At 44.0% G+C, this 53,173-nt stretch overlaps 2 protein-coding genes and 3 long non-coding RNA genes across 5 annotated transcripts; 3 read left to right on the forward strand and 2 right to left on the reverse strand.

Annotated features, from left to right (window-relative positions):
• The first annotated feature begins 1,038 nt into the window (after positions 1-1,038).
• On the forward strand, positions 1,039-7,858 carry LOC308463844 (nucleoplasmin-like). The gene is made up of 7 exons (XM_080982637.1): positions 1,039-1,127; positions 1,216-1,301; positions 2,986-3,105; positions 3,373-3,466; positions 5,103-5,305; positions 6,315-6,384; positions 7,804-7,858. Exons 1-6 carry the CDS (start codon positions 1,058-1,060, stop codon positions 6,369-6,371), a joined length of 630 nt encoding a protein of 209 aa, XP_080838763.1. The 5' UTR covers positions 1,039-1,057; the 3' UTR covers positions 6,372-6,384; positions 7,804-7,858.
• A 2,421-nt stretch (positions 7,859-10,279) lies between these two features.
• On the reverse strand, positions 10,280-13,369 carry LOC308463908. Its single transcript, XR_013979812.1, has 3 exons — positions 13,262-13,369; positions 12,317-12,436; positions 10,280-10,850 (listed from the first exon to the last, which is right to left on the reverse strand). It is a non-coding gene; the product is annotated as an uncharacterized lncRNA (long non-coding RNA).
• Positions 13,272-26,778, forward strand: LOC308463910. The gene is made up of 4 exons (XR_013979814.1): positions 13,272-13,402; positions 22,944-23,064; positions 24,722-24,841; positions 26,534-26,778. It is a non-coding gene; the product is annotated as an uncharacterized lncRNA (long non-coding RNA).
• Positions 16,256-19,449, reverse strand: PATE4 (prostate and testis expressed 4). The gene is made up of 3 exons (XM_080983782.1): positions 19,377-19,449; positions 18,193-18,312; positions 16,256-16,634 (listed from the first exon to the last, which is right to left on the reverse strand). Exons 1-3 carry the CDS (start codon positions 19,426-19,428, stop codon positions 16,507-16,509), a joined length of 300 nt encoding a protein of 99 aa, XP_080839908.1. The 5' UTR covers positions 19,429-19,449; the 3' UTR covers positions 16,256-16,506.
• Positions 26,779-30,549: 3,771 nt separating the features above from the next.
• Positions 30,550-34,163, forward strand: LOC308463923. Its single transcript, XR_013979828.1, has 3 exons — positions 30,550-30,672; positions 31,741-31,851; positions 33,547-34,163. It is a non-coding gene; the product is annotated as an uncharacterized lncRNA (long non-coding RNA).
• The last annotated feature ends 19,010 nt before the right edge of the window (positions 34,164-53,173 follow it).

The raw sequence follows: 53,173 nt of genomic DNA on the forward strand, positions 1-53,173 counted from the left end.
AATTTCCATTCTTTATTCCATAATCTTTCCCAATAGTTGGATATTTTTACCAAAATCGTTCTCCCACTTAATTATTACTTCTTTCGCCTCTTCATCTTTCACTTCCCATTCTAGAAGAAGTCTATACACTCTCGATATTCTTAAAAAAAGATTTAAAAAATTGGTCGTATTATTTGACTCTACCTGTTTTCTACCAGGAGCCTTTAGCAAATAACTCCCTCCTCACAGATTCTAGTTTAGAGCATCAGTAACATGTCTCTAAGTCAGTGTGTCTGCTATCTTTCTGACGTATGTGCTTAAACATACATACACCTGTGAATGACAAAGGCCAAAATATTTATCCATGAAGAACCTTTCTATCTAGGCTGGAATGTCAGCCTAATTCTAAACTTGGGGATTAATCTTGTGTGTAAAACTGTTTGCTAATATATGCATTTTTGGGCACATTGCTTGGCTGGAGAACTTCATTACAAAATTCAGAGACATGCAAATCAAATATCTTTAATACGGTCAATGACCAGCAAGTCAGAGACATGCAAGTTTCAAAGGCTGTGTTGACTCTCATACTGTACTGTGCATGAGGAACGTAAATCAGATTTGCCTTTAAATGTGAATTAAATCAAATTTCTACCCCCTCCCTACCTGTGAGGTGCAGAAACTGTAAACCACACTCGGCGCTTGGGAAGGTGGGGAGTGCATATTCAGCTGTTAAATGTAGCTCTTCCTCACTGGTATATAAACAACCATTGGCTGGCAAGTTGCAGAAGCTAGATTTTCCTCCATTCCTGTGGTTCAGAGGAGACTCCCCTACCATACCTGCTGCAATGCTCTTCATAGTCGCTTGCAGCTGATGCAATTTCCTTTTTCAAAAATGAAAATAAAAGTGTTCGTTTTTTAACCTTTCCTCCAATTTACCTCTCAAAGCAAAAGAGCATTTGCAGAGCTGAAATGAAGCATGCTGCCTTTTCTATATGTCCCAGGTTCTTCTCCTTGTTAGAAAAGTACAGGTTTCACCACATTCCTTTTTCTCCCCCTCAGACTAATCCCTCTGTAAATAATGGTCCTGGAAGACAGCACGGCCACCACTCAAAGCTCTAGGTCAGAGCAGCCTACTTGTGTCATTTGGGGTAAGAGGTTTTGCTTCTCCGTGCGCACTAAGAAGCCTTTGCTCAACGGCTGGTGAGGGCTTTCTGACATCTCCTTTATTTCGCACAGGATGTCGGCTAGATGGTAAGAACCCGAGCTACACATTTGATATTCCAGAAGAGGAGGCATATGAGCAGCAGCTGTCCCTGAGGACAGTAAGTAACTTGCTAGCCTTGTCGGGGAAGGATATTTAACAGTTGGCTGGCCATGGTGTGTAGCATCCGGTTCACATATGGTGTGTGAGAAGGTTTGACTTTGGGTGTATATAGAGCAGGTAAGCGGGTGGCACTGTGGGTTAAACCACAGAGCCTAGGACTTGCTGATCAGAAGGTTGGCAGTTCGAATCCCCGCGATGGGGTGAGCTCCCATTGTTCAGTCCTTGCTCCTGCCAACCTAGCAGTTCGAAAGCACAAAGTGCAAGTAGATAAATAGGTACCGCTCCGGCGGGAAGGTAAACGGCGTTTCCGGGTGCTGCTCTGGTTCGCCAGCAGCAGCCTAGTCATGCTGGCCACATGACACGGAAGCTGTACACCGGTTCCCTCAGCTAATAAAGCGAGATGAGCGCCACAACCCCAGAGTCGGTCACGACTGGACCTAATTGTCAGGGGTCCCTTTACCTTTAGAGCAGGTAAGGGGGGGGGAGCCTCTTCAACCTGAAGGTCACATCCCTTTGTGCGCAGCCTTCCATGGGTCACAGGCTAGAGGCAAACATGAGTGGAGCTATGGACCCGACTCTTCCATTTGTTCAACACGCTACATTCCAGAAAAGTCAGAGGTTTCTACCCACACACCTGTCTTCATCTAGGCAAGCAAGAGGCATTGCATTCCCCCTACCCTTCGGTCCTCCCCAATATCAAGAGTAAGAGACATGACAACCAATATTTGGGTGAAATCAGGCCACAGCTTCAATGACAATGGATGTAAGAGGTTTCGCATAGGCATTGGGTAGATCCCCATGCCTTCCGGCCCACCAGAAATGAGGGAGTCCCAAGGAGTAACTCCCCCACTGGATTGCACCTGGGGAGTGCTGTGGACCCTCGCCCCCACCTGGGTATCCAGACAGAAGCATCTCCCCTGGATCCTTTTTAAGGGGTGCTACATTCCAGAAAAGTCAGAGGTGTCTACCCACACCCATGTCTCCATCTAAGCAAGCAAGAAGCATTATCATTGTTCAAGGATACATTATGTATGAGGAAGTCACAGAGCAGGGCCAGTAAATGTGTGGGCTGCAGAGAGCCTTGAGGGCCAAAGACACATTTGGCCTCTGAGGTTGCCTGTTCTTGGTACAGAGTACCTATCCCAATTTGGTTTCCTCCAGGTGTAGTTGGACCACAACCCCTATCATCCTTGACCACTTGTGGCTCATACCTAGAGGACCACAGGTTCCTCACCCATAACCAAGCCAATAGCCCCTGGTCCCTCCACCCAGTTTATTCAGCAAAGTACAGTTTCTGCAGCCAAGTCAAACCAAAATGAACTGTAATGTTACACGACCTCTGTTCACATGTGCCTCATATCCCGCGTGCCAGGGCATGGTTGAGTTCAGTGTCTGGAGGGCCACAGGTTCCCTATATGTGGTCTAGGCCTTGAAGTGGTGGGGAACTTCACATTGCAGTGGGAAAGAGATAATCCAGTTCAGTATCTCACTTTGCTTGTTTCTTATTTGCAGTCCATTTGATGGCAAGAATCTGATTGCAGTCTACATTATAGCTAAAACAAAAACACTGTACTTGGGGTTGGCTCATGGGGGAACTATCATGGTGTTATGCCAAAGATTCAGAAATGGTGGTCTTACTACAATTTCTTTGAGGTCTTGATGGCTTTGATTTCTGCCAAAAGGTCTGCCTAGGGGAAAATGCGAGGGATGAACTCAATATGGTGGAGATCTTGCCCCCCAAAGATAGCAAGCCATCTACTGCAGTGCATATAGCAACCTTGAAACTTTCTGTGCTTCCAATGGTGAGTACTTCCTTTGCCATTTATTTATGCATTTTTTTTAGAAGTGTTGATTACCTCTGCCAAAATAATTTCCAGCCAGCTCAAATGTATTGCCTGAACCTCCCAAAGATCTGACTGGGGAGGCCATCAACTAGAGGAGGACTGATCTAGCATAGATCACAATAGGTTTTTTGTTGCCAATCTATCAAAATAGAATAGCTGATGATGTCAATGTTATGATATGTGTAGTGGTGAGTGTCTCAAAATATGAACTTGTGTACCCTCCAGGCTTCCTTAATGGGACTTGACCTGGCTCTTCCTGTCACATTCAGGCTAAAATCAGGCTCTGGGCCAGTCTACCTTGCCGGACAATATTTATCAGGTAACGTCTGCTGGGGCGGGGAATCCTTCTCAGCTCAAGGACTGAATTCCTTTCCAGGGCTCCCATGTCAAGGGTGGGCGAGGCCAGAGAGAAAAGTAAACGTGACTCATGGGCTGGAGTTTGGTAAATGTATCACAGGGGAGTGCAGAAATACGTAGTCTGGTAAGAGAGCTGGTTGAAAGAATAAATAAACTTAAGTTTATTAGTCATAGCAAAGAAAGCCATTCTGAGTATAGGTTTTACACGTGGCCAAGATAGAGCCAAAAACTAATGGTAGCCTGTGCTAACTCATACTGACTAAATGGGAGAAGAATCCAGAAGGGAGCAAAGCCAGAAAGGAAGGAACGAGTATTTACTAAGAGAGAAGAAATTGGTGAGGAGGAAGAACAGGGTGGCCCTCTGTCTGTCCCTCCTGACTGTTTCAGATAACTCATTGAAAGCATTGTTGCTTTAATCCCAACCTCTTGTCATAGGGACTGCATTCCAGCTATGCAAAAAATTGGAGGTTTCTACTCATGAATACATGCCCTTCTCATTTTATCTAGGCAAACAAGAGGCATTATCTTGCTTCAGAGATGCAATTCCAGCCAGGCACCCTTTAGACCCCCTCCTGTGGTCTAAAGCATGTGATTGTGAAGGGAAGATGCAAAGTTGATTTTGAGATGCACCAAGTACGCTGTCTGACAAAGGCTCTCCTGAAATCTATTTTTCATGTAACTTAGGGTGGATACATGCCTTGATAGTTGCTTATCCTGTATCCTGTTTCCCCTTAGGCATCTGAATTTGAGTTTATGTATGTCATCCATGAGCCCAGGTGGGCTAAAGCCTGTTGACAGGCTAGTGTTTCTCCCCTTGCAATCACACCCCCCGTACATCTTTATTGCTGCCTCATTCATGCATGCATGTGTTTGGGCATATCAAAATACTGCTATTGCTTAAGTGCTGCCTGAAACCTGGTGCTTTCAAAAAAGCTGCTGCTTGCATTACCAGAATAATCATCACGAGTAACCCTTTCTCCCATATAATCCTGGGGATCATAGCTTCAGGGTATCAAGTGCTCCATTTGTGCCAGTCATCATCCAGGATTTCCTGTGGCCATCATTTTAGATAAGGAAAACAGACATAAATTACATCTACAAAATTTAACGCGGCATCTAGTTTTGCCCAGCCACTCTGTATTTGTATTTTAATATTCCAACAAAATATTAAAATACAATAGTTAAACATTAAAATCTTCCCTAAACAGGGCTGCCTTCAGATTTCTTCTAAAAGTCTGGTAGTTGTTTATCTCTTTGACATCTGGTGGGAGGGCGTTCCACAGGGTGGGTGCCACTACCAAGAAGGCCCTCTGCCTGGTTCCCTGTAACTTGGCTTCTCGCAGTGAGGGAACTGCCAGAAGGCCCTCGGTGCTAGACCTCAGTGTCCGGGTGGATAGATGGGGGTGGAGACGCTCCTTCAGGTATACTGGACTGAGGCCGCTTAGGGCTTTAAAGATCAGCACCAACACTTTGAATTGTGCTTGGAAACGTACTGGGAGTCAGCAGGAAACATGGCTGTTTACCTGTGGCTTGATTAATAATGGTAACTTATCATACACCACCTCCTACATGATCATGAGCCAGCTCTCCTCTTGCAGTTGGTCCCCCTTTGGACGAGGATGAAGATCAGGAAGAGTCATCTAATGAAGAAGAGGAGATGGAGGCTTCTTCCAAGGAAAACCTGTCAACGAAGACAGATGAGATGGAGGCTTCTCCTGTAAAACCTGTCAAAGCCCAATCTAGCAAGCAGGCAGGCACATCCAAGGAAGAGCCACCACAACCTGTTCAGGAGGACTCTCTGGTAAGCCTACACTCATGTATTTAGAGAATCTTCACCTGATGTTATTTTCCATATGCTCTGGCTTTCGTCATGGTGTTCCATTGTGCCAGAATCAATTTAGTCATGGTGGCCACATGACCTGGAAAGCTGTCTATGGACAAACACTAGACTTAACCACCCTGGGGTCCTTTATTTTTTACCTTTTTACCTATTCATGTAGATAATTTGTTTATCCCTTAACCTCAGTCATCTGTAAGCAGTGTACAAGAAATCTAAAGGAAAAAATCCGTTAAATCAAACTTCAGTTAAAATGTCTGCTGAAATTTATTTTTAAAATTCCTTCAGTGGGCACTGGAAAAATAAAACACGACTGGTATAGAGAAGTTATTTCCCCACTTAGATTTAGAGATCTCCCCCTTCCTAAAAATTGGTCATAGAAAGCTAGCCTCTATGACTATACTGAAGTATTTTAGAATTTATTTTTTCATACAGAGTAATGATGCTCCCTTGTTGCATTTCAGACTTGCAACACCCTTGGTCTAAACCAGGCTAGATGATCAGGCTAGATGAACAGAAAACCTATACAGTGGTACCTCGGGTTAAGAACTTAATTCGTTCCAGAAGTCCGTTCTTAACCTGAAACTGTTCTTAACCTGAAGACCACTTTAGCTAATGGGGCTTCTTGCTGCCACTGCGCTGCAGGAGTACGATTTCTGTTCTTACTCTGAAGCAAAGTTCTTAAACCAAGGTACTATTTCTGGGTTAGCGGAGTCTGTAACCTGAAGCGTATGTCACCTGAAACATTTGTAACCCGAGATACCACTGTAAAATGTTTTGGGTGGGTTTGGCAGTGGCTAGAGCAGATCCAAGACTGTTGCCCCAAAGGCACTTCAGGATACAAAAGCATCACTCTAAGACTTCCTTCAGTGTTCGAAGTGACCCTCTCGCTTTATTGGTGCTCCTAAAAATATTGCCCTCCTTCTTTGCACCTTGATCTTCATAAAAGTGCCGTTTAAACTTTCTTCTACAGGGGAGAAGAGGAAGCAGAGGAGGGAAGGCTGCAAACAAGGGACAACTGCGATTATAAGTTCTGATGGAAGGTAAGGTAGAAATGACATAAGAACATATACCGAGGTCAGAGCATTGGGCTATCTAGCCTAGCACTGACTGGCAGGAACTCTCCATGGTGCTGAACAGGAATCTTTCTTAGCCCAACCTGGAAATACTAGAGATGGAAGTTGGGACCTTATGCATGGTTCAGCAAAAGCTCCACCAATGAGCTACAGCCCTCCCTCAATGTTGTTGACCTTCTTGATGATGGTTGAGAGAAGAAATAAATTCAAGATATAATGCACAAACCCAGGGCTTCCTTTCCTACACAAGACAAACTAGAATGTGGCTACAGGACTTCCCTAAGGTGGATAGCAACATTTGTTAATACACAAGTGTCCCATTTCTCCTGGCCTTGTGGAAATATGTTCCTGCCCCTATCTGGTCTTCGATGGCTGTATACATAAGAAAATCCTTTTGGATCAGGCCAGTTGCCCATCTAGTCCAGCAACCTGATCTAGGGTCCAGCAACCATTTGTGACCAACCTGCAAGCAGGACCTAAATAGAAGAGCACTCTCTCGCCTTGTGGATTTCCAGCAATTGGTATTCTGGAGCATTACTGATTCTAGGCATGGAGCAGAACCATAATGGAGGGCAGAGCTATCAATCGCTACTTGCCATGATAGCTGTGCTCTGTCTCTATGGTTGGGGGCAGAAAGGCTCCTGAGTACCACTTGCTGGAAACCACAGGAGGGGGACTGCTTTTGAGCTCAGCTTCCGCTTGCAGGTTTCCTGTAGGCACCTGGTGTTGACCACTGTGAGAACTAGATTCTGAATTAGATGAGCCATTAGTCTGGCTCATCAGGCTGTTCTTAGGTTCAGCTATAGGACTCCAGATTCTTTTTGCTCTGTTGCATGTGAGTGAAACCAAAAGAGTTTCCAGGAATGGTTATTGTTATTGTTTAATTATTAAATGTCTATACTGCTCTTCATCCAAGGATTGTAGAGTGGTTTGCAATATAAAAACACAAAAATGCGTAACACAGTAATAATAATAATAATAATAATAATAATAATAATAATAATAATAAAAATAAAAAAAATACCACCATAGTTTGCTGAATTGACCAAAGGCTCAGAAGAAGAGAAATGGTGGGGCTTTTTTGGTATCTTCTCAGGCAATTATGCAGCAGTTACAATCAATCAATGAATGAATCTGAATTGTGGTCAAAGATCAGACAGCAGCAGCAGTCACAAATATAGGCACTTTTCCCTTGAAGGAGGAGTTGATTCTGGGAGACCCTCTGGTGTTTGGAACCTTGATGGATGCTTTAGGGACTCCCTCCCAGGCACAAGGACCAGTGTTTAGCCCAATGTAGATCACAAGGTTCTGTAGAGTATCCTCTATCCATAAATACATGTGACCATGTTCTAGAAAATCCCAACACTTCCTTTTTCCTTTTTCCAGGAACCGAAAGAAGAGTTGGGTCTATTTAGCGCAGCTCAGAAGAAATAAAATGTGCATAATGTATTATTCCTGAGTCTGAATCCATCCTTTTTTCTTAATCTGACTGGAATTTAGGCAAGACTGACCCTCAACAATGGCAATTCCTGTGGCAACTGAAAAGAACAGGTCCTGCTAGGATGCTGGCTTTTAGCAAGCATTATTTATTTTTTCCTAACAGTGGTTGAACAGTGGTTTGGAAAAGGAGGACTGATGGTTCAGTCCCCTTTTAAGTAACAGAACAGCCAAAACATGAATAAGCTTTGTGACTTGCCTTTTTAGAGAAATATGGAAACACTTGCAGGAATACCAGGGGTGGCCTGTGACGTTTTGGTGCCTGAGGCAAAATGCCCCACAGCTGCAATGTGGGGGAGCATGGGGATGTACAAGGGCTTCTGCTTCAGGAATAAGCCCTTGCAGAGCCCCGCCAGCAGGGTGGGGGGTAGGGAGAGATTTGACAAGGGCATATTTTTGAGGAAAAGCCCTTTCGAAACCTTGCTGTCAGGTGGGGGGCAGGGAGACTTGAGACTCTGCAGGTCTTGCACTGGAGCTCTTGCTGTGAGTAATGAGGAAGAGGCTGGATGTGATCTGAGTTCACCAACTGGTTTCAGAATGGGAGTACAACAATAAAACAAGTGAATAAACTAAAAACCATAAATACATTTTTAAAATAATAGTTTTATTTATACCCCATCCATCTGGCTGGGTTTCTCCAGCCATTCTGAGCAGCTTCCAATGTAAAAAAAAAAAAAAGGCAAACATTAAAAACTTCCTGCTAGAGGGCTGCCTTCAGATGTCTTCTAAAAGTTATATAGTTGTTTATCTCATTGACATCTGATGGGAGGATGTTCCACAGGGCGGGCGCCACTGCCCAGAAGATCCTCTAGTTTCCTGTAACTTCACTTCTTGCAGTGAGGGAACTGCCAGAAGGCCCTTGGAGCTGGACCTCAGTGTCGGGGCTGAACGATGGGGGTGGAGATGCTCCTTCAGGTATAATGGGCCATTAGGTATAAAGGCCGTTTAGGGCTTTAAAGGTCAGCACCAACATTTTGAATTGTGCTTTGCAACTTACTGGGAGCCAGTGTAGATTTATTTAGCACCGGTGTTATATGAACCCGGCTGCCACTCCCAGTCACCAGACCTCCTTAAAATGCATGAAATTAGGTAAAGATAAAGGGACCCCTGACCATTAGGTCCAGTCGTGGCAAACTCTGGGGTTGCAGCGCTCATCTCGCTTTATTTGCCGAGGGAGCCGGCGTACAGCTTCCGGTTCATGTGGCCAGCATGACTAAGCCGCTTCTGGTGAACCAGAGCAGTGCATGGAAACACCCTTTACCTTCCCACTGGAGCGGTACCTATTTATCTACTTGTACTTTGACATGCTTTCGAACTGCTAGGTTGGCAGGAGCTGGGACCCAGCAATGGGAGCTCACCCCGTCATGGGGATTCGAACCGCTGACCAGCAAGTTTCTGATCAGCAAGTCCTAGGCTCTGTGGTTTAACCCACAGTGCCACCCGCATCCCAAAGCGCATGAAATTGGCTGATGATAAAAACAGGTTCAAACTGTGTGGCTTTCTCCATTTTTCACCCTCTCTTGCCAAGGTCTGAGCCAAGAGGTGCATCTTCACAAACAGATGAAAAGTGCCATGTTGGGGGTAGATTCACCTCTGAAGTTATTCTAGAGATGAGAAACTGTGGCGAAGGCCTTACATGGGGAGCCCCACTCCCCGATCCCTACCTATTGATGGAACCACAGGTTGGGGGACTCTATGGCAGATCTTCACACATGAGCAAGGCGATATGGGAGGAAATATACTGGGAGGAAATATACTAACTATTGTGCTGGAATTGGCCTTTTCACTGCTTGAAAAACAAAACACCACACCCACATTTTGATACCGCTGTCATTTTTAGGCATGACCTTCTGACAGGCATACTTTTTTTGTTTTTCGTTGAGAGCCTGCCTATTGAAGACAACACACCCTGTTACAGCTTTACCTCCCAATAGTGGTTATGTTAAATATAAAAAGTCTGTTGGGAAAATAGCAAAGCACCCTAAAAATCAACTATGGCAGAACCCAAAAACATTTGTCCTTATAGGTAGAAAAGTGGATTTAAAATAATTTCTTGTGGAACCTATTTTCTCAAATGATTGCTTTCCTGGCAACTTATAATCTAAACCAGGTAAGGTGAACCTTTGGCCCTCCAGATGCTCGTGGACTAAAATTCTCATTAACCCCAGCAAGCATGGCCAGTGGGCAGGGATGATGGGAGTTGTGATCTAGCAACCTTTGAAGGACAAAATGTTCCCCACAACTGACTAAAATTTTTCGTAAAGTGGGTGGAAATTGTCAGCTTTAAAAACAAAAATGTACTGTGGTTTGGAATTGTTATGGTTTAGCATTTTTCATACCAGAAGTGGAAAACAAGCAGGGTGGATATCTTTGACGTTTGCTGTTTATTTGATGCACTGGCAAACTTAAATTTTATATTCTCCATAAACTGCTTATAGGCTTTCTTTACAGTTGAGCAGTGAACAAATTCTGCTCAATAAATCAAATGATTGTGTATGTCAAAGTTTTTGGTAATGAGGCAGCTGAAGGCGGAAGCCAGATCTTGATTGTCCTTTGGAAAATAGGGTTCAGGAGAAGTGTTAAATCTCTTTGCGGTTCCTTACAACAGACCTGAATCTCCATCTCCTCTTCTTCCTTGGTATAGCTACTATTTGCCAAATTTTTAAAAGATGAGAGACCTTATCAGGGATCGTGGCCTCTAGTTTGGTCTTGCGATTGGGAGGTATTCATGGAAAAGAGGCCTGTAGAAGCTTCCAACCCTCAAAACTTCATTCAGAAAGCAGATGCTTTGGTGCTGCTCAACACCACTTAGAGATTGCAGAAACTTCTATTAGAGCAGCATTTGAAAGTTTGGGTGATGGTATTCTCTGCTGGCTTTTCTTGAACATTAACACATTGGGTGCTGCAGCCCTTCTTGGAAAAGAGAAGAGTATTTCCTGTAGAGGAAGATTGATTAGTGGGACCACGACATCTATGGATAATAGTAAACCAAGCTAGTGCCTCTCTCATTTTTGTACCATTGTTTCAGGCTTGGAGAGTTGGTAAGGTTGCCACTTTTATCAGCCTGTGCTCCTGAACAACATGGGATGCAAGCATTAGCAGGTGACCATTCTCATCTTCATGTGCAAGACAGAGTGGGTGATTAACCAACGTGAATAGAGGAGGCTGCTATTTTTACTTCTGAGCAGACAGCAGCCCTGATTAGGAGAGAGGACATCCTGTCTTCAGAGGACTGCACCACATCACCACTTAATCCCTGCATTTAAGTTACAGTTTACAGGTAGCATGCATCAAGCATGTCCAGTAATTTCTTGGACTGAGAAGCCCAGTCCATTACGTCCTTGACTGCAACTGCCCCATGATTGCAAGAGCACACAGCAAATGCCCCAAAGCACACTTTCTCCACAAATTGTACACAAGGGAACCACTGTGACATGTCTGACCATTCATTCAAAATGACTGTATTGACCTGGGGAAAGGCTGCAGTTCAGTGGTAGAGCAGCCGTGTTGCATGCCAAAATCTCATGTTCAATTCCTGGCATCTCTGAGTAGGATGGAATGAGACTTTTGGCTGAAAGGTTGGAAAGCTACTGCCAGTCAGTGCAGGTAATAATAATAATAATAATAATAATAATAATAATAATTTTATTTCTATCCCGCCCTCCCCAGCCGAAGCTGGGCTCAGAGTGGCTAACAACAGTAAAAATAACACAATCAATTAATTGAAATACATTCTAAAATCAATTCAGAGTCAAATTAATGGCAACCATTGGGCTAGAGTTCTTGGAGGATTACAGAAGGAGGGGATCAGACTGTGCCTTGGCCAAAGGCCTGGTGGAACAGCTCTGTCTTGAAGGCCCTGCGGAAAGATGTCAAGTCCCGCAGGGCCCTAGTTTCTTGTGACAGAGCGTTCCACCAGATCAGGGCCACAGCCGAAAAAGCCCTGGCTCTGGTTGAGGCCAGCCTAACCTCCCTGTGGCCCAGGATCTCCAAGATGTTTTTATTTGAAGACCGTAAGGTCTACCAGGAGATTGAGCCAGCTGGACCAATAGTATGATTCAGTGTAAAGCAGTTTCCAATTTGGTAACTATTCAAAGATCTAAATGGCTGCTCCAGAGGGTAGGACCCAAACCAAATGGATTCAAATGTCAAGAAAGAAGGTTCTGACTTAACAATAGGAAGAACTTTCTGATGCCAAGAACTGTCTGACAGTGGAATGAACTCCCTTGGATGGTGGTGGACCCTCAATCACTGGAGGTTTTTAAACTGACGTTGGGGTGGCCATCTGTCTGGGATTCTTTAGCTGTGTTGCCTGCATTGCAGGGGTTGGGCTAGATGACTTTTAGGGTCCCACCTCTACAATGCGATGAGTCTATCATTCTGTGGTCCTGTCATTACATACCAAAGTAGACGGTCTGTTTGTAGCAAGACTTCCCCACGTGCAATCTGCAAGGACGTTTCCGCTCAAGGCAGATACCTTTCGGATGCTGAAAATGACAGTGAGCACATCTGATGCTGACAACTAGAGAAAAGCAAAGATACCAAGATCAACAGGTGAAAGGTGCAAAAATCACCCAACCTGTTAACAATCCATCAGAGCCAATTCACTCCTTGCTTTTCAAATTGTTTGCTTGCAATGTCAGCCCATTCTTGGTAAGCCACAAAGAAAGAAAGATGGCAGAGTTAATGAGCAAACCTCCAACTCACTAACCTCCAAACGCATATCAAAGTGCCTTGGAGAGAGAACGGGCAGAGGAGCACAGAATCTCTGTCCAGGATCCTTTCTCTGCAGCTGTGTCTTCCACCTCCTCCTGCTCTAAATGGGGGGAATTGACTACACTCCTTATAGAAACAGGGTGCAGGAGAGGGGAAACTTCCTGTCTTGATCCCAAACCTGCAGGGCCCTTTGATAATTTTCTCCAGATCGTAGAAGCCTAAAAGTTGGTCCTGAGTGGGTGGCTGTTTAAGCAGCTTACTTCATCATTTCATTCTCCTCTACAGGACAGCTGTACATTTAGCAGGTGAACACACAACAGCCTTGCTGGTTAAAATGAGACTATATACCTACCTACCTACCTACCTACCTACTTAACCAGTAATCTATATTGATCTTTGCACACACACTCAGATTCAATTGGCCCTAGACTTTGGGGAATGTATGTACATTAGCGACAATATCATGCAAAAGTTTGTATGCGTACATTGAGATACATGCAGGCTAACATTCTGTAAACTTTCACAATGGCTTTTTGACAACAGCAGCAACCATCACAGACTGATGCAGAAATATAGAGAACTGAATTTAAGACTAGAAAAAAAATCAGAAACTTACCCACTAGAGACTTACCTATCTCAACAGACAGCAGCAGCCAGAACCCGAGATACAGAAGGCTATTCATGTTCTGTTTTCTATCTTCGTCAACACTATGTGCAAGGAGGGTGCAGCTGGAATCTGAATTTATCTCCACCTCTGACGATCAGATGTGAGGTGAGCCTGTGATTCGTTTCTGGAGGACACACCTTTTAGTTTTGCTTGAATGAAAAACCCCCGACGCATCCTTGTGATCAGAACGTTTTATCCTTTTGAGTCATTAGGTGCATGCATGAAGGGGGAAGGGGTTGGAATTGCTCTGCCCAGTCCCAGCCTCTGCATATTCGACTGCCTGCCTGTACAGAGATTATGTGGCACCTACAAGTGGTATTACACGTGATCTTAGCTAAAACACCAAGAAGCAATACAAGAGTGTCGGTTCCCTAGAAGTCTTTGTATGATGTATGAGTCATGGTGCCCATGCAATTTATACTGAGCACAGACCATCAGATGGGTAGGTGAGCAACAGGAGAAGGGACATGGATTGTGATTTTCATTCTATCCTATCTAGACTTAGGCGAGGATTTTGGAGCAAACCTTTCTTGTCCATATCCTGGATTTTAAAAAAATGTTTCATCAATTCATTGCTCCCCCCCATTTTTTTTTACTGCTTCCATCCACCACCCAGATTTTGATTGTGCAGAGAACTCAGGTGTATGTTGTGATATCACAATGCTGAATGTTTATGAATCCATTTGGATGTGTTTTTTATTGTGCTTTAATGATGGTATCAGGTTGGTTATACATCTCACTTTCAATATTCTTTGTGGCTATAGTTTTGGGGTGGCCCCATTGTTTCATTTCCAATCAGTTCCTATCTTATAAGCTCATGCTGAAATCCCATAACTTTTTATACCACACACTTTTATTGTACTATAACCCCTCTGAGCAGCAGTAATGTGGCAAGATCAGGGAAGCATCACAGGACAAAGCAGAATAAATCTAACACTGTTGTACTATTATTGTGTCAATAACATGTTGCAGAATACATCCTCAATAAAACACCTGTCTGGAGGGGCCCCATGTCTGTCTGGAAAAACTGGACCTGTAGAAACTCCCAACTTAATGAACATTAAAGCTCCTAACACCTTATTTTCCTATTGCATTTGATAGCTAAAAGGACCACAAATGTTTCATTCTTTCTCTCATTTGTTGGTTGCCCCTGGAAACTCTCAAGGACAAATATTTGGATGCTACTACAGTGCAAAGCAACTGAAATCATAACCCATTGTGGCTGATAACTCGCCGGTTTACATGGCTTTGACTGGAGACTAGACAAATTCATGGTGCTTAGATCTATCATTTGCTATTAATGGTTTGTTGTTTTTGTTTAGTTGTTTAGTGTGTCCAACTTTTTGTGAACCCATGGACCAGAGCATGCCAGGCACTCCTGTCTTCCACTGCCTCCCGCAGTTTGGTCAAACTCATGCTGGTAGCTTCGAGAACACTGTCCAACCATCTCATCCTCTGTCGTCCCCTTCTCCTTGTGTCCTCCATCTTTCCCAACATCAGGGTCTTTTCCAGGGAGTCTTCTCTTCTCATGAGGTGGCCAAAGTATTGGAGCCTCAGCTTCACGATCTGTCCTTCCAGTGAGCACTCAGGGCTGATTTCCTTAAGAATGGATAGGTTTCATCTTCTTGCAGTCCATGGGACTCTCAAGGGTCTCCTCCAGCACCATTAATTAATGGTTTAGGGATTATCAATGGCTTTTAATCTATTCACACTGAAATGGATCAGGTTCTGGAGCTCCTCTTAAAAGGCAATCCATATCTATTGCAAGTCCCTTGGTTTATTAACAAACTTGGACACAGTAGGCGGATTGAGGTGGATTTGTTCCAAGCATTGATGTTCTTTTTTGATGTACCATCTGTTGGTACAGCTGGAAACTCAGAATGGTTTTTTTTCTACCCTGAGATGATCTAACAGGTATCCCTACATTCCTTTCTGCTGCAGTATGAAGATGTGCTTGTTTGCTGGGTGGGGGAATGAATGGGGGAAATGTGTTGCAGTGCCTACCCAACGCTTACGCATAAGTATCAAACCACCTTAGCCGTAGGCATTCATTAAAATGTCAGATTGACATCTCTCAGGGTTGAATGACTCAGTAACTCATTAACATAGATGGCTTTATACAGCTTCAAAGGGGGATCAGAGAAATTTATGGAGGAGTGGCCTATCCATGGTTGTTAGTCGTGGCAGCTAAAGAAGACCTCCAGGTTCAGAGATAGTATGGAGCCCAGAGATGACCCAAGACATTTTGCTACCTGAGGAAAAGAACAAGGTGATACCCCCTTCCAAGGATGGGGAACCCTTGTCAACCCAGAGGCCACATTCCCTTCTTCCAAACAGTGAAAATTCACCAGCATTTTAGTTTGGATTTATTCTGCCCCCTCACCATCTGCCAGCTAAGGCAGCCTCCTCAGAGTGCCCAACGGTAGGGTCAGCCTTGATGGTGACCATAGAAAGTTATTGCCAGTTGATGTATGCAATACAAAGCTAGATGCAGGGATGAGTAATCAGACTGTTTCTGGTCCATGCTACTTATAAATCATTTCAGCACCATTTCTATATTAACCTGCAATTGAAATAAACTGACAAAAATTTGCTTTGGAAGCTAGACATAGGAGAGAAATTAAAGGACCACCCAGACCCTACAATCATCATCTGAGGCCCTTTCTCATGTGCTGCCTCCATGAGAGGTCCAGAGGGTAGCAACATGAGAGAAGGCCTTTTCCACAGCTGCTCCCTGTTTGTGGCCATCTAAGTTGGTGACCATTTTTGCATTATTTGAAAGAGACTTTCATACATTGAACTATGCACTGTGTGAAGAAGGACCTTTTCCCTGCCCCAAATCTTCCAAAATTCAGCATCATTGGATTGCCCCGGTTTTAGAATTATGAGATAGGGAAAAATTGTTTCCCCAGCATCATGTAATTTAAATATTTCCTTAAAGTGGGTGGAAATAGGCACTTTTGATAGCCTGAGCATTTATTTTTAAAACATGAACTGTGGTTGGAAATAGTTACAATTTTGTATTTTTGGATACTGAGGGCATGAAAAAAACAAACATTCGATCTCATCTAGCCTGGCCTTAAGAGGAATCTGTAGAAAGGAGGTATCTGTAGAAAGGAGACGTGCAGTAACTTCCAGCCCATGAAATTTCACCCAGAAAGCAGAATCTATGATGCTCTCCACTGACACTGAAACACCACTACTGTGCCTTAGTGGTTACAGAAATTTCGATCAGAGCAGCAAGTATAGACTTCACTCACTGTCTTAGGCTTCATTGGTGTCAATACATTTATGCAAGCTGAAGAGCAGCCCTTGATGGTATGGAGAGGAGTCCGTCCTGTAAAGGAAGAAATATAAGGGTGTATCCAGGTACTGGCAAACTCCTTCCCCTTCCTTCTGATCAAATGCTTTGATGTCAATCACACATCTACAAGTGAATTCTTCTAGATAACATAGGATTATACCATAGATATTGCCATCATTGTACCATTGTTTCAGAGGCAAAAACCTGGTAGTAGGGTTGCCAACATTGAGTATCCTCTGTTTCTCTGCCTTTAAGAATCTCATGGTCTGCAGGCATTCAGCTGATCATATACCTATTTTTATTTAATTTTATATATCACCTTGAGATATGTGTGGAAAGTGATTGGTTAATTAATTAACCAATCATCATTCTCATATCTGCGCAGTGAAACATTTTGTCTATAAATTTCTGCAGAGCAGAGTGATGCTAAGACAACATGAGCAGATAAGACTCGTTTTTTTAATGAGTGGTTGGCAACCCTGATTGGTAGGATTGGCCTACTGTTATCAGGAACTGCATCACAGCAGCCCACCTTGTTACCATTCTTCTTTGCCCTATAAATTCCCCACCCTCTAGTCACTTGTCTTGGAAAACATGGACAACAGGTTGCATTTAATGAGAGAGTGAACAAGAACAGTGTACACTGTGAAGTTGATCATTTTCACCACTCCCCAAGGTCCCACTCCTTTACTTATTGCTCCACCCAGCAGTCTAGGTGCCACCCCCAGGTGCTTGGCTCTGCATGGATTCTTGAATATGGATTTCTATTGCAGGCTGGAGTTCCAAGAGAATCTCAGCTCTGAGTCTCCCTCATTCCCCCAACATGCCCCAGAACAGAGCCAGAAACTCTGCCAGCCTGAGAGCTTGAGTTAATTCACTCATGGAAGTCATGGAAGAGAACCAAAGATAAAAATGAAAATCAATCACCCCCCCAACCCAACACACATTTCTTCTCCCCTGGCTTAAGAAATGGTGATGGCTCCACCATGAGTCTCCACCTCCCTCCCACACTCTGTAGGATTGCTTTGTAGAATGCACTGGATTACTCAATAGCACTCCATAAAATCCATTTCTACCTACCTGTGTGATAATTCTGGGAGCTTTGTCCATTAATTGCTGTAGAAGTTGGCTGTGGTTGCCTTGTGTTGATGTGGAGAAAACCCATTTATATGCTCCGAGAAAGGCTTCTTTCTTGGTTATTTATTTACAATAGCATTGGGTATACCACCAATTAATGCAATAGGGCGTGGTGGCGTACATGCAATAAAATAAAACACCATAAAAACCATAGGAAATTATTGTTAAAAAGACTGGTTTGGAAAAAAAAGTTAAACAGTCGCATTGGCCTGTCTGCATAAAAAGGTCTTCAAGAGACACTGGAAAATCAAGAGCTAGGGCAGCTGCCACATCTCTGTTAGAAGAGCAAGGGACCAGTGACACTAAATGCCTGGCTTCTAGTGGAGGCCAGCTGGGCCTCTGTAACATGGGGACAACTAGCAGTGCTCCTTCCGATGATCTGAGTAATCAAGCTGCAAGGGCTTACGTGGTCCTGGGATATATTACTGAGTCGTGAGTAACCATAATCACTTACCAAAATAAACCATCTGCTTGTAGCATGACTCCCCTGAGTGCAGTCTGCACGGACGTCTCCATTTCTCGCACCCTTTACCTGGGAGCTGATATGCACACTGGGAGCACTTGATGCCAGCAACTAGGGGAAGATGAACCAGGAAGTGAACTATGAACTTTGAAAGAGAATCGGCTGCTAAACTGACCTGGTCCCAGAGGACAAGAGGGCACTGTTCCTTTTCTACCTGCTTGCCTGTGGTGGGTGTTACTCCGTTACATGTGGGTTGTAAAACAGGCTTAACATACAAAAAGAATCCGCTTGCAGGGATGGGGTAGAGATGCAGTTCAGTTTGCATTTAAAGCCCCCAAAATGGCAGTGGTGTGAGGCAGGCAGCATGAGCAGGGGTTGGGGGGAGGTCTAGGGGGAAGGGACTCAGTTTGGTCAAGACGTAAGGGGAATTTGGCAAGGATCGTGGGAAGGGTGGGGGGTTGGTGAGTGGTGAGGTTGCAGAAGTGGGAGTGGAAAGAGGGGTGGCCAAGCAAAGAGGTTGGGTGAGGTGCAAAGGGTAGGGGATTGACAAGGGGGTAGGGCAGAGTGTGGAGTTAAGCAGGGTCGGTGAATGAAGCAAAGAAGGTGCAGAGCCCCTAACATACCTGAAATTTCACTTTTCATTGGTGAAAATCCAGTCCGCCCCTCTCCCTATTTACTTCCAAATTTGCATCCAATAAAATCAACTGGTTTTGCCTCTATCTTTGCCTCCATGAAAAAGTCAAACTAAATAATAAAAATTAAATAATTGACTATACCAGGCCTTGGAACCAGAAACGAACCCCGTCCTCACTTGAATCACACATCCACAAGAGAAGCTTCACAGTTGTGGCATGGAAATTTAATACACATTAGTCATCTTTAATGCTATAACCATTTGAAGGTAATTCAGCAGTAACACAGAATTATGTAGGGCTCTGGTAGCAACAAAATGATTACATGAGCAGAAGATGACCCATTTTCTTGATATGCCATTCTGAACATGCTCCCTCAGCTGCAACTGGTGCAAAGCTTATTCGAGCTCCTGTAACAACATTGGAATCAGGTATACGCTGATGGAGAAATGCAGAGAACTGAATTTAATACTGGGGTGGGTAGTGGGTGGTGAAGAAATGGAGAGAAACCAAAATTGACATGTTGGCCCATCACAGACTTACCCAACTCAATGGATAGCAACACCCAGAACACGATATTCAGAAGCCTATTCATGCTGCCCCTTCTGCCTTCACGTCAGCACTGCGTGTGAGGAGAGTACAACTTGAATTTATCTCCACCTCTGAGGATCAGGTGTGAGGTGAGCCTGTGATTGGTCCACAGAGGACATACCTTTTAGCTTTGCTTGGATGAAAAGCTACGAGCATATCATTGTGATCAGCTGATGCAGAACATCTAATCCCTTTGAGTCATTTGGCGCATGCATGAAGGGGGAAGGAATTGAGGTTGCTCCTGTTCTGTCTAGTCCCAGCCTCTGCACATTCAACTGATTGTCTGTACAGAGATTGTGTGCTGCCTACAAGTGGTATTGCACGTGATCTTAGACAAAACAGCATAGAATTCTTTGTATGCTGTACGAGTCTTGTTGCCCATGCAATTTCTACTGTGCACAGGGCACTTAGATATATGTGTTGGATATTCTTTCTGTGTGAGAGAGAATCGTTTGTCCCAGAAACGGAGAAGAACAGAAAAGAAGTTTCAAGAGGCAGCAGAAGGCTGAGATTGTTTTGTCTATGCAAGGACATTTTCTGTGGGAACTGTTCTTTGGACATGTGCAGTGTGACAGGAAGTAATGATAACAATGGTTCCGTGTAACTTGTTGTGAGTCTCTTGCTTGCACCTTGCCGTGAGAGAAGCAGAGAGAGAGAGTCTTGGACTCTTGTTGGACTCTAAGCATGCCTTGACCATGGCAGTGGTGAATGTCTGTATATAGTTGCTACCAATATGCTTTTATACCTGTCAAGTAACCTCCACACTTGACTGAATCTTTATGGTGTCCATGAGTGTTTATTGCCTACTGTGTGTAGCTTCAACCCCGAAGACGCTTCCAAGGAAGGAGCTGCGTTGAGATGTAACTTCGCTGAGTATAGGCGCACATGGGCAGCGAAAGTGATGCTGGACCCAATCCTTCTAAATCATCCATCAGAGGTTGATGGAGTGATCCAACACTATTGGCATTATTTTCTTTTTTAAAATATTTTTTATTAGTTTTCAGTTACAATAATCCAAGAAAAGCCTCATTATAACAATGGCGAATTATAATACCATTAATAATGCCAATCATTCAAAAGCCAAATTATACAATTTACGTGGCCCCTCTGTGTGCTAGAATGGATGGTTTGATGATTTACTTTATTTCTGCATTCTTATAAATTTCCATTTCACTTCAGTCAGAATAACAAGCTCTTATATCCAACTGCAATTTTAACGACTTCCATTCGCATTAACTCATTAATTTATTTATTGTCCTACAGGTGAAGCATTCAAACTCTCTCTTTGTTCTTCTTGTGCGTGGCAATTATTCTGTCCATGATGTTTCTTCCTGTCCTTGTAATATATTATGTCTATCTTTTGTCAGTTGTTGCTGTTATCCATAATAGACATTATTTTCAGCTCTCCTACCCCACTTTCTCCTTCCCCCTTGATGATCAGGTCAGGTGAAGACACACACACACACACACACACACACACACACACACACACACACACACAAAGTTATGCCTCTCCCTGCCTCTTTCTCTCTCTCATGCACACAGACAGCATGTACACTCTTCCATCTTTCCCTCTCTTTTCATGTGCAAGCATTGATATTATATAGGGTGAATTCTGCTTGCCCCTTATTTGGGTGGGTGGCATTGCGACCTGGTTCTGTTCCCCCATCACAATCTCCTCCACTACACCTCAACAAGCAGGACAACCAAGTCAACACACAGACCAAAAATACATACGGTACTTCTCTCTCTCTCTCTCTCTCTCTCTCTCTCTCTCTCTCTCTCTCTCTCTCACACACACACACACACACACACACACACACACCTCCATTTCTCTCTTTTGCACACATTCAAGAGACACCATACTGTCCTTCCAGTTCAACATTTTTGACGTCCTCCTTTTCCCCATCCTCCTTTTTTTTTTTTTGTCAAGATAAAAGTTAGCCTGCAAAACATAAGGCTGTGGTCTCTCACCTGGTGTGTAGGTAAACAGAGTGTTTTGGTCTTAGATGGGGCTTTGATCAGAATCAATAAGCAACTGTCTGTGTTGTTTGTTCTTGAACACAAGCTCAGATCCTCCCAGACCTGTCCTTTTGGTGACTCCCACAGAACAAAAGCAATGAAGATTATACCAAAACTCACACTCTTTCAACCTCACCCTCGGTGTTACACCGCGGATGAAACTCACATCCCCTTACTATTTATGTATATGACAACAGCAGCTAGGATATCATATGCACAGAAATGGAAAGAAGAGAAGGTTCCAGTGAAGGAGGAGTGGCTTCTGAAAGCAAAGGACTATGCAGAAATGGCATAGATGGAGAGATGTGATGAACTGAACATAAGGAGGGAAAATGAGAAACTAAAATTGACAGATCCATGAAAAGCAGACCACTGCCTCCACCAAGTACAATTCATTGCCAGCTAGTTCCAAAACACTGGCAGGTTTTGTGCCAAAAAAATTAGTTGCACAAACCGTTCCTTTCATTCTACATCCTGAATATAGTTGTCGCTTCAGCTCCTTTCCACAATGATGATTTTTTTTAGAAAGAGAAAATGCCTCTGTGTGAAACCACATCACACAACAACTGCACAAAGGAGTGAGAAGTTCCCAAGGGCCCATGGGTGTGTGTGTGTGTGTGTGTGTGTGTGTGTGTGTGTAATGTCCAATGCACCCATGTTTCAAACAATGTTCTTCAAGGAAATCAGAATTCTATATATTGTATACAACTCACTTCTACTCAGAGTAGACCCATTGAAATGAACAGACCTAAGTTTGTCATGTTTCTTACTTCCAGTGGCTCTGAGTAGGACTAGTATTGGACACATCCGGTAATATTTTAATAATGTTAAAAACAAAGTCAATGGACGGGAAATTTATGGAAGCTCGTCTCCGTCATGGTTGTTCTGGAAAGAGAGAGGCATGATAGGCAAAGAATGTCTGCACACCAGGCATTTTCTAATTAGGATGTTTCTACTTTGGTACCCAAAGTGATGCCCTCCAGATGTTGCTGGAGTTCAGTCCCCATCAGCTCCAGTCAGTATAGTCAATGGTTGGGGATGATGAGAGCTTGAACTTTTGAAGGGCACTGTGGTGGCTACTGTTTTTAGCTGCTAGTTTTGAAAGCTAGTGATGGGTGGCCTGCCCCTTGGGTACCAAGTTGTAAGTAAGCCAATAAAAGTTACTAGCCTGAATCAATCAACCACTAGGGGTCTAGAGGGGTGAAGAGTTGTGTTCCTCCTGGAGCAGCCCACTCATTCACTTGCATGGAACCCCATGCACTCCCCTAAAAGCCAACTCTTCTCACCTACATCTACTTAAATGCACCAATCCCAGCTCATTACACTGTGCTGTTAACTGCACAGTTGCAGGGGTCAGTTGAAAAGTTGACAGCCCTTCACAAAAACAAGAGCCATTTGTTTCAGAGACTAACCATTCCTGTTGCCCCTCCTTTGATCTTTAGAAAGGGATTGTTGTACCTGTGTTAATGTTTAATGGATCTTTGTACACTGCTCCAGGTCAGCCCTTCATAAGCATCCTGGCTAAATATCCAGAACAAACCTGGTGCGAGAGTTCCAATTCACAGCATGAACAAGCTTTTGTCAGTCGGGTTATGGATCCTGCTTGCCTTTTCAATGGGTAGGTTTCTAAACAGGCACCACCAGCAACTTCAGAGTCCTTAGCTGACCATATTCTTTATGCTTGTACGTATGCTTGTCTGGAAGGTATGATTCCTGTTTTTAACTGATGGGGTTGTTTTGGGTTGAGCTGCTCAACATACAACTTGCTGGAGACTGGAAAGCAGAGGTGAGTAGTTCTAATATATGCAAGGAACTGAGCTCATCCTGGACCCACAAGCCAGCTTTAGTTTTTGCTGATCACCCCATAGAAAGGAACTATCTACTTTGTGAAAGCACACCAAGAGCATAGCAGTTTCCAGAGGGCGTGCTATGTTAGCCTGTTGCAACAAAAACAGACTTGTGGCACCTTAATGACATGTTGACTTATTTTGGCATCAGGTTCTGCAGAACTGTGTCCACTCAATTGGATGGATGGAAAATTATTATCTGCACAGGAGGAAAAGAATGTTAGCAATAAGGTCAGAGGGAAATTTTAAAAAATGCAGTTCAGTATAATTGTATTAAAGTCTCAGTTTAATCAAAGGTGGGTTGCAGCAGCACTTCCACCATAAAATATATATTGGATAGAATATTGGTCCCCAAATGCATGTTTGCATTCAAGGTTGGTCATGGGAGGTGCTATTTTTCTAGAAAAAGAGGTTCTGGAGCTCACCATTAACTTCTCCCTTGTTTTCTGAGAAGTGCTGGAGCTGAGCTCTGACTTGAAAAAAATATATCTGGTCCTGGGCAAGAAAAGGTCAAAAACTGCTTAGAAAGGTGATACTATGCTTGATCAGCCAATGGACCTATTTCCTATAAGGCAGCTTACTGGACTCCTATCAAACTAAATGAGGAATTGTTGGGCTTTGCTGGATTAGGGGACCCCAGAGTTGGGCAACCTGTGGCCCTCCAGATGTTGTTGGACTCCCATCAGTCTCAGCCAGCAGGGCCAGTGATCATGCATGATGGGAGTTTGAGATCAGCAGCATCTTAAGGGCTGCAGGGTCTCAATTCCTGGGGTAGAAAGCTTCTGTTGGACAAGGCACTGATCCTAACATTTTTTTATATCAAAGACTAAAATCAAAGTGACTGGGACAGTAGACCTGCTTCAGGAGAGTTAACTGTCCAAGCTGCCCCTCAGGCTGCAGAGCCTTTGGCCCACTGGCCCACCCGCCCACCAAGTATTCCAGTTTGCCATGCGAGACCATTTTTGTGAAAACCACACCCATCTGTCTGTCAGGTGGTGTCACTCCATTGGGCGAGGGTTGATGGGGGTAGTCAATTCTTGCAGAAAGCAGGACTGAAAGTAGGAGATTTAGGTGTAGTAGGTTCCACGGTGCCACTGCTGTCTAACTTTGAGGTTGTCCATCCACTGCACTCTCTGTCCACTCACCTGTAAATCTCCTGGTGTCATGATGACATGGGTGGTCCCACCACCTGTAAAAGTTGGCCCATGGAGGTGGTGTTGGAGATAAAGAACTGACCCACCAAGCCAAAAAACCTCCCCTCCCTTTGCTTTAAGAGCTGCAGGCAATGAAGAAATCAGCAACTGTTCAAAGCATGTCTGCACATCCTGACCACTGTTGATTACAGTTTCATTTGTCAACTGATGGGTCATCAGGCAAACTTATGCCATGCTGTTTCCCAACTCTGTATTTATCTACCCTCCTCTCCAGTCAACAGCCTCAAATGCTACACCTGTTTGTTTGAACTTAAGAATGGCACCTGTCCTTCACCAAAGCCTCCCTGTATAGCACAATCTAGGGAGTCCTGCTTCCGGCAGAAGCTCTTTACAGGTAAGGTGTGTGATTCTTGGTCCTAATGGGGCTTGCTTTGGGACTCTGTGTATCTATTTATTTGTACTGTCCAGAAAGGAATTCTTAAAAAGAGAGTGAAGAAATGTGCCCCTTGCTCAATACCAAGGATGGGGAATCTGTTGTCCTCCAGACATTGTTGGACTCCAACTCCCATCACTCCCAGCCAGCATGGCCAGTGCTCAGGCATGATGGGAGATGTAGTCCAGAAGCATCTGGGCAGCCACAGGTTCCCATTCCTGCTGCAGAGACTGGAGTGGGCCAGCATTTTTTTAGTCATGCCCACAACAACAGGTCTTCTTCTTTCAACATCCACTGCTGCCCACGGTTGCCATGAGAATGTAAGAAGATCCTTCTGAATCAGGCCACTGGCTCATCTCGCTTGGCCAACCAGATGCCTGTAGGAAACCCACAAGCAGGACCTCAGCAGAAGAGCACCCTGCCCTCCATGGTTCCCAAGAATTGACATTCAGAAGCATGGTTGTCTCCAACCTTGGCAAAGCCATCATGGATAGTAGCCACTGTCAGCCTTCTCTTCCACGAATTTGTCCAGTTCTCTGTTAAAGCCATCCAAGTTGGTGACCATCACTGCCTCCTGTGGGACATTGTTCCACAGTTCACCTATGCGCTGTGTGGAGAAGTGCATTCTTTTATCTGTCCTGTATCTTCCAGCTTCATTAGATGTCCATGAAGTCTAATGTAATGAGAGAGGGAGACAAAAGGCTGCCATGGTGAGACAGGTGGGATGGTAGGTGAGGCCTGGGCAAGGGCACAAAGCTCTCCGAGGCGGACTGACCAATGGAGGGATAATAATAATAATAATAATAATAATAAATTTTATTTATATCCTGCCCTCCCCAGCCGAAGCCGGGCTCAGGGCGGCTAACAACAATAAAATAGTACAACATTCTAAAATAATTTCCTTATAAAATTAATTCAAATCAAATTGATGGCAAGCATTGGGCTAGAGTTCTGTGAAGATTGCCAAGGAGGGGGTCAGACTGTGCCCTGGCCAAAGGCCTGGTGGAACAGCTCTGTCTTGCAGGCCCTGCGGAAAGATGTCAAGTCCCGCAAGGCCCTAGTCTCTTGTGACAGAGCATTCCACCAGATCAGAGCCACAGCCAAAAAAGCCCTGGCTCTAGTTGAGGCCAGCCTAACCTCTCTGAGGCCTGGGACCTTCAGGATGTTTTTGTTTGAAGATCGTAAGTTCCTCTGCGGGACATACCAGGAGAGGCGGTCCCGTAGGTACGAGGGTCCTAGGCTGTATAGGGCTTTAAAGGATGGAGGCCAGCGGGTGTGCAGGTGAGCGAATAAGTGCCAATCTGGCACCTGGAGGCCCCCGTCAGCCAGGCAGCCAAGCCACTTGCTTGTGTGTCTGGCTAGGCAGTGCTGTGCTCCTGTGGGTGCACATGCAGCCACCCCACCTCTCCCAGCCAACTTTGTTCTCTGAGCCTGGAGAGCCAAAGGGAAAGAAATTGACCCCCCCCCCCCCGGTTCAGGGGCAGTCCACCTCTGAATTTTGAGGGTGCTGAATTTTGTCATTTACCATAGGTGGCAAAATGTATTAGTCTGGTCCAGATTTTCAGTTGGACATATAAGCAGGCAACTAATAGGAACTAGATAGGAAGTCTGCCTTCTTATAGGGGGCTCACTGATTTTTCTCTTCCTTTCCAGAATCTGTTCTCCTTTATACTACAGCAGGCTGTGCCTATGACTGCAGGGATGTAAATGGAGGAAGGCACATTCATCACGTCAACAAATGCTGCACTACAGAAATGTGCAACTCTCCCTAGGCTTGGGATATGTATGAATGGGCTCCATGCATCTTCTGCCAGATTTGAAGCAAAAGATTCTTTATTGATTTCATGCTATTGTCATCTGTTTTTCCTGGAAACCTCTCTTATTTGAAATACCTTGGGGGGGAAAATCAACCTTTAATTACCAGAAGTGAAGAAATTGTTGCTCTAAAATTTAAATGAACTAGGGCAGTGATGGTGGAAATTCCTGGACAAAATTCTCTCCATTCAAAGCCAATAGCAACATTTTCATTTAGGGTTGAAAAACATTGGAGTTTAACTGATGGATCTATTGAAACCTTACTCAATTGGCTGAAAAATAATATCTGAATAATTTGGAATTCTTTTCTTTGTAAAAAAGTTAATTAGTTTTAATGGATTGTATTCAACTATTAAGGAACAGAATTTGTGCTCTGTCAATGGAGCTTTCCTTCCCACATTACAACCCCAAAACTATTTTAAATAAAAACTCTTATTAAATCAAACAAAATGTTACAAAAAAGTTGTGAATTTGCCCAAACTCCTCACCAGGTTAGAAAGTAAAAATGCAAGAGTGGGGGCTGAGGGGGAAGGGAAGGCTAGGATTATGCAAGCCACCTTTGTCTGCTTCTGCTAAAAGTCTTAAAATGGAGTGTGGGATCAGACAACAATGTAGACAGAACGACACTAGATGGACCAATGGTCTGACTCTGTGTGAGGCACCTTCCTCTCACAGTGGCTTTAATGAGATGAATCATGGTATTTATAAACAGTTGCATATTTCGCATAGACAGAGCCAGTCCTTCAGTTTGGTCCTTTGCATCGACCACTAATAAACCCTTCAATGGGTTTTAAGGTTTTCATGCAGGCTGGTCATGTATTTCAATGGAAAAGTGGAAGGCTTTAAAAACAGACAAATAAATATCAAATCAGCAGCTACTTTGTGAAATTAGAAGTGTGTATCTTCTTCAGTTGGTAGAGCATGAGACTCTTAATCTCACAGTCAAGGGTTCGAGTCCTGCGTTGGGCAAAAAGATTCCTGCATTGCAGGGGGTTGGACCAGATGACTTTCACAGTGCCTTCCAACTCTATGATTCTGTGATTCTTTTATTACTTCTTTTTTTTAGGTAGGCTGCACAGCCAGCCCAAGAAATCTTGATGTCTGGTGCAAAGTACAAGGTGGTGCTGTTTGTTTGTTTGTTTGTTTGTTTGTTGCATTTAGAATCATAGAGTTGGGAGGGACCACAAGGATCAGCTAGCCAAACACCCTGTGTTGCAGGAATCTTTTTGTCCAAAGTGGGGCATTTGTATCCCACCTTGCCCCCCAAGGAGCTCAATGTAATGTACACCATTCTTCCCCCCCTCAATTATTCCCCACAACACTGTGAGGTTTGTTAGATGGAGAGGTAGTGACTGGTCCAAGGTCATCTAGGGAGCTTCATGGTCAAGTTAGGATTTGAAGCCTGGTCTCCAAAGTTCTAGCTCAACATTCTAACCACTACACTGCACTGGCTCTCATTCCATGTAAAATGTTTGAACCGTCTGAAATTTGCATCAGCTCCAGGGATGTATACCAGAACTTTCAGTGTGCACAGTTAAATTGGAGTCAAAGGCTCTGTCTCCCTAGTGCAACAAGGCTTTTTTAAAAAACAAAAAACAAAAAACAGAATTTTTGCAGTTGGGAAAGCGACAGGGAAGCACATTGAAAAATCTGCGATGAATGAATAGTTAGGGAAGACATATCAACATCACACAAGCAAATCTGGATGAAGAGAGGGTGAATTAACTGAGATAATTCCCCAAACACTTGATGATAACACCAGAGGGAGAGCATCCCGTTTTGCCATTTGAGACAAAACAAAGTGCTGCCGAGGTTTGCAAATCAGTCCATGAGGGTAAAAGGGTTTGTTGCCCTCTGATGTATTGTAGTCCAGCAGTTTCTTGTTCCAACCTAATTGCGGACTGTAGCCGATGAAAGCTTATGCCATATCTTGAATTAGAAGACACACATACCCCGATCCTGTAACAGCTGTTCTTTCAGGAAAGCTACTACAGGGCTGTGAAATATGTCGGAATTCATGCTCTTAAAATGGGAGATACTGCCTGCAAATTTCATCCACTTCTGGCCCAAAAAAAAAGTCAGAAGCTGTTCATTTTGTGTGTGTGTGTGTGACATTTTAGGGTACATGCCTGTAATTCAACAGGATTTATTGTCTCTGGAGGGGTTACTATGTCTTCAAATTGCACCCACTTCTGTATAGCCTTTTTGAAATGTCCTAATAGTGAATCGGGATGGGGAAAGAAGTAGATTAGACTCCATGAGTCATATTGGGTAGTCTCTGAATGGTCTGTGAGAAAAAATGGTTTGTTACTGAAGTCACATCATTCGGTCTGAATCAAACCCAGTGGTCTGTGTTGCCTGCCATCCTTCCCTTTGCAAATATGGGCAGAAGTTTATGTGAGAAGCACACAGCCCTGCAGTGTAGATGGTTGCTTATCATACCTGCAAGTCAAGTTTATGTGTACCCCTTGTGCTGGTCCTGCCTAGATGGCTCATAACACAAACTGGGAAGAACCTGAAGTTAATTTGGACATCCATTGTGTCTGGATCCTGCCTGGCCATTTACACAGCACACAGACTTATTTCTTGGGATAATTATGGTCTTCAGCTCTAATTCCAAAAACAGACTATGCAAGAACCTTAAGACCACAAGGGTATGCATATGTCAGGGCTGGGGAATCTTTTTTTCACTCAAGGGATATATTCCCTGCTGGGTAACCTTCCAAGGACTGCATGTTAGTGGTGGGAAGGGCCAGAGACAAAACAGGATGAAGCAACAAATGTCAATGTTACTTTTGCATGGTAGGTAAGTTTCTGCAAACAATCACACACCCTTCACTTTCCTCATCCAGGACATGCAAGAGGCATTATCAGAGTTGAAGGACACATTCCACCCAGACAGAAACTGTCATGGAGCTCTACTCAGATTGATCCAGAGCAGTACTCCAATGTATAGTTAGCAGAGTAAAAACTTTAACACGTTGCAGGATTCCCAAAAAATAGACCAGAGGCGATTGTATTTCATCCAGCAACTGAAGGCCAATGAGCATAATGGTCACAAATCCAATACATTCAGGATTGGCACTGTCCATAAGAATCTAGTTGCAGCAGACTTAAACTTAGAATAACTTGTAAGAAGACTAAAACTTAACACTAAGCATACTATATAGAGAACATCACACCAGAAGGAAAGAGAGATAGAAAGAGAGTGAAACCCAGGCTCCTTCTGGCCTTACTATTATAGTCAGCATGACCTTGACAGGAAGAGATAACAAAACCAGTTTAAGCCAGCTGTACTCAGCTTCTCTGAAGGAATAACCCAAACATCATGAACCTTCTGCTAGAAGCTTCCAGAACCCTCTTGAATTAATTAGAACAGGAAAGATCTCTACACATCACATCAATACTATCTGCACCAAGAAATGCAAACTGACTAAAACACCTGGGTCCAGGGAGGAGGGTTGAGTGGGTGTGTAACCCAGGGAGGGGCCTCTCCAGGCCTGAGGTTCCCCACCTCTGATATAAGCACTGAAGGTACTCTCACACTGAATTCATAATCTTCACATCTTGACCCATCACCTGCCTGGGTCATTTGGGAATCATTCTATGCCTCCCACTGGCTTCCCTGAGACTACAGCTTCTCCTATATTTAGACTAATTGATGGAAATGGCACCTAATGGTCCAGCATTTGGCAACAGAGCACTCAAATGGGCAAAGGACATCCAGTTCCTAGGCTGTACTTTGCTGCTAAGACTGTAATCAACCACCGTAGCAGGTGGGAGATGTAACACGAGGTCCCTCCAGAAGCAGCCTATAGTCTCCATGAGAGTTTAAATCCATTATCCGGAGTCACGTTTTGTTGTTCCTTCACCATCTCCACCAAGGAGACCTTGTTGTTCTGGGTTGTCAAGAATGGCAAGAAAGCCCAAGATGATTAACTTGGTTGTGCTTCTCGGCATTTTAGCTCTGCTCTTTTGTGAGTAAAACAGATGGGGTGTTGTCAGTCTCGGGTGTGGAGATAATTCCATTGCTTCATGTTACACCATTTGCAACCATTAAGTCTCTTCCATTCTATCTTGGTATGAATTTTGTGCATTTCCCATACATATGTGCTTTATGTCCTGTAAGTGTTTGTTGTTGTTATTAGCAAAGCGGGACCATAAATGTTAACATTTTTTGAAATGGCATGAGCCTCTGTAAACAAGGCTTCAAGTGATTTTAATGAAGTCAGTTTATGCACATTATTGATAAGGGGTGTTTGGGACAACTTTTAGCATACACTACTGGGACACCTTTAGGGACGCGGGTGGCGCTGTGGGTAAAACCTCAGTGCCTAGGACTTGCCGATCGTATGGTTGGTGGTTCGAATCCCCGCGGCGGAGTGAGCTCCCATCTTTCGGTCCCAGCTCCTGCCCACCTAGCAGTTCGAAAGCACAATTAAGTGCAAGTAGATAAATAGGTACCGCTTTATAGCGGGAAGGTAAACGGCGTTTCCGTGTGCTGCGCTGGTGCTGGCTTGCCAGAGCAGCTTTGTCACGCTGGCCATGTGACCCGGAAGTGTCTCCAGACAGCGCTGGCCCCCGGCCTCTTAAGTGAGATGGGCGCACAACCCTAGAGTCGGACACGACTGGCCCGTACGGGCAGGGGTACCTTTACCTTTTTACTGGGACACCTTTAACAAGATGAAAGGTTACACCAGCACTATCCTATGAAAACAGGATGCTGGACTAGATAGGCCTACAGAGCTCTTCCTGTGTTCTTATGTCATGTTCTCTGCATAATTCTTGTTCAAAATGAATTCTAGTTTATTTTCCATATAAATGTTATCGTAAGCTATTCCTGAGATTGCACATTGTAGATCAGTAATGATGACCAACAGCTGCCACAACAAAATGGCCTCGTATATATTAGCAGTAAATGCTTACTGGACCTCAGATCATTCTGTAACTTTATCTTGTATTAGTTTTGATGCACATGAAGCTATTTAGAATTAGGGTGGGTTGTGATGCAATTTCATGCTAAATTACTTCCTCCTTTCAAGCAGCTGAAGCTATCAAATGCAAGGTGTGCAAATTCCAATATCCTGGTTTTATCTGTTTCAAAGGAAGTGATGTATGCACAGCCTTACGTTGCAAAACAACCTATATCAAAGAAGGTATGTTTGCCTTGAAATTAACTCTTATGTGTTAATTTAAGTGGGATGGAGTGGCCATACTAGTTTCATGGCATGTGGGTCATTGAGCCTGTTGCTTACTGGAAAGGAGAGGGGTGAGGAGGTGGTTGTGTTGCAAAAGCACTGGGAGAGCAGTTCCAGAACTCCTGGTGGTGCCTTTGCACCAAGCCAATCTCCTTGCCCTTCTCCCTTCTGGTAAACAACAGCGATCCAACTGCTGGAAAGCAAATGTAGCAGTTCCCTCGAGCTACTTCTGTACATGTCTCATCTCACCGGCTTATTTTCTGTCTTTTATTGCTATGTGCTAGACTAGGGCTTATCCAGGGATGCAGGTGGCGCTGTGCTCTAAACCACTGAGCTTTGGGCTTGCCGATCAAAAGGTTGGTGGTTCGAATCCCTGTGACGGGGTGAGCTCCCATTGCTCGGTCCCAGCTCCTGCCAACTTAGCAGTTCGAAAGCACGCCAAAAAGTGCAAGTAGATGAATAGGCACTGCTCCGGAGGGAAGGTAAACGGTGTTTCCGTGCACTGCTCTGGTGTCAGTGTTCTGTTGTGCCAGAAGTGGCTCAGTCAAGGTGGCCACATGACCTGGAAAAACTGTCTGCAGAGCGGACAAATGCTTGCTCCCTCGGCCTGTAAAGTGAGATGAGCAACCCCAGAGTTGTTCGTGACTGGCCTTAACTGTCAGGGGTCCCTTTACCTTTAGGGCTCATCCAGACTTCCTTTGTTGGGCCATTTCTAGGCACAAGTTCAAGCTTTAAAGCTCCACATCTGAGTAGGCTTTTTGTTTTGGTCTGGTGCTTTCCCCAGGAAAACCCACGTTTTACCACTGAATCAGAGCAAACAGTGATCAGGTTTTCCATGGATAGCTTCATTAATGAACTCCCAAATCTGGAATCCCCTTAGAACTGGTGCCAAAGTTTTGCAATCGTTTTGCAGTGAAGGCCCAACGTTTGCAGCACCCCACAAATGGAGTAATTGATACATCAAAGCGGGGCTCATAATTAATGCCCCAAACCCAACGTTGTTCAATTCACTCCAAACAGATGCCAAACTCTGGCAAAAAGTTTTGCAGCATTGGTCAGTAAAAACCCTGTGTTTTGCAGCGCCCCAAAAATGGAGCAGTAGACATTCAAACCCGGGGGTCATGGGGTCATCAAAATCCCAACGTTGTCCAATTCACTTCAAACCGGCGTCAAACTTTGGCAAAAAGTTTTGCAGCGTTTTGCAGTGAAAACCCTGCATTTTGCAGTGCTGCACAAAGACCAAGGGAGGGAGCAGAGCAGGAGCCCCTGCCATGATGCTGATGCCCATGTTGCCACTGACCTCTGGCCCTTCCCTGGCTTGGAAGGAGTTGGGCACAGTGAGGGGGGTGGGGTGAATGTGGGGCCCAATGTTTTGTTCAAGTTGGCACTACTGGCTAGAAGGAAATTGGATTCCCTCTGCATGTTTGTGTGTGTGTGGGAGGGTAGCTGCCGTGACTTCTCTTTGAATGTGGTTTCACCAATTATGCCAGCCTTTCTCAAGCTTGGGTCCCCAGATGTTGTTGAACTACAACTCCCATCATCCCTAGCTAGCAAGGCCAGAGCTCAGGGATGATGGGCGTTGTAGTCCAACGACATCTGGGGACCCAAGGTTGAGAAACACTGACTTATGCATTTGTTTTTATTCCTCTGCAGTTGAACGGATGCTTTACATGGAAAAAGGATGCACCACTATACCACCTGACAGGTGTCATTATACCACCGGAAATCTTACCCACAGCCTCATGACAGTCTGCTGTAAAGGAAAAGATTATTGCAATGCCTGAGCATTTCCTAGAGGAGCATGACCCTCTAGGCTGAGCTTCTTTATGGCAGCCATACTTCTGAGACCATTTCAGCTGTGCTTTAAAAGGCTTTGCCATACAAAATTGTCTTCCGAAATCTCACCCTTTTCCTGAAAGAGGGATAATGTGGTTTGTCACCCATGGATCCTTCTCCTTAGTGTTTTCCTTTTCCTTTTCCTTTTCCTTTTCCTTTTCCTTTTCCTTTTCCTTTTCCTTTTCCTTTTCCTTTTCCTTTTCCTTTTCCTTCCTTTTTGGCGGGGGTGAGGTGTCAGTATTCAAATCTTGATAAAAGTGCTCAGAGTGCCAGCACAAAAGGACTACCATGGCGCGGGGCAAAAAAAGAGGTCACGGTATTCCATATAATTGAGTACTATCACACCAAAACAAAACAAAATCCTGCCTCTTCCAATTGCCCAGAGAGCCACGTTTTAGACATTTTCAAAAAGAAAAGAAAAGAAAAGAAAAGAAAAGAAAGATTGCCCAGGATTTTAACTGATTTTATATTTACTGCTTTTTTTAATTTTTACTGTTGCTACAATTGTTTTTGTTTTTCATGCTTTTGATCTGTTTTATATTTGTTTTATGGTTCTCTTTCTTGAAAATCTCTATTTTCAAATTCTAGATTAATAAAATTATATGGTTTTTTTGTTTTTTAAATGAATCAAAACGCATGATGGTTCAACTGCTGGTCATGGGCAGATTACCACTACCATTGTGATAAACCACAAAGACAAAATAAAATAAAATAAAATAAAATCTTTGTGCTCAGCTTTGCTAATCTAGAGCTAGACTTTTTTAGATTATAGTTCCCTTGGAACTTAAGAACTTGGGCTGGAGCTTGATTTTCCTTCCTTTGTGTACTGTGCCTTTTCAGAGACCATCTTAAAACTGATTTTTATAAGCTTCTCTGAGAGACTTTTTGACTGAAGGGTTGGGTATAAATAAATGCAGAAATCCAATGAACATCTCCACTTAAAGATGTATTGGAAGATCTAGGTCTTCAATAAGCACTGAAAAACAATATTTCCCTTTAAAAATTACATTAATATACAGTGGTACCTCAGGTTACATACGCTTCAGGTTACATACGCTTCAGGTTACAGACTCCGCTAACCCAGAAATAGTGCTTCAGGTTAAGAACTTTGCTTCAGGATGAGAACAGAAATCGTGCTCTGGCGGTGCAGCAGCAGCAGCAGGAGGCCCCATTAGCTAAAGTGGTGCTTCAGGTTAAGTACAGTTTCAGGTTAAGAACGGACCTCCGGAACGAATTAAGTACTTAACCCGAGGTACCACTGTACTACTTTTTTCTTCCAAGGAACTCAAGGTGGTGTACATGGTTCTCCTCCTCCCCATTTTACCCTCACAACAACCCTGAGAGGTAGGTTAGGCTAAGATTTGGTTACTGGCCCAAAGTCATCCCAATGAGCTTCATGACTGAGTGAGGATTGGCAGCATGGCCTCCCAGGTCATAGCCCAACACTCTAACCATTACACCACATTGGCTGAAACAAAATAGCAAGGAGGGGTAATAAATCCGCTACTTTACTTGTAGTATCCCCGGCAGTCATTTTCTGAAGCTCAGTGGACAAAGAGTAGCAAACAGACATAGGCAACAATATACTTCAAGATCGGTAAGCAGGAGCTGGAAGTAATTCCTTCTTACAATGAACTTTCCAAGCGCTGGTTTCTGCATCTTTCTCCAAGGTCACAATAAAGTATGGAAGCTATTCATGGAATTGTAGAATTCAAAGGGTCATCTGTCCAACCGCCTGCAATGCTGGAATCACAAAGAAGGATCCCTGACAGATGACCCTCCAACCTCTGTTTAAAAACTTCCAATGAAGAAGACTCCATGACCTTCTGAGGTAGTCTGTTCCACAGTGAAACAGTTCTTCACCTCTGAAAGCTCTTCTTAATGTTCAGTCGAATTTTATTTCTGAAAATTTGAATTATTGGTTCAGGTCCAACCTTCTGGAGCAGCAAAAAACATATTCCATTGTTCCATCTTCCATGTGACAGTCCTTTAGATATTTGGCAATGGCTATCACCTCACCTCGGGACGTGGGTGGCGCTGTGGGTTAAACCACAGAGCCTAGGGCTTGCTGATCAGAAGGTCGGCGGTTTGAATCCCCATGACAGGGTGAGCTCCCATTGTTCTGTCCCTGCTCCTGCCAACCTAGCAGTTCGAAAGCACGTCAAAGTGCAAGTAGATAAATAGGTACCACTCTGGCGGGAAGGTAAATGGCGTTTCTGTGCACTGCTCTGGTTTGCCAGAAGTGGCTTAGTCATGCTGGCCAAATGACCCGGAAGCTGTACGCCGGCTCCCTTGGCCACTAAAGTGAGATGAGCGCCACAACCCCAGAGTTGGCCATGACTGGACCTAATGGTCAGGGGTCCCTTTACCTTTACCTTTATCACCTCACAGTCTTCTATTCTCCAGGCTAAACATACCCAACACCCACAAGTGTTCCTAATCAGGTTTGGTTTCCAGACCTTTTGTCATCTTGGTCACCCACCTCTGCATGCATTCTTTATGAAGATATGAAACCTGTGTCTGATTTGGGTCGGGGGGAGGTCCAGTGTCTGAGATGACCCAACACATGTTTTGAGTCAATATTGCTTGCTTTGATTGTGTAGGGAAATCTGCCATACAAGAAACCATGCATGGAAAATGTGAAAGCTGTGATACCATAAAGCACATTTGAAATGGATTGTTTGTTTCTTACCTCGGTGATATTTTGAGATAAGTAGCTCAATGATCCTCCTTACCTGAACAAATCGTCCCATGTTATGAAACTATTATCAAACCTGATTAATGAGCTTTGAAATTATCAGCTCCATTTACTTCTTATTTCTTTGATTTCAGAGAGCTTCCATTTCAGATCTTCACAGGATAATAGAAATGATCAAAACCCATCACTTCAGCAAAGAACAACAGACATTCTAGAATTCGAAGGACAGACTGAACTTCATTGATATGAATATAGTTAAATGATGGCATAGGTAAATCCCGTATCTGATATAGCCTATTTTTTAGAAAACACTACATCTCTCATCATAACCTATTACATATCATGAGCTACCTGGGGACACACACAAAAATAATTAAGAACATATGCATGCACCAAGTGGACTCTTGGGAGGGGGCAAGATTGAAATGCGTACCCCTCAGAATCCCAGATTTTGGTGTCTTTACCCATTTTCCCACCTTGGCTCAATCTGCTCCTAGATTGCCACTTTCTGATAAGGTTTTATTTAACTTTAAGGGCACCTATGGGCTAAAGTTTCATTATCTGTGCTGAGTCTTGTTCCTCCTTACAAGAATGATAATTGCAGTTTGCTGGTAGCACAAGATTAGTGTGCTGATCTTTACAGTAAGCATTAGGAGGCCAGGATATTTGGTTGTAACTTCCATGTCATGTTTAAGGTAAGAGTTGGTACCAGAGTCAAGGATAGTTCTTTGAGTGGGGGGCCACTAGGGGGCGCATCGGAAGATGGCTGACAATAACATCTCTCCGACCTACACGAGGTAATTTGGAGGCTATGATGGGAGTAATTAGCCTCCCTAACCCCCCCAGGATGGTGGGGGGGACTGCCTTTGCCTGCTGTGCCCTATACCACCCCCGAACTTGTGGGGATGGGGGCACTAGGCACAAAGCCCTCCTGTGGGATTCCGGCACTCCTGGACGCCATCCCTGATTCGCGCCACTAGTTGCTTGAACTTCAAAAGAAAACAATTTGGATGAAGGAATGCACATATTTCAAGGAAGAAGGGGAGTAAAGACTGCTATAGAAGAGATCTCTGATAAAACAAGACAAGAATAAAACATGAGAAGATACGCCAAGACACGGTATGGCAAATGACTGATGGGGGAGGGGGAAAAAACTTTCCTTTCTTTTCTTATATGATTAACAAGAATCCCCTCCCCTCACGAGTCACGAGTCAGCAATTGTCGTTTTAAGGACTTAAGCTGTGGATTTAAGGCTGTGTGGAGATAAACTTTTGAACCAAAGCATGTTTTAAGAAGAGCGAGGAATGTATAAGAGCTTGGGAATGACGCAGTTAAAAATGCCATCACCATATTGGGAAGTTCTGTCGGAGGTCTTGAGTCTGGGAGGAGAAAGAGAGAAATAGAGCTGTTTATATATTGTGGGTGAAACTCCTCAGAGGGACTTAAGAGCGACAGCTTTGCGAGATGGAAAGAGCGATGTTATCTATGAAGGCGATGATATATGGAAACCATCTCGATTTGAGGAATGGAAGAACGGAAAATTCACACAGGATTATTATTATTATTGGTGTTTATCGGCTTAAGGAGACTATCAGAAGAGATCATAAAGAAAAAAGAGAAAATATATAAACAAGATGTGATGTGGAAACAGCAAGATAAGACTGGATAGAATTATAAACTCTGTTTGGACTGATTTGGACTGATTTGGACATTAACGCAGTAGCAAGAAGATGATCAGAATCCCCCTTCGGATTTTGAAATATGGGTCCCCCCAACAAAAAATTTAAAATTTGGCTTTGTAATTCGGAATTTATGTGATGTGATTTAATTTGATTTGATTGGCCGGTTAATAATTTTATTATTTTTTTTAAAATGGATAGTTCTTTGAGTATTATAAGTAATATAATACTTATATTAAAGCAATGCCAAGTGCACTGATATAATGATTCACTTGATAAACCATGTAAGAAGTCCAGATGAGCACACACTATTGCACACACTTCAACACAAATAAGGAACTTCTCATTTTGTATAGTTATCTTCATTCTTGCATGTCGTCTTGTATGTCCCCTGACTTTTGGTGTATTTCCCCATTCTTCCACCTTGGTTCAATCTAATCTCTGTGTTTTCATGGGGCCATCCATGTGAACGTCCATTAATCTGACCATCAAGCATTCAGCTGAAGCCTCCAAATGAGCATAGCACAACCTGCTCCTTGGCTGTCAATTGCTGATACAGTTGGATTTAGCATATGGTCTCCAGCATATGTAATCCACCAAATTACAGGGTGGTGAAATCCATCTCTGACTGGGTGATAGTGCAACTGTATAATAATTGCAACACAGAATCCAGCTGTTCTCTCCTGTGGATTGAGTTCTGCTGACAAGACCTTGATCCTCTATCTAATTGTCACTCACCAGGAGAAAAGAAACTATGCATAAGATTCTGTTTCTTGGCCTCTCCAGCCTCCTCTGCTGTGCTCTGGGTGAGTAGCAAAAAAATATAGCTTGGCATTGCGCAGCTGGAGCAAATCTGCTACTCCTGCTAATTCAAGCTAAAAATGTGCATTTTTAAGGAACACGGGAAGAAACACAGGATGTACATGAGATGCTACCCTTCAGTGACTTTAAAACTTGTTTGACATCCACAATTGTGCTTTATGCAAGCCACATAGAGTTTGGGAAAGGTAAGAATCAATGCTTTTATTTGTTTATTTGTTTTATAAAGCAGCTCTTCTTTCCAACAGTTGATGCTCTCACTTGCCATGAATGCAAAAAATATGATCCCACTGCTGGCTATGTCACTGGAGAATCGATTTGTACAGCTCGGAAAAGACAATACTGCGTGCTGATCTATGTTGAAAGTATGTTTGGCTCCATTTGCAATTGAGCTTGCATTAATTCTATATAGTGTCTCTGGTCCTTATTTTCTAGCTCCTGGATATTCACACTATATTACAAATAGTCTGGCATCATGTAATAACGGCTGCTTTTTATTTGCCATGACTGAATGAATGCCTCCACCTCTTCTACTGGTATAGTCACACTTCATGTTTATTATAAGGTGATAACTATCACCCAGGCACCCTGGAACTCTTGTTCTTCCTGACACACACCTCCCAGAAGATGTAGATGTAGATGTAGTGATGGCCACCAATTTGGGTGGCTTAAAAAAACAGATTAAACAAATTCACAGAGGAGAAGACTATCAACAGCTTCAAGGCGCAGTGGCCATTTACTCCAACATCAGAAGCACTGAGAGAGCTACAATATCCAGAATCAATCCCTTTCCCTAGGGAACTTTGGGAATTGTAGCTCCATGAGTGGAATAGTGGTCTCCTAACAATACTCAGCAGGGACATGGGTGGCGCTGTGGGTTAAACCACTGTACCACTTGGGCTTGCCAATCGAAAGGTCGGCGGTTCAAATCCTTGCGACAGGGTAAGCTCCCGTTGTTCGGTCCCAGCTTCTGCCAAACTAGCAGTTCGAAAGCACACAGTGCATGTAGATAAATAGGTACTGCTCCGGCAGGAAGGTAAATGGTGTTTCCGTGCACTTCTCTGGTTTCGCCAGAAGCGGCTTAGTCATGCTGACCACATGACCCGAAAAAACTGTATGCGGAAGTGGACAAACGCCAGCTCCCTCGGCCTTTAAAGCAAGATGAGCACCACAACCCCAGAGTCATTCATGACTGGACTTAATTGTTGGGGGTCCCTTTACCTTTACCCTAACAATACTCAGCACCTTTTACAAACTACAGTTTGTGAGAAATCATGAAATGTATCATGAGCTCTTTACACTCTAGTATGTCTTTGCAGGTCCCAGTATTGCTGTTTAGGTGTTAGAAGACCACGTGAGAGTATAATAGGGGGTTTGAAGGTACATACTGCAGCCCCAGCCCCAATTTTCATGGCCCTGCCCACATGACCTCTGACATTCCCATGCTGAGAGGTCTGCGTCTCACACGGTTGACACACCCTTACATGCTCTTTGAAGCTCTGAGCAGGGCTATTGCTTCTCTACATCTATTTTTGCATCTCTATGTAAAACATATCAGGGGTCCAAAGCATTATCAGTTTAATGATCTCTGCTCAGGGCAGGTAATAAGGAGTGTTGTGGATATACTAAATGAGTTCCCTTTCCTCCTTTTCCACAGAGGGGAAGACACCATTTTATAAGCAACTATGCTCTACAAACCATACTCCATGTGACGTTGTGGAATTGAGCGCAGATGGTAAAAAAACGGCAACATGTTGTAATTCCCATGACCTCTGCAATGCACCAAAGTAACATATCTGCGAAACCATTGGGTCTTTCTTCTCTGTTATATTCAAAGATTTATGGCCTTGTTCTGCTGTCATCCCAAGCATCTAGCATCTGCTCAAGACAAGTAGATCCTGGATCAGCTATCAATTTGGCCAAGTGTTAATGCCATCAGATACCAAAATGTACTGCATGCCAGGTAACAAATACTGTCAGCTACCAAAAAGAATTATAGATTCACTTTCAGGTGCATGTCATCTAACAAATTCTGGCAGTCACAAAAACTCTCCAATTTCTCCAGTATTGCTTAATACCACTGAAAGTCTAATGCTAGTGCATCAAATCCTTCTTATGTTTTAAAGAGAACAACACCTCTTTATTTTCGCTATAGAAATATAGGTGGAGAATAACTTTGGCTTGTGAATAGGAAAGCAATGGCATTGATGTTCAGGAAAGTTTTTAATGTGTGACATTTTGATGTATTTTTAATCTTTGTTGGAAGCGTTGTCCGCTAGTAAGTTCTAATCGGGGTATACCCATTGAAATTAATGAACCCAAGTTACTCGAACTCATTAATTTTAATTGGTCTACTTTGAGTACGACTAGCATTTGATACAACCCATGGACTTTAATGTGTGCCCCTGAGCTGCAAGGCCATCCTCATCTATCATCCCTGAAGTACACACTTATTTAGTCAGCTTCTCTGTCAAAATGTTTTGCCAAATCATGTAACGACTCTGTTCCTGTACTGAATCTCCATTTTCATTTCCCAGTGGTTTGCAATCACCTGTCTTGTAGCAATAAAATAAAAAATAGCATTTCTTGAAATGGCATTGTCTCATTCTTTCAATCAAAACTGGGTAGTAATGCCAACGAAAATCTTTTGTCAATAGAAGAGCAAACTGTTCCACCACACTCCAATATTACTTTGCCCCAAAACTCTCAGCATTTTTTCCAACAACCCCCCCCCCCCATGCAGATATGTGCCTAATTCTAAAAAAAACCTTTCCGCCAGCATTTCCAATTGAATGCATCATAAATATAGTTAGACTTCCGGCATAGTTTTTGCTGATACAGACTTACTGAGCAATCCCATCCCCCCCCCCCCCGGAAGAAAGACAGTGTAACTTCTTCGGAGTTAACCCTGGCAAAGCTCTGGGCTCAGCACAATGTAACTAAACATAGAACACAACTTGCTAAAAATGAATGTTCAAGTCCAGTCAAAGGCGACTATGGGGTTGCGGCGCTCATCTCACTTTCAGGCCGAGGGAGCTGGCATTTGTCCACAGACAGCTTTCCGGGTCATGTGGCCAGCATAACTAAACCGCTTCTGCCGCAACGGAACACCATGACGGAAACCAGAATGCATGGAAACACCGTTTACCTTCCTGCTGCAGTGGTACCTATTTATCTACTTGCACTTTGACATGCTTTCTAACTGCTAGGTTGGCAGGAGCTGGGACAGGGCAAAGGGAGATCACCCCATTGCTGGAATTCAAACTGCCAACCTTCCGATCGGCAAGCCCAAGAGGCTCAGTGGTTTAGACCACAGCGCCACCCGCATCCTATGAGGTGTGTGACTCAACTCACATGCATGTCCAGCACTGATAGATATTCAATGCAACAACTCAAAAAGGATAGGAATCTTTTATTGGAGACAGTACATGCACCCATTAGGAATATGTGTTTACTTTCTCGCTTATTCTCCATAAGTTGCACCCACCAGAGGAGTATTGAAAGATTGGTTTATTCCTTGAAATGAAAGGGAGATGGCATATATGGGTATGGTTTCAGACAGCCAAGTTACAGATACACAGGCAGCAAAACATATTGTATATATACATCTTAGATCTAAAAAGGAGATGATCCCTAACAAGTCCAAGTCAGAAAAGTGAGTGAAAACAATGTTTCACAGACCCTAGGTGCTGGCTACCTGGGGCCCTGGGTTCCTGAGCATCCACAAAATTCCCCATGAAGGGGCCAGGCAGCCAAAAATTTTGGTGACAGGGCCATGCATTCTGTGTGGCATCCACAGCTCTGGGCACCCACAGTCGTGGGGCCAAGCTGGCACTCCTGCTGCAAACTCACAGTTAAGTTCAGTTCAGTTCAGTTCAGTTCAGTTAAAGAAAGGAAGATGTACCTGATCTGGAATCCTACCAGAACACAGAGTCAAGGATCAGAGCTCTGTGCATCTGAAAGAGTTAAGCTATTTGCTTTTTATCTTATACCATCCAGACAGCAGAATTCTCACAGGTTTCTGTGGTCTGTGTGCAGAAAGGCATAGAGATGATCATAGAGATCATTAAGGAGAGACTCATTCCAGCTGTGAGCTACAAAATCATTGAAAGTCTGGGGTTGAAGTACAATTGAGGGTCAAATATTCCCTACCAATTGTTTACTGGGATAACGTGAAGTTGAAGGGACATGACCCTAGCTGGAAATGACTAAGTAATTATCTGTATATTCCCTGAATCATGAATTTACTATTGAAAGTACCTTTCATTATCTGTGCTGAGTCTTGTTCCTCCTTACAAGAATGATAATTGCAGTTTGCTGGTAGCACCAGATTAGTGTGCTGATTTTTACATAAGTATTAGGAAGGCAGGATATTTACTTGTAACTTCCACGTCATGTTTAAGATAAGAGTTGGTACCAGAGTCTTTGAGGGGTATATTTAGATTAAAGCAATGCCAAGTGCATTGATGCCATGATCCACTTGATAAACCATGTAAGAAGTCCAGATAAGCACACAAACTCTTTGCACACTCTCCAACACGAATAAGGAACTTCTCATTTTGTATAGTTATCTCCATTCTTGCATGCCAGTTGACATGAACTGATGGTCACCTTGTAAATTCCCTAGGTGCTGGCTACATGGGGCCCTGGATTCCTGAGCACCCACAGTTTGATGCTGTGTGGCATCCACAGCTCTGGGCACCTACAGCTGTGGGGCCAAGCTGGCACTCCTGCTGCAAACTCACAGTTCAGTTCAGTTCAGTTCAGTTAAAGAACGGAAGATGTACCTGATCTGGAATCCTACCAGAACACAGAGTCAAGGATCAGAGCTCTGTGCATCTGAAAGAGTTAAGCTATTTGTTTTTTATCTTATACCATCCAGACAGCAGAACTCTCACAGGTTCTGTGAGAGCAATGACGACCTTTCGGCGTACGGTCAAAGCCTCCCTTCAGAAACCCCTTTAATGGGGAACCCTGGTATCGCCGCCGCAAAGAGGAAGATGGACTAAAGGATTCCGCCCAAGGCCTGATACCGCCAAAGTTGTGACGTTTTGCTATGGGAAAGGCAAAACCTGGCAATGCAGGGAAATTCCTTTCCGGCCCTTTAACAGCGACCTTAACGTAGCAGCGCCCGCATACCTGTGAAGAAAAGTTAACCTGCAAAATAAGACATTTACTGAGGGAGGGTAGGGTGGGAGAAGCTCTGGAGCCAAGTGAGGATTCCCAGGTAAGATCCTCCCTCTATTGTGTGGGCAGGTAATCCCCCCCTACCTGGCCTGGTCTCCTTGGCAACGCTTCCCCCAGGTGGGATTGGACAACTGACTGAGGTAGGCGGAGACCTCCAGGTATCCCACCTGAGGGAAGGCAAAGCTAAGCCTATGCTGATGGAGCTGCTCCAGATCTAGGGCTGCGTGCGACCACGCAAAGGGCGCCCCCCGTTTTAAGCGGGGAGCGGTCATTGCTTTTTATCTTATACCATCCAGACAGCAGAACTCTCACAGGTTCCTGTGGTCTGTGTACAGAAAGGCATAGAGATGATCATAGAGATCATTAAGTAGAGACTCATTCCAGCTGTGAGCTACAAAATCATTGAAAGTCTGGGGTTGAAGTACAATTGAGGGTCAAATATTCCCTATGGAGAGGGAAGAGGCCTTCCCAAGAGAGCAAACAATATAACACCGAAATCCTTAGCAGCATTCCTGCAAATTCCTGTCAGTTTACCAATTGTTTACTGGGATAAAGTGAAGTTGAAGGGACGTGACCCTGGCTGGAAATGACTAAGTATTATCTGTATATTCCCTGAATCATGAATTTACTATTGAAAGTACCTTTCATTATCTGTGCTGAGTCTTGTTCCTCCTTACAAGAATGATAATTGCAGTTTGCTGGTAGCACAAGATTAATGTGCTGATTTTTACATTAAGCATTTAGGAGGCCAGGATATTTGTTTGTAACTTCCACGTCATGTTTAAGATAAGAGCTGGTAGCAGAGTCAAGGATAGTTCTTTGAGGGGTATACTTATATTAAAGCAATACCAAGTGCACTGATGTAATGATTCACTTGATAAGCCATGTAAGAAGTCCAGATCAGCACACACTATTGCACACTCTCCAACACGAATAAGGAACTTCTCATTTTGTATAGTTATCTCCATTCTTGCATGCCAGTTGACATGAACTGATGGTCACCTTGTAAATCCCCTCAGAATCCTGGTTTTTTGTGTTGTTTGCCATTCTTCCACTGAAGCTCAGTCATGTCTATGTGTTTTCACTGAGTCAGTCATGTGAAGGTCCATTAATCTGACCATCAAGCATTCATCTGAAGCCTCCAAATGGGCATAACACAACCTGCTCCTTGGTTGTTAATTCCTGATACAATCGGATTTAGCATATGGACTTCAGCAATATAGATCTCCAACAAGATCTACCAACTTACATGGTGGTGAAATCCATCTCTGATTGGCTGAACTCGCAACTGTATAATAATTGCAGCATAGAGTCCAGCTGTCACTCCTGTGCTCTCCTGTGGATTGAGTTCTGCTGACAAGACCTTGATCCTCTATTGAATTGTCACTCACCAGGAGAAAAGAAACTATGCATAAGATTCTGTTTCTTGGCCTCTCCATCCTCCTCTTCTGTGCTCTGGGTGAGTAGCAAATAATATAGCTTGGCACTGTGCAGCTGCAGCAAATCTGTCATTCTTGCCAATTTAAGCTATCTCCTCTTTTCACTAACCAGCAGAGGCATACAATGATGGGAAACCAGGTAAACAATGTGCTACGAGTCACTGCTAAAATCACACCCTTTCTCACTTTCTAGTAAGAATGCCTTCCTGCCAGCCTCTCCTTCTCTCCCATCCCACCCCTCAACTATCAGACCTTTTCACAGCTGCAGATCAGTCCAGCTGGGCTGACTTGACTCAGGGTTACCCATCACTGTCTCAAGCCAATCTGGCTGAAGTCCAGATCAGTCCAGATCATGCCCCTGCTTTATCTATGCCAGGGTTTACCTTGCCTGGGCTGGTTCACTCCAGCGGAGATCCCTCCTTGGGCCAGATTGCCTGCATGCCCGCGATTTCCGGTGTCTGCGCAGGCATGATTTCCGGTGCCTGCATCTATGCAGATGTGATTTCCAGCATCTGTGCATGCGCAGACAGAATTTCCGGCACCGCAGAAGCAAGTCCCCACACTGCTCTGTGCCAGCTTAGTGCAGAGTAGGGGGACTTGCTGAGTGGGGGGCAGCTCGTGGGCCGGTTAAATGACCCCCGTGGGCAGCTTGTGGCCTATGGGCCTTAGGTTGCCAATCTATGCTATTAACAGGTTTGCATCCTATCCTGAAAATGTACAAAACTGTTAAACAGAGGTGTCCATGGACAATACAGATGCATATTTACACAATGAAAGCCAATGTGGTTTCAAGGGCTATTCCAAGGATAAAAATGTGTATTTTGAAGAACCGTGAATACTACCTTGGGAGACATGTGGGTTGCCTCCATTCAATAACTTTCAAACTTGCTTGACATCAACTATTGTTTCAGTGTGCTTCATGCAAGTCACACAGAGTTTGTGAAAGGTAAGAATCAATGTTTTCATTTATTTATTAATTTTTAAAAGAGGTTTGACTCCTCTTTCCAACAGTTGATGCTCTCACCTGCAATGTCTGCGAAAAATACGAAATGGTTGGTGGATGTGTCAAGAAAAGCTCCACTTGTGAAGCTTCCCCGGGAGAAAAGTGCCTGCTGATCTACATCGAAAGTATGTTTGATTCCGTATGAAATCATGCTTAAGTTAATGTTGTATAGCATGCCTGTTCTTTATCTTCTAGCTCCTGGATCTTCACACCACATTACTACCTGTAATATTCTGGAATATTATAATACTCAGGGCTCATTCAGACTTCCTTTTGTGCCATGTTTCTAGACACAAATCTAGAATGGTTTGAAGCTTCAATGCTTTGAAGCATCATGTCTGAGCCCCCCCCCCCCCCCGCCAGTGTTTTCCCTCTGAAAACCTGTGATTTACGGCAATCCTTGGAAAACCTGAATTGCCATTTGTTCCAATTCAACATTACAGATTAGATTTTCGAGGTGAAGGCTCCGGACATGGTGCTTGGAAGCATGGACTGGTGCCTAGAAAGGGCGTGGCAAAAGCTAAGTGTGGATGAGCCCCCAGAAAGCCACCGTTTAATAAGCAGTCCTTATAGCCAGGAAACGAGTGGAATTGCATCTCTGTGTGGGGAATAGGGGTCTCCTAACAACTCTCAGCACTCTGAACAAACTACAGTTCCCAGGATTCTTTCGGGGAAGCCATGACTGCTAAACTGGTATCATACTGCTTGAAAAATATAATGCACACAAGAATAATGAAACCCATCTCATATCAGAAATATATATATAGATAGATAGATAGATATAGATAGATATATATATAGTGATACCTCGGGTTAAGTACTTAATTCATTCCAGAGGTCCGTTCTTAACCTGAAACTGTTCTTAACCTGAAGCACCACTTTAGCTAATGGGGCCTCCTGCTGCTGCCGCGCCGCTGGAACACGATTTCTGTTCTCATCCTGAAGCAAAGTTCTTAACCCGAGGTACTATTTCTGGGTTAGCGGAGTCTGTAACCTGAAGCGTATGTAACCTGAAGCATATGTAATCCGAGGTACCACTGTATATATAAACACACAATGTGGGAGAACTTTCCAAACAGAAATCAAATGGAGTATTCTGGAGTGCGGCATGACTGACTAGTTGGAATCTTGAACAAGAGCTCTTCAGACTATAGTATGTTTTTGCAAGTCCCATTAGGCCCATTCCAGTGTGAGAAGCAAGGGTGGCCCAGCCTGTTTCACCTCATCAGGTAAAATTGGAAGGTGCCCCCTGCAGCTGATCATGCTGCTATGTCTTCTGGGTTATGGGTGAGTAGCCCATAAGACCTTGCCAGAACCTGGAAGCCACAACTGCTTCTCCTTGCTTCTCTGATGGTGGTGGTGGGCAGGTGGGCAGGGCATTCTTTACCATGGGAGAAGTGAAGAGAAGCAGCATCAGCGGCAATATCTTGTGAGAAGCTGCACAGTGACAGGTGCAAGCAAGGAGCCCACGGGGTGCCACCTTTTGGGATTCCACAATCCGAGGTGGCGGCTTCAGTCAACTTTCTGGGCAGGCTGGCCCTGGTTAGAGGAACACATGAAGGTACATTCAGCAGCCCCGTCCCCAGTTTCAGTGGCCCTGCCCACTTCATCTCTGACATCCCCATGCTGAGTGGTCTGCTCCCCACATACTTGGGGAGAGAACCACATGTTCTTTGATGACCTAAACAGGGCTACTGCCTCTCTACATTAAATCTAGCATCTCAATGTAAAGCATGTCAGAGGTCCAAAGCGTGGTCCATTTAATGATCTATGCTCAGGGCAAATCATAGGAAGAGCTGTGAATATACTAAATGAGTTCTCTTTCCTCCTTTTCCATAGAGGGGAAGGTACCATATTATACGCAAAAGTGCTCCTCGAAGAGATCTCCATGTAACCTTGTGGACGTGAGCATAGATGGTACAAGAACATCAACATGCTGTGATTCCCATGACTTATGCAATGCACCACAGTAATATGTCTGCGAAACCATTGGGTCTTTTTCCTCTACCATATTCCAAGACGCTTTGCCTCTTTCCTCTCTCCTCCCAAGTATCCACACTCCCTGCTTCAGATAAATTGGTCCTGGGTCAGCTATTAATTTAGCCAAGTATTAACAGCAGCAGACCTCAAATTGCATTGCATGGCTGGCAGGACTTTTTTGCAGCTGAAACATGGGCACCACTGCCATTATAAGAGAACAAGGGAGGAATTCAAGTTGAGTTCTGGCACCTCCTTTCCTAGAAAAAAACAGCACTGATGGCAGGTAGCAAATACTATCAGCTGCTGAAAGAATTACAGATGCATGTCAGATCAGGATTGCCAAACACCTCCCAAAAAAGCTCAACAATAACAATTAATTTTGGGGTTTTCCTTAAAAAAGCTCAACAACTTTCAGGGTGTCCTGGCTTTTACTTTTTGAAATATGGCAACCCTATATTCTGACATTCAAGCTAGCACTCTGTTTTCTCCAGTAGTCCTAAATACCACTGAAAGTTTAATGCCGTTGCATTAAATTACTTTTACAATTTAAAAATAATTTTCATAGTAGACATATAGATTGATAATTATTTTAGCTTGATTTCGTGAAAGTAATGGGAATGATGCATCTAAGTACATCAGACCACTAGGTTGTCTCCCAACAAGTTCTACTCAAAGTACACACATTGAAATTAATGGTCCCAAATAAATCAACCCCATTAGCATTAATGCGTCTACTTTGAATATGGCTAGTGATTGATAGGACCCATGGACTTCAATGCATGCCCTTGAGCTGCAAAATCATTTCAGTAAACTCTGAAACTCACATGTATTTAGTCAGCTCTTCTGCAAAAGTGTTTTGCCAAATGCAACAACTCTGTTCTTGTATTGAACCTCCAATTTTATTCACCACTATTTTACAATTACCTGTCTTACAGCAAAAAATAAAACAATAGCATTTCTTGAAATGGCATTGTCTCGTTCTTTCAATCAAAACTGGATAGTAATGCCAATGGAAATCTTTTTCACCACATGTTGTGTTTCACCACAAAGCAAAGTGTTTCACCACATTCCAAGATTATTTTATCCCCGAACTCTTAAGTTTTCTTCCATCGCCACCACATACAGAGATAAGTGCCTAATTCTGAACATTCTTTCTTCCAACCTTTTCAGTTGAGCTGAATGAGAGGCCCAATGAGGCAGTTGTGAGGACTGAAGGTCCCTGCCTTCCCACCACTCTCTAAGGCAGGGGTCAGCAAACTTACCGTGCCTCGGGCCAGTGTCTCCACTGCTGATTGTGCAGCGGGCCAGAGGGCGGGGGAGCATGTGCCCATACGACTGCACACACACTATTTCCAGCGCACTTCTGGGTTGGAGGAGCACCGGAAATAGCTTGTCCGCATGTGCATGGGCCTCCTCCAACCTGGATGCGCACCGGAAATAATGCTTGCACATGTGCACAAGCTAATAATGCTTGCACATGTGCACTTCAAAGAACTGTGACTAGCCCAAGGTCACCCAGCAGCTGCACGTGGAGGAGTGGAGACGCGAACCCAGTTCCCCAGATTACAAGTCTACTGCTCTTAACCACTACACCACACTGGCTCTGATTGAAAACCTCCCCGGAACAACATCAAGCAATTATTTTATTGTTGCACTCATTGCATGGTCCTTTGAATCCATAAAAAAACAAAACAATCAGTGCTGTCAGGGGGAAGGAAAGTTGCGTCAGTGTAGATGTCAGACTGGATGTGGCCTCCAGGACCAGGGTCATAGGAGTTTCCCACTGGAGGGGGAGGGCATTCAGCCCCTGAGTTGAGATTCCCCGTCCCTCCCAAAACACGAGATCAGTCTTGGAAAATGGTTCTGCATTGTCTTTTCCATTCTGTTCCTGCTGATAAGATTTTGTGGATCATTGCAGTTGGGTGCAGAACATTCTCTACCTATAACTGCAGTGGAACTTTGGAGCTGGGAGCCCATTTTAGTGAATGAACCAGAGAGACAGACCTGCCAAGATTCCAACTAAGAGCTTCCTGATTTGTTCAGTGGTTTCCCTTGTGGTAGCACAGTGAAAAGAGAAGGGGTGGAATTGCTGCCCAGGGTCCCAGCACGGCATCACCAACCCAGGCAACCTACTGGTTTCTCTTGATCTGGTCTGCTGCAAATTACTTCTAGGCCAGCAAGCCAACACTCTTTTTGAGTTTGTGACTCCTACTCTTTATCTGGGATTCCCTGCCTGTTAAGCCACCTTGTGTCTCTTTCCCCTCCCTCCCACAAGCTGTGCTCCTAGTTTGCAGACTTTCCCATCCCTTTGTCGATTCTTCTGCTTATTGGATTCTTGCAGCCTCATTCTGGCTTCCCTTTGGAGTGACTTTCAGTCACTGGCCTGCAATGAACTCCCCCTGGCTGGCTTACCTGTGGATCTGCTCATTCCTCCATCCAACTCCAGCCAGAGGGAAGGTTCATTGCTCTGTGATAGAACCGGGGCTATTTCACTTTGAACATCTTTGGACTGATCTGCACCATACTTAAGGATAACTGTTACTGCTGCTGAATAATCGAAAGATTTGTATGTAATTTACTACAGCAGCATTCTATGTATTTGTTATTACCATTTTGCGGCAAAAGAGACTTGTGACTCCTGCCACCGCTAGAGAAGTGAGGGGCAGTGGTGGGTGGCAGCTGCGAGATCTGATGAGATCTCACGCAGATCTCGCAACATCTTGTGGAATTCTCACAAGATCTTGCCACTGTTGTCACTTCTCCTCCCTTCTACCACCAGCCCCCCCCCCCCGCGTCAGAGAAGCAAGGAGAAGCAGTTGCGCCTTCCAGGTTCTGGCAAGATCTTGCGGACTACTCACAAGATCTGAGCGTGGCTTGGCAAAAGTGACTTTGCTTGGCTGGCTAGGGATGGTGTAGAGCACACAAGAGTTGTCCTATTTCTCTCTGAACAACTTTGGGCTGATCCACACCATACATACAGAGTTGGTGCCATCATGCCTTCTCCTTGCCCAAATAACTGTTGCTGAATAATCTAATAACTTTGAGCCACAACTATGAATATTAGAACCAGAGACTACATGAGAGTGAACAGCCTATAAAATGTCTCAGTTTAACACAAAATCTGCTAGAGTAGTCAGTTTATTAACAGTCTGCTTCAGAAGCCAGCATGGGACATTTTATTGTCAATAAAAGAAAACATCAAACAACACTTGAAGAAGCTATTTCAGCAGCGTGGCACAGTGAGGATATGAGGATTAGGTGATGGCAAGCGCTTTGCAGTAGCTCTGTGTGAATTATTTCCCTTTGAAGGATCACGTAAACAAAAGTTAGATTGCTTACAGCAAACAGTTTCCAGAATTGGTGTGACTTCTCGGATATCGCACTTATCACCTGGCCTAGTGCATCTTCTTGTGGAAGAAAACGCATTCCCTAGAGAGGTTAAAAACAAGCACATTGGTATATGGAAATCATAAGATCCTGTCCAGATTTTCATTAACCCTGAATTAGAGGAAAAGTCTGGATTAGATACACAACTTGATGGATGTTCTTGTCATCTTCTTCTAGTCATTTACCTCATAACAGTGACTCAAAGTGACTTTCAAAGACAATATAGACACAAACACCAATTGCAACAAAGACAGCCAGTAAAAATATGAAAAACACATCTATACAAATAAAAGACAGCTCTTATAGATCCTGGCCCACTAAAAGATGCTACAGATATGCAATACCTTCAAATTACCGGTAAATGCCAGAAGCTGATCAACACCAGGCACGGCTGGAAGATGCAGGCCATTTGGATCCCTTCCAATCGGGATTCAGGCCGCATCATGGGACTGAAACTGGCTTTGTTGCACTGGTCGATGATCTCCAGCAGGTTAGGGACAAAGGTGAAAGCTGTTTCTTGGTCTCAGTGGCTTTTGACACCATTGATCATGACATACTTCTGGATTGTCTAGAGGAGTTGGGAGCTGGGGGTACTGTTATATAGTGGTTCCACTCCTTCCTCCTGGGCCGTGTCCAGAAAGTGGTGTTGGGGGATGAGCGTTCAGACCTCTGGGCTCTCACTTGTGGGGTGCCTCAGGGTTCCGTTCTCTCCCCCATGCTTTTTAACATCTACATGAAGCCACTGGGAGAAATCATCAGGGGGTTTGGGCTGGGTGTTCATCAATATGCGGATGATACCCAGCTCTACCTCTCTTTTAAATCAGAACCAGTGAAGGCAATGAATGTCCTGTGTGAGTGTCCAGAGGCAGTTGGAAGATGGATGGTGGCTAACCGATTGAGGTTGAATCCTAACAAGATTGAAGTACTGTTTTGGGGAGACATGGGGAGGTGTAGTTGCCAGAGTCATAGCGGCTCAAAGGCCAGTTACTTTTTTTTCAACAGAGTCCCTGATGGGTCCCTTCTCCAGTGTCCTAGAGCTGTCCAATCAGCATGAAATGGAAACTTTATAGTCACTGTGTGCACCAAACGTAAGCATTTAGGGGCACTGAAAACATTAGAGGGCCTTCTCGGTAGTGGCACCCACCCTGTGGAATGCCCTCCCACCAGATGTCAAAGAGAACAACAACTACCAGACTTTCAGAAGACATCTGAAGGCAGCCCTGTTTAGGGAAGCTTTTAATGTTTGATGTAT

The sequence above is a fragment of the Podarcis pityusensis genome (genome assembly GCF_964106645.2).
Source record: "Podarcis pityusensis genome assembly, chromosome: 15".
NCBI classification, from domain to species: domain Eukaryota; kingdom Metazoa; phylum Chordata; class Lepidosauria; order Squamata; family Lacertidae; genus Podarcis; species Podarcis pityusensis.

Bases quoted from the DNA above. Each gene is read 5' to 3' on its own strand.
- LOC308463844 (XM_080982637.1), top strand. From the start codon at position 1,058: ATGGTCCTGGAAGACAGCACGGCCACCACTCAAAGCTCTAGGTCAGAG. The intron at 1,128-1,215 runs GTAAGAGGTTTT...TATTTCGCACAG, and splicing joins GCCTACTTGTGTCATTTGGG to GATGTCGGCTAGATGGTAAG. The intron at 3,467-5,102 runs GTAACGTCTGCT...CTCCTCTTGCAG, and splicing joins TGCCGGACAATATTTATCAG to TTGGTCCCCCTTTGGACGAG.
- PATE4 (XM_080983782.1), bottom strand. From the start codon at position 19,428: ATGAATAGGCTTCTGAATATCGTGTTCTGGGTGTTGCTATCCATTGAG. The intron at 18,313-19,376 runs GTAAGTCTGTGA...ATCTTCCCCTAG, and splicing joins GTTGCTATCCATTGAGTTGG to TTGCTGGCATCAAGTGCTCC. The intron at 16,635-18,192 runs GTAAGTGATTAT...CTTCCTTTACAG, and splicing joins CAAGCAGATGGTTTATTTTG to GACGGACTCCTCTCCATACC.